Source organism: Adiantum capillus-veneris, chromosome 2 (genome assembly GCF_014529385.1).
Source record: "Adiantum capillus-veneris isolate H3 chromosome 2, ASM1452938v2, whole genome shotgun sequence".
NCBI lineage: Eukaryota > Viridiplantae > Streptophyta > Polypodiopsida > Polypodiales > Pteridaceae > Adiantum > Adiantum capillus-veneris.
The window spans coordinates 38,881,426-38,953,514 of NC_140932.1; positions in this window are offsets into that span (position 1 = coordinate 38,881,426).

Sequence of the window (72,089 nt, forward strand, 5' to 3'; positions counted from 1 at the left end):
TATCATCATCAAACATATGCAAAATCCAACACAAAATCAATCAAGACCTAAGAGAAAATCAGTTAAAATTATTATTATGCTGGTATGAAGATATCCCTAACCTCAACATACGTTACCCAATAACCTTGCCAACACTGTGTAATACCAACTCAGATAGAGCTGTCAGTTTGATTGTTTCATTGTTTGTCACTTGTGTGTGTGTGAGTGTGCGTGTGTAAAAGACTTCAAATAGATGAAAGAGAATCATGCTCATAAGATTCAATCATTAGAAGGAGACCTCATGACAGGTCTCATCCCTATTCAAGCTACTATCACATTTGTTAGCATTATATGTTTTTTATGCAAGTTTTTGACAAGATTACCTCTAACAAAAGCATCTCTAACAAATTACATTTTATAACTTAGAGTATGCAATCAGTAGCCGACTTGATATGAGTGATGATATTCCACATTGTGTGTGTGCAATTCACAATTCCAAAAAAAATCACCAGCATTTTGTTTATTTTGGAATCATGTTTTCAAAAATTTCATTCACTTCTATCTCTTATGAGACCCTCACAGGAGGTTGAATGTACAAAATATTGGAATGATGAAAAGTATTTAAGTACTAAATTATTCTTCTATATTATCATTGTGTTGTACTTGAAAAACACCTTAATTATCTAGCAAAACTAAAACTGGCTAGATTCCAAGTAGCTGCACGGGCACCTACCTATGGATAATCTTAAATTAAGAGGTGTTTGATAGAATTCACAAATTGGTTTGATCACTTACCCAAGTAAAAGATTACTACTGCCATTCTAAGTAGATGCAAAGCACCTACCTGGTGAGTCTTTGACTATACGTGTGAGAAAGGTGTGCATATCCTCCTTCCTTGTGTTGGATTGCCAAGCTTTGTATGATCCAGCCTCTTGCTAGCATGTTGGAACCATGCCAATCCAGTTGTATTTGCATTTCGCAAGCGGCAGCTATGAGTACAATAGTAATGTTGATGCTGTAAGCACTCATCGCCAGGGTGTGCCTTAAGAGGAAACACAAACGTAACAATTGACTGCATAACATGACATATGGCTATTCTAATAGATGGATAGATCAAGCAACATTATATCAATCATACCTCTATGTACATGGACTTGAGATCCTCTCTTTCTCTATTCCATTGCAAGTTTGTGTGTGTGTGTGTGTGTGTTTGTGTGTGTGTGTGTGTGTGTGTGTGTGTGTGTGTGTTTGTGTGTGTGTTGAGTAACATCCCATGAGGATGTGATGATGGGATAATCAAGGATTACCTGGTGGCTACGCAGACAATGACCACAAAGGGGTGTACCGGTAGAGATGGAGAGAGAAATGAAGGATGGGAAAGCACAACACTTCACGTAAGTGAATCCCCAAGACAAGCCAGCCAAGAGACAATCTGAAGGGTTTGATGAACAAGGAGGAACCCACAAGGGTGAGATCTTGTTTGGCGTAGCGACGAGGAGCAGGAAAAATGGCCGTGTGGTATTGGTATTCCGCAATTAGCGCAAACTGGAGCCAGATAAGGAAACAACAAGTTGGCTTAGAGGTGTTGCCGAGTGAGGAGGAGTGTCAAAGGGGAACATGTATAAAAGGGCGAGGCTGGCAGAGGAAAGGATGATCAGGAACATGCCTACACTCATAGAAGAGGAGACCATGCGGCCTACGAGGTGTATGAGCAAAAAAGACCATAAGGGAGCCATGACTCCATGATCAGACCATTAGTGGTTTGTAGCAAGTTGTTATATTGTATCAAAGCATGGGCCTACTCACGATGTTAACCTTTATGAATGTGATCCAAGATTAAAGATACCCACACTCCAAGTTAGGTAACGATACGGTGAGCTTATATATACCACCACCTATCACTCATATGTATATTCATGTGAGCCCGTAGAAAAAAGGTACACCAACATAGAGTGGGTAATGAGTGTACCTCATGATGTGCGAAATCGACCAAGATGAGAGATACCATGAGTGCAATTAGTAAACCTAGCAGACTGGGAATATATTACTTGTGTGAAGTATATGGGACTAGCGTATTCATTCCAAGATTATTTCCTAATCCATCGCAAAAAAGGTTGTCACCCTCTTATCATCCATAGGAAATTTAATGACCGTTCCATACAATGTGGGGATAGACAAGGTGGAATATCAAGTGAGTGTACATGAGGTACCCACTTTTGATAATTGCATTTTAGTGTGTGTGTGTGTGGCCCTCCCCCATCCCAGAGGAAAGATCCACTTGGTGGAGGATAGTCCACCAAGTGGAACTATCCCCCACCAATTGTAGTAAATACTTTAAAAAATCAACCATTTGTAATGTGTTAAAAAGGGTTTTGGTATGAGAATATCAAATTTTTGTACAATAAAGGGGTTCCTCCATGGAGGAGAGTATGGTACTATGAACACTACATACCCGGAATCTCACGTTTTTGGTCGGTGTGTCACCCCAAATTTGTGACATGTGTCATCATAGTGGTTATATAATATACTTCAATCCTGCAAGACAACGACCAATTGAAATTTCACTACTACTTGAAGGTGGACAATGGTTACAATATATGGATTATCTGTAAGCATGTAGGTGCTTGACCAATTTAGGAGCTAAAGAGCCCCAACCCATCCCTTTGGATTGGGTGGCTCAAGCTAGTATTGATGCAGCTTGTAGGTACTTCACCAATTTAGGAGCTAAAGAGCCCCAACCCATCCCTTTGGATTGGGTGAGTCAAGCTAGTATTAATGTAACTTGTAGGTACTTGACCAATTTAGGAGCTAAAGAGACCCAACCCATCCCTTTGGATTGGGTGGGTCAAGCTAGTATTAATGTAACTGATCTACTACCATTGTATGGTGCTATCCCGATCAAAGGCTAGCTAGGAAGAAGTGTGTGTGCTTGAAATGAAAAACCTAACAATATTTTGTTTATACAAAAAATTGGACCATACAATGTGTTGAATCGGAGACGAGACACGAGACGAGAGAGAAGAGAGACAAACAACACCACCATCTGCAAGCCCCAAAGTGTGTAGAATACTCACACAGATGATGTATATATAGAGGGATCCGAGTGTTATTTATAGAGCTTGTGCTATTATATATAAAGCTCAGCATATAAAGAGCTCAACACCCCCACTCAAATAAGGGTCCCTAACTGTGGATGAAAAACCCTTGGGGGATCAAGGGAAAAACCCACAGCTCTATATACACCCACCGTTATATTAAAAATATTATTGAATTTACAAAGAATGCTTATGAGGAGCTACATCAGTCCTATAAAGTAAAACAATGGCCTTAAAAGGCTCAAGAGAGAGATATCTTTGTGTAGATTGCCAACATCTGTTCACCAAAAATTTCTTCATAAACTTCTTAAGTATTCTGCCATAATCTCTTCACCAGAAAATATCTTAATAAACTTTAACTTTTGGTCATACCTGCAAATATAATAAAATCAAGAAATACAATCAAAAAAATCTTAGCAATGTCAATGAAATAATCAGAGTCAAAATGTCATAAGAGACGGTTTGCAATGTTGTCCTTTTGATAATATAAAATGAATAGTACATAAATACATGACACGAGATGATGTCCATATAATATTCAAAGAAAATGGCCATAATAATGATGACATGACGATCAGATAGCACATATGCATGTATAACAAAACAAGAATATATGTGCGCACATATGTATATATAAAGAGATGATCTCCATACAATATTCAAGGGAATGGCCATAACAGAAATGACATTCCAATTAGATACGGGATAATAAGACACGAGATGATGTCCATATGATATGATATTCAAGAAGATGGCCATAACAATGATGACATGATGATCAAATATAGCAGATATGTATATATAACAAAACAACAACGTATGTGTGTACATAAATACATGACACAAGATGATGTCCGAGATGATATTCAAGACAATGGCCATAACAATGATTTCATGACAATCAGATAGCACATATGTATGTATAACGAAATAAGAATGTATATGTGCATATAAATACATGACACAAGATGATGTCCGAGCACATATTCATAACAATGACCATAGTAATGACAGCATGATGATGACAATATCCGAGACGATATTCATAGCAATGGCCATAACAACGATGGCATGAGGATTGATAATATCTGCGACAATATTCATAACAATGGCCACAACAATGATGGCATGACGATGACGATGTTCGAGATGATACTCATAAGAATGGCCATAACAATGATGGCATGATGATTAGATAGCACAAATCAGATAGCACAAATGTATATGTGCACATAAATACATGACACAAGATGATGTCCAAGAAAATATTCATAACAATCACCATAGAAATGATGGCATGACGATGATGATGTCCGAGACGATTCTCATAACACTGGCCATAATGATGATGGCATGAAGATTGATAATGTCCGAAACACTATTAATAACAATGGCCGCAACAATAATGACATGACGATGACGATGTTTGAGATGATATTCATAACAATGGCCATAACAATGATGGCATGAGGATTGATAATGTCTGCGATGATATTCATAAAAATGGCCACAACAATGATGACATGACGATGAAGATGTCCAAGATGATGTTCAAGAAAATGGCCATAACAATGATGGCATGACGATCAGATAGCACATATGTATATATAGCAAAAAAAGAATGTATGTGTGCACATAAATACATGAAACGAGATGATGTCTGAGAAGATATTCATAACAATCACCATAGTAATGATGGCATGACAATGACGATGTACGAGACCATATTCATAGCAATGGCCATAACAATGATGGCATGACGTGACCATGTTCGAGATGATATTATTGATTATTTCCTTAGCAATAAGTTTTCAAGTGGCAAGATGACGCATTCCACTCTATGGGAATGATAATGAAGGCACAAAATCTAGTAAATTACTCCATCAAGAATTTTAGTAATAATTCATTGTAAATTATATGAATTTCTTTACGAGTGATAGAGCATCAAACTATCCAATATTGGTCATGTCACTACATGAGTATCATAAATTGAAGTTAAAATACTCAACACAATGTCTAGTAGACCATCATACCAAGCACTAATGCTCAAATCTTTGGAGCATCATAAATTGAAGTTAAAATATTCAACATATCGTCTAGAAAATCATCATATTAAGCACTAATATTAAAATCCATGGGCATACTATTCCATGGCATCAAAGTCAAATGGTATAAAATTAGTCTCTGTTGAATAAATTATGTGATTGAGTATGACACAAAGTCTAGTTAAAAACATAAGCCTCATGTACATCATAAGAGCCCTAAGAACATAACCAGGCCCAACAATTTTGTCCACGTGATTTTCAAGGACATGTTCAGTCAATTCTGATTCTACAATGTCAATCAAAGATATAATGAAAGAAACTCTATGATTTACAAATTCATAAAGTTAAGTTATAAACATAAGCCTCACATATGGCACAAGAGCCTTAAGAACGTAACCCCTACAATGTTCTATCTACATGATTTTGAAGGGCCTGTTCAATAAAATCTCATTCTATAATATCAATCAAAATACAATGAAAGAAACTCTATGATCTGCAAACTGAAACCAAGACCAACTTTTTCATGAATAAACCAAATATGACATTCCTCATCGCCATTGAAGTCAAAGCCATGGAAGCTAGTCGTTACTATCGTGAGATTAGAGGCCAGATTACTCAATAAACCATGGGCTGACATCACCTAAACAGACGCCGACATCGTGCAAACATGTTCTTTGACAATTCATACGAGACAATTTACACACAATATTACCACCATAGAGCATGCATCACATCACTCAAAGACCACGCTGGTCAATGTCCTAGATGCCTATGGGTCCCTAATCTTGTATTGATTCCAATTGTAGTTAACATCTTATTCCCCATCAAGACCTTAGACATAAACTATCTGCAATGATGTCTTCAGCCATCAAATCCAGGCTGCATTGGCCTCTTATAGCTAAGAACTAAAAATACGCCATTACCTGGACAATTTGCAATCTAATATGCAGACATATGTTGTTTCAACATTTATTCCTTGGCCGCATTCACTTTTAGTAAATATTTACTTAGGTTTTACATTCTTTGTACAATTTTGAAGACTTTATCATATATGTAAGACTGTGTGCAAACTGAGCCTGATAATCCTTTAACGCATGCAAAAAAAAAAAATGGCAGGCCGATAGCGATTGCCAAGGTTGATAATCTTTTAATGCAATTCTATTATTAATTTATCCTCATCAGCATGGGAGCATTGGGAGGAAGAGAGAGCACGCTTACGGGGTTAGCTTTGACGCTAGAGAATAGCCCTTGCCAGGCAGGGCTGTAGTGGCGAGATGGTTATAACACATGTTTGACACACAAGAGGTCTCCGGTTCATGCCCGAGCGAGGCCACCATAGATGCAACGGCAGAGCTGTAGGTGATCAGCATCGGGTTCTGCTTAAGCAAAATAGAAGGCAGGGCCCTCTGCTTCAGAAATCAATTCCTCTGCAGTGAGCTAGGCCTTGCAAATCTGCAGGGCGCTTCTAAGCTTCTCTAGCCCGTTAACTATGTGGGAACTATGGTGCTCCTCTTGACTGCTCTCACAGAATTAGTTCTTATACTTTTGGCTGCCATAGTTGGCATCGCTTTTACTTTGCGGTAATGGTATCTCATCCGTTTGATCCCCATCTCTCCTGCAAAGTCTGCAAATAATGGTATTGAGGACTCACAAGCACATTTTTTTAAAATATGTTTTTGATTGGGGCAAGGCACCATGTTTCTCCTAGGCGCTGCGTCTCCCTCCTTCACATGAAGCTGAAAGCTACACGATTGCGGCTACAGCAATATGGCACACTTGCTCGGCTCAGAATAATGCAGCTGACCATGTTCAAAATATTGACAAGCTCGGTGAGGCAGTCCTTTCATACGAAGGGGGATGCTTATGATTGAGAAAAGCTATATGTAGCTATACTACTGGGTAGAAAATCTTGCAGCTGGCTGAGAATAGCTGGTCGGTAGTCATGCACGCTCATTATTTATAGCACGATGTCTTCTTAAAATATCGAATTAGACATAGTTAAAAATAGATTGGGATTGGCGGTTGTCACCGTCGCGAGAAAGTACTGCTCTAATTGCTTCACAAAATAGAAGTCAGAACTACATTGCCATGCGGGGCCATCAACCCGCCATTGACTCTCTCTCTCTCTCTCTCTCTCTCTCTCTCTCTCTCTCTCTCTCTCTCTCTCTCTCTCTCTCTGTAGCCCGCTCTCACCCATGGGTATCTTATGCATTAGCGTTGGTAGTTGCCCCTGCTTAAGCTTTCGCAAATAAACACGGATTCGAACACAACAAAGTATTCTTTCAATACTCACAGTTAGGGTTGGGTTTAACTAATGCACTGCAAAGAACCTCGCACGCCTCCCCATCAAGCAGACTTAGAAGAGGATCAGAGGGTAAATAATTGATAACTACGTGTGGACTCTTTGATACGTAACAAAATCGATGTCAGTAAACTTAATTAGACTTGGAGACAATATGAAATTGTAAACTCAAAAGAACCAGAGACTTAGCTTCTTCTATCGATGCGTGCATACACTTCCGATCCTACTCTGATACCATGTTGAATCGGAGACGAGACACGAGACGAGAGAGAAGAGAGACAAACAACACCACCATCTGCAAGCCCCAAAGTGTGTAGAATACTCACACAGATGATGTATATATAGAGGGATCCGAGTGTTATTTATAGAGCTTGTGCTATTATATATAAAGCTCAGCATATAAAGAGCTCAACACAATGGAGTAGATCAGACTTTACATATGGATAAGGGTAATGATAAATGTACAAGGACATTGACAATATACCCAAAAGATACGCTACATGTATATAATATCCTGTCAATTGTTTATTTTAATAGTTTACATTAGATTAAACCTCTAGTGAATGAGAAATGTTTGATGTAGATATTCCTTTTGTTACCATATACATGTGGTAGTAATGTGTGTGAACACACTAGGACCGCCGGGGCATTTTTTCCCTCTTTAGGAGGTTTTTTCCCCCGTGCATTGTATATATGCCCATCACTCTAGGGCTATCTATCTTTCCATTGCACACTTACGTCCTCATTTTGAGGATGTAGGCGATGTTGAGGATGTTGCAGGTCTTGCTGTAAGGATTGCAGCTGTTAGAGTTGTTTTGCCTACGGTAGAACAAGCTTGTTGGGATGTTAAGGATGCGTAGGCTCATGCATTGATTGTCGCTATCGATACATGATGGAGCTTTGGGATGGGGGGTGTACCCTAGATGTTTATTGGTTCTTACGCTTGGTATTGTTGCTGTAACTTTGTATCAAGATAACTGACGCACTGGTAAAACCCTCCGTTTCCGTTGGCTTAGTGAATTTTCTAGCCGTTTTTTGCCCATTTACACGCAAATGTTTCATGCTCTTATAAATGATGGCGACCTTGGGGGAATGTGGACCAGCTGCATTCCATGTATGGACCTGGTTGATATTAGTTGATTGGTCGAGATAATGCAATACACTAGTTGCATTCACAGCTTTCCCTTGTTTTTTGGTTTAATAGTTGGACGGACTAGGATACCACAAAAGGTCTCTACCACTTGGCTTGCTATGAGATTGTAACTTATAGAATTAGGAAGGATTGGATTCCACTTTAACATAAACATTATCAGTTCTAAATATTTAAACAACAAACTTGAACTCGTTAATGATATTTAGGCTTCTTTACAAACTGAGCCTTTGTGATTTGGCAGATGAAAAACTCAAGAAACTTGTTTTTTTTGGGGAGCATACCACTTGGAGTAGAAGGGGTTATGACCCTCTAGATACCTGTAAAACACATCCAAGGCTAGCACATCTCTTGTCTTGTTTGGATGGATGCATGTAAGGACTCTATCTTATCTTGGAGGGTTTTTTCTTTGGGCTTAAAAGCAGCTATCCACACATGATTATGCATACAACTACTGCAAAGGAAGTACTTCTGATAACTGTATACTAGAATGATGCTTCATTCTTATAAGCATTGTAAAAGAATGATTCTAAGACTGAGTTGTTTTTGTACTTATCATTTCATTTTCTCTAGAGCCAACTGTCTTTTGAATGTAAAAGTTCAATTATGTGTTATTATTTATGTTAAAATACCTACACACACATTGTTCATGCACAAAATTATTACTCCTATTGCCTAATATGGATTGTTAAAAATAGGAGAATTTTCCTTCTAAGTTATAATCATAACCTCTCCTCACTAACAACCACTCAAAATTTTTCCTCCTATTGCCTTATGTTGTTAGGAGCATTGAGCCGGTGTGGGGTTAAAAGAAAAAAATGAGAACTCACATGCTTTTTCACACGTAAAACCACTTTTTTTTATCAAGTCTGGGAACAGTATCCTAGCCAAGGAAAATATTGTAAAGAGTTCAAAAGCAATTACTATCCTCCAAGCGTGTAGTTGTTTGTTTTTTCTAACCTCACTAGAGGTAATCCCTACTGAGATAACTACGATTCAGGCCTTTTAGTTGGTACCTACCATTCCTGAATGTGAAGGATACTTAAATTCAACAAAACCCTACTATGGAAATTTACTATGTCAATCTTCTTTTAGTGAAATTTTCATCGAGTACGTACTTTATCACCTTTGATTTTCATCCACTCATGTAAGGAATAGTGGATTATTAAAGTTCTTTTGCTTCCTATACTAATGGCATGACGTGTCTACTTCCTATTCTTGCTAAAGTTGCTTTTGCAAGATGGGGTAATTAAATTTGCGATGCTCTTGCATGCGCACATGCGCGCGTGCGCACACACCCACACACTTGATCACAACATGTGACCATGTTAGCTATTTCTAAGCTACACTTACAATTATACTCAACCTACTAGTATTGCTACTTGAACTATTTATGCAGCTAATGCTTCACCCAACTTAACACACACATACTCATACATTTCTAGCAATTGACTAAGGCTTTAATACTATTGCATCATGATTACGTCATATTATTAGTGGTTTACTTTGAGCATAAAGATGTCTTTCTTGATATTAAACCTTGTAATCACCTCAGAGGGTAATTCTGATTGGATCCTTGATATCAATTAATATTTACAATGGTATCTTGGTTAGCATGGTTTAGTGTGAACTAATTTTACGAGATAGGCTCAATGGGAAAAATCACTTAAGGATTTAACCCATAAAAGAAAATAAATGTAAGGTTTTCTTCCCTTAGGGCATCAAGTAATTTCACTCTCCAATATGGGGTTAATGCAATCTGTCACAACGGGTCTCTTCCCCTTTCACTCATGGTGCTTCACAATGAACACATCTCGTTTTGATAACCTAACTTGATGGTGGGTGGCTTGGCACAAAATTTGGGCCATCCATTCCTTGGTATGGTTCTAAGCAGTAAATCCTCCTACTCTCCTATAGAGAAGGTCCTATGCTAGGCAGTTGCGACACCTCCATAATTGATGACTTTTGGTGTTTCCTCTTCCACTATATGAGGTGAGGGATTTTACTCCTCCCTCACTTAGACTTGGTGTAGGGGAAGAATGAGTGAGAGAGGTCGGAAAGATGCTTGGCTCTACAATGGTCTACCTCCCCTGCTACATTAGGAAGAGAATGGGATATAGGAGGGCCTCTTTATTTGGTAGTTTAAGGGAGTCAAACCTCTAGTTAAGAAAGCAATAAGAAACAATTTTTGAACTCAAACAAAAAAAACCGCTAGTTTATTTGAATTCAAATATCCCCCCCAAAATGAAATATAAAAGCTAGCAGGCAAAACCATATCGTGTAACATATCTATGGAAGGAGCTTGACATTCAGATTACGGATCTAGAATCTTCGCTCAAATCGGAGATAGTATGTAGAAGTTATGGAAGGCCGAAAATCATAAAGTTGTTCCCTCCTTTTTTGAGGGAAAAAGTGCATCTTTTGACCACTCTTACACCTCTCTTACACACCCACCGCTCTTGCACACATGGCATGAACCTATTCGTCAAAATGCTAATCATCTCCATAATCTCATGGAAAATAAAGAGGCCCTTCTAGACCCCATCCTCTTCCGAATGCTTTGATAATTATTGGGATTGCTTCTGCTTCAAAGGTTTTTTCCATCGACTGTGTGTGCTGTGCATTCTACCACATTGGCATTTAACCTGATTGTTCTAACTGGTTCTTATTGATGTTAATTGCTGGTAAATTGAAATACTTGTTAAAGTTTGATGTTGCAAGGATAGTTAAAAAACTTAAAATCTTACATTCTTGCTCTTACTAAACTTTGAATTTGTTACATGCCTATAATGGGAAGACTTGGGCACAAAAAATGGCAAGAATGGTTGCTAATGCTGGTGTTTTGTCTAATAAAGCTGAAGTCTGAAGCTGAAGTCTGGCCCTGTATACATGCATGGACAATCTTAGATGAAAATATTACTGCTAAGAAAACACAAAGTAAAAGAAGCTTAAAGAAAATTTTTACAAGCTTACTATGCTTCAAGGGGAGGATATCTCTAGCATAGTAAATAGGTTAATGGGCATAATCATTCAAATCACTTACATTGAGTGCTAGATCCCATATGAAGATACAATAGCTAGGATTTTAAGTGCGCTACCCAAAAACTTTTAAAATATTTATTATTTTAGAGCAAAAGCATCCCACACATTCACTCCAACCAGTTGTAAGTGCACTTCATGGAAGCAAACAAAGAAGACTACATCAAATGGAGGAGCATATTTTTCATCATCATAGGTCAAACAATAAGAAGAAGTGTTAAAAGTGTGGCAAGATGGGACACTTTAGCAAGGAATGCTACAAGGACAAGTATTGTAGCGATTGCAGCATCGAAGGTCATCCACCATCAAAGTGTCATAGTAGCAACAAAAATAAGGATAAAGGTAGAGTCAACATTGGATAGGACAAGGACCAAAATGAATAAGAAGGAGAGAAGATATGTCTCCCGCCACCAGCAGTTGCTCCCAGTTTGATGAGAAGTATATTTTTTTGGCATCAAAAGTCATGGCAATGAGAAGCTACGGATCAATTTCTACAGGCGAGGAGAATCCGAACGAGTGGATGTTGGATTTGGAGCTATATATGCTATCACTACGTATGCCAAATGAGGATAGAAAAATGCATACATTTCCTTTGGTGATGCATGGAAAATCTAATGTATGGTACTGGGGCGGTCCAGGGCGGGCAACAAGAAGAGCAACCTCTAGACACCCTTCAAGGCTCCCGTGCTGCTCAATGGGGCTGGGGCACAACACAACACAAACCAAAACAACAAACCCACAGCCAAATCCCAACTACACAAGGGGCACCACCTAGTTTAAGAGCGAACTAGGACGCAAAAGAGGAGAACCGTTAGAGCAACCCACAAACAAGCAAGGAATTTACACTAACCCTAACACCAATGGAACACTCTCACACACTAATACACGAGAGAGAGAGAGAGAGAGAGAGAGAGAGAGAGAGAGAGAGAGAGAGAGAGAGAGAGAGAGAGAGAGGGAGAGAGATAGTGCTCAGGCTGCTTTGAAATGTATCGGCAATGATCAAGCAAACACAACTATATATTTAAGAAAGAGAGAGAAAGGGGGAGGGGGTGCTTGTTGCATTAATACCTTCTTACAAATCTGTCATGACAAATCAAAGTGAGATTAGTATTTGTTCAACATAGCTTGCGTAAATTTCACCACAACACATCACAAGAAAAGCCACCCCAATCACTGTCTTAAGGCCAGGGGAGTCCTCTCCACCCTGTCGCCCTCTTACATTATGTGGGATTTATGGCTAGATTGATGACAACACCAAAGACAAGCTATCAAGAACTTAACAAAAAACACCAAGACACTTACGCATCATTGTTGTCCATTACTTCACGTTGGAAGGGAGACAAAGTATCCAAGCTTAGTCCAAATCCACCCTCCTTGATTCAACGAATGTTGGGCTTACACTAGTAGGAGAAATGATAGATTTCCTACTCTCAATTGAATGATCACTCTCTCTCTTACAATGGCATAGAGTTCCCTTGCTAATCTCCTATTACAACACATGCACATGCATAAGACAATGAGCTTCCACTCAAGAGCTCCTTCTAGAGAGGTTGAGCTTGGCTTCTCAAGCTATAGCATAATGCTCTTGCTTATGGCTCTCCCTTTTTGTGCTAGCTACACCCTCCTTTTATAGCAATTTTGAAGGCTAGGGTTACTCCTCTAACCATGGTTGGGTTAGATTTTCAGCAATTTATCTAATTTCTTTTGCTTGGAATTATCAAGAAGTTGGTGGGGAAAGAGAGAGGAGAGAAATGGAGGTGATAGGACTTTTCATAGTGGGTTAGTGTTAGTAGAGTTAGTATTAATTTACAAATGGAATTGGATATTTACAATGGGAGTATCCATGTAGGATACAAATAAGGAAGAAAAACTCTTAAGAGGTAAGAAAAGGTGGATTTCTTACAAGGTTGATGCTCCAAGTGTCTTGAGTAGGGCCAATTTTGACGCTTGTTGACGGTCCACTAGCTTTGACGGTACATTTTTTCTCCACTCTTGACCTTCCTTGAGAGACAAGGTAATTGAACATGAGTAATCAACCACCATGATGCTGTATTTTAAGAGAAGAGACTGAATTTTGTGGTTTTTTTGATAGATATGGGTAATTTGGAGGAGGAAAAATGAGACTAGGTGGTCAATTTTGGAATGGAATTGTGTGTGGGAGGTATGAGTTCACCATGGTTTCTCTTATTCTTCAAGGTTGAGGAGAAGGTGAGTAGGGTGCAGAGAGGAGTGGTGAGAGAGGTGGGGATGATGAGTGGAGAAGTGTGTGTGAAAGAGGAAAATGATAAAGTGGAAGAGAGAGTGTGGCTGCATAGCATGGGAAAACTGGGGTCCACTAATAAAATCATAGCTCACAGCTCGTAGCTCAAAAAAATATGAAAAAATTTGAGGCAAAAGTTCAGCTCACGAGATACAACTTTTGTTTGTATCACCTTTTCAAATTCGGAGAGCAAGTGAACTTTAAAAATTCAGCAAAACCGACCGTTTGTTTCCACTGCACAAGGTCCTTGTGGGGTCCTTCTTTGGATGATTCTTTTGAATACCTCCAAGAGTGAGACCTCCATAGTGCATGTATGCATGACACCTACCCTTGACCTTATTTGGTAGGTCTATAATTGAAGATATTGTTGAGATCATGAGCTAAGTGAATAGTACAACTAAGAAAATCAAATATTGAGGGGTCTAAAAAATATGTACATGTCAAATATAAATAATATAAGTGTAAAAAAATATAAAGGGGTCAACAGAAATCTCTCTCATTATGAGGCTACCATAAAAAGATAAATATTTTTGGTGTTCTAATTTTTTAGAAAAAAAAACAAAATAGATGTAGGAAGGGAAAAATCACAATAGTGAAAAAATATACACATAAGTAAAACTAGTTTTTTTGGATTTTTGTTGGGTTGGAGTTACACCAAATATAAGAGAAGCTTACATGAAAATATTTCTATATGGAATAAAGAGTATGAAAAATGGTAAGAAAAAATTGTGGTAATGGTGAGGCAATGTACAGAGCATAAATAGCACACACCTAGGTAGAAATATTTAAATAAATACCAAAATAATTATGAAAAAATCTTTTATTTAGGCCCTATATACAAAGAAATATTTACATACGCATGGGCCATAATATACTTATATTTTTTTATTTTTTTTGGCTCAACTAGCCCAATGACTAGCTAATTGAGGGTTTTTAAAGAAGATATGGGAAAAGTCCCGTGACTCACGCACGCCTATGTACAGTGAACTGGTAGGGCTAGCCACAGTATTTGGCTGATTTTGGTAGGGTGAGGTAACTCACTGTGGCAATTACAAAGAGCCGAAAAAACGGCTATCATTAGCCCTCCCCCTGGATGATGGTATATTCATGTACCATCATAGAGCATCTTTTCCAAAGAGAGTGCTTCAGAGTCCTTGACGAGATTTTTATTGTTTGGCCCCTCAGAATTTTGGCTAGAGTTACACTCATGCTTCATGTAACAATACTTACATGAGACAGTGGCCTTTTGACAGATCTTTGGTTGATCCTTTGGTAGAAGGCGACTCAAATAGGGCTTCAAGCGATACCCGTTTACTTTCCTGGAGTGCTCTTTACCATTCAAGTCCATAAGCTGATAGTAACTTGAATTGAAAGCCTTCTTGACTATGTATGGCCCTTGCCATCTTGTTTCAAACTTGGCATCAAAACGATTGTCAAGTCGATTGTCATACCTTAGCACAAGCTCTCCTTCCTTGATGGCTTTGTCCTTCAGTTTCTTGTCGAGCTTCTCCTTTGTCTGTGTGGCTTTCCTCTTATAGCACTCGTATGCTGCTTCTCTTTTCCACTCCATGCTTCTTGATCATCTTGTGCTGATTTGCCATGAAGTCGCATTGTTGGAATGTTTAGCTCAATTGGCTGTAAAGCCTCTTGACCATAGACCAAGTGAAATGGTGTGAACTCCGTGGCTTCCCTATATGTGGTTCGATACGCCCACAAGGCACATCCAAGAAGTCATCCCACAACTTTGTCTTGTTTTTCACCATCTTTCTAATGATGCCTGCAATGACACCATTAGCGTTTTCTACCAAACCATTTGATTGGGGATAGTAGGGTGTACTGTGACGATGTAGAATGTGAAGTTCTTCACAGACTTCTGTGAGCAATCCCTTTCTAAACCCTGGACCATTATCAGAAACAATCTCCAAAGGTGTGCCAAATCTACAACAAATGTGAGTGTAGACGAATTTGCTCACTGTCTTCTCATTTACCTTTGCCACACTTTGTGCTTCCACCCACCTAGTCATATAGTCTACAGCCACTAGAATGTAGAGTTTACCATTTTTTGTCCTAGGCAGAGGACCCATAGCATCAATGCCCCACTTTTCAAACGGTCCATTTGCAAGCACGATTTGCCTTGGACCATAAACCAATCTTCTATTCCCATTTACCTGACAATTGTGACAACTTTTACACCAATGTTGGACATCCACATGCAGACTTGGCCAAACATACCCCGCAAGCAAAATCTTCTTCACAGTTGATTCTTGGGCAAAATGACCACCACATGCCTCTTCATGCAAACCTTTTAGAATGGCTGGAATTTCCTCGATAGTTGGTACTCTTCTGCACACTTGATCCTTCCCTCTTTGATAGAGGGAGCCTTCAAGGAAGAGATATAAACTTGCCTTCTTCATGAGTCTCCTCTTCTGAGCCTTCGTGAAGTCTTGTGGAAACTCACCCTCCAAAATGTAGCCAATAATGGGAGCCAATGACTCCAATCCCTAGTATCTCGGTTGCTTGACAGCTGCTGCCACCATGATGACCTGCACTTCTCTCTCAACACATGTAACTGCTTGTTGTGCAAGTAAATCGGCATCTTCATTTTGTTTCCTTGGAATATGATATAGTTTCACTTCTTCAAACTGATTAAACATCCTACGAATGGCATGAACTTTTGTCCTTAAGCTTTCATTCTTGCATGTCCAAATGCCTAAAATCTGTTTAACAATGAGAAGTGCATCTCCCTTTACCATGAGACGTTTTATCCCTTGGCCAATGCAAATCTTCAAACCATGAAGTAGTGTGTTGTATTCTGCTTCATTGTTGCTAGTTGAACCTGGTAGATTGACCTTCTCTTTCATGACCACCTCTCCACTTGGGTTGAGCAACACTAGCCCTCCCCCTGCTTTCCCTGTGGCTCGTCGAAAAGCTCCATCAAAGAACAAGGTAAAAGCATTGGGAATACTTTTTGGTGGTGGCAATGGTAGGGTCTTTACTTGAGGCACCGTAATTTCCTTCTCATGTACCCTATAAGTGAGAATCCCTGCCAATTGTGCACGCACATTATCTTCTACCTTGAAAGAGTATTGGAACTCTTGCAACTCCATAATCCACTTTGAGATCCTAGTACTAAGATTCATTTGAGATGACACCCAAGGGAACAAATTTTCTGCAGTGAGAATTACAAAAGGTTTTGGTAGCAGGTAGGATCTAAACTTTCTCACCGCAAACATGAGAGAAAGCATCATGAGTTCTGCTTCTGTGTAGTCTTTCTCCAAAGCATTCATGACCCTACTAGCAAAGTAGATGGGTCGCATCCTTGTACTGTGGGGATCTTGTTGTAGCAACACAGCACCAATTGTTTCCCTTCCAACACTAGAGCTAACAAAGAATGTGTACTCCTAACAAGGAGGCATGAGTGTTGGTAGCTCTGACAAAATGACTTTAATGTTACAAAAATACTCTTCAAGCTCATCAGACCATGCAAATTCTACTTGTTGTGTCAACTTTTGCAAAGGATGAAGCAACTCCGAAGCTAAGTGAATAAAGCGTGACATATACTTCACTTTTTGAATGAATGATATGACCTCTTTGAGATTCTTGGGTGAGGGGAGCTCAATAAGAGCCTTTGCCTTTGAAGGATCCACCTCAATGCCTTTATAGGAAACCTTGTGACCAAGCAAGATCACTTCATCCTCAGCTATGTGACACTTGTCGGGGTTGAGTTGACCTCCCATGTCATAGAGCTTCTTTAAACCTTCTTCTACCCTTTGTAGATGCAATGATTTTGAGCTATAAATGCAAAAATCATCAATAAAAACCCTAATGGACTTTCCAAAGAATGCTTGAAACACCATGTTCATGAAGCGTTGGAAAGTTGCAGGAGCATTTTTCAGGCCAAATGGCACGACTCTAAAAGCATAACAACCCCAAGGAGTGATAAAGGTTGTTTTCAATTGATCCTCCAATGCGATACCTATTTGAAAGTAACCCGAGTAGCCATCACACACAGTGTACTTCTCATGACCAGCTACTTCATTTAGTATCTCATCCTGAAATGGGAGGGGAAAGTGATCTCTTTTTGTTGCCTCATTAAGTGGACGATAATCCACACACACCCTTCACTTGCCGTTTTTCTTAGGAGTGACAAGAACGGGAGAGACCCACTCTGAATTCTCCACTGGATAAATGAAACCTGCTGCTAGGAGCTTTCTTACCTCCTTGAGTAGAGCCTGCTCCTTAATGACTCCTAGCCTTCGTAGCTTTTGAGCCTTTGGTGTGGCCTCTTGCTTCAACTCAATCTTGTGTTGAACAACATCTACTCCACGCACATCGGTGTAGTCTTTAGCAAAAAGCTTCGAAAATTTCCTTAGCACACATTTGAACTCCTCTCTTTCATCCTTTGTAAGTGTCGTAGATAACATACCTTCTAACATTCCTTCATCTTCCACCTTTTGGTTCTCTTGGGAACCTACCTCTTCCAAACCTCGAGAAGAGGTCTCCTGGTTGTTTGGCTTAAACCTTACCCCCATGACTTCAATGGAGGACTCCTCTTCAGTAATGCTGCCGCTACTTTCTTCTTCTGAAGTGTTTTCAGTCCAATCTTCTTCCATCTCACTTCGAGATGATTCTTCATGGAGCTCCTCTTGGCGTTGCTCCTTCATGTCAAAGACAACCTTCTTGTGATTGTCATTCCTGCAAATTAGCTTTCCACTCTCCCAATCCTGCAAAGCTCGCATTTTCATTAGCCATGGTCTTCCTAGGATAAATGGGTAACCATTTCCCTTGGTAGACATGACATAGAAATCCACTGCCTTCTTAATGCCAAAGGCCTCCACAAAAACATTTTTACAAATGCCTACACACCTAGCCTTTCTATTGTTTGCCATCTTGACTTTGAGTTCAGGTGTCTCATGGATGTGCATGCCTAGTCTTTGCATGAGCCCTTCTGTCATGATGCAAATTTGTGCACCCCCATCCACTGGACCTTTCCTAACCAATCTTCCTTTTATGTAACAATCTAGCATAGGTGTAATGTCCTCATTCATTTCAGCTTGTGCAATTTTTACAACAGGCACACTCTCTTTTACCTTTCTCCTAGTGCTAATTGCCCTTGTTAAATCCCTCCTAACTTGTGGACATAATGCAAGAAATTGAGGCCATGAGATATCAGGACCCTTACCTCTCATGTCTTCCAACAAGTTGTACGGAGCCGTACCATGTCCAAGAGGGAAGTCTTGGAGATTGATACGACGTCGAGTCCTCTTAGCTTCCTTGGTCTCCTTTGCCTTCTTGCCTTGTCCATGGTCACTCTGTGATGGGACACCCTCTTTCTCTTTACCTTTTCCTCGGCCACGCTTAATGCCATTTGCTTCCATGTCAACCTCATTTGAGTTTGTCACCTCTACCACATGCACATTTGGATCTGGCAAAGGTGGAACTCCTTCTACCCCTTGTGGAGGTGGTCTTGGTCCATTTGGCCTTTGTAGAAGCCTTGGTTGTTGACCAGTTCCTTCACCTGCATTCATCACTGGGTAATTCAAGTTAGGTCTCCCTGGCTCCCCACGGGGCCAAGGACAATTATACATCCCATGTCCAGACTCTCCGCAATTCCAAAATTGCAAGACTCTCCTAGATCGTGGATCTCGCTCTTCAGACTTCTTTGCTTGTCCCTTTGGACCTACAACTTGTGCAAGGTGAATTGACAGGCTGCTTAAAGATTTGTTTAACTTCTCAATTACTTCCGCCGTTACCTCAGGAAGCTCCCTCGATGTTGATGCTTGTGACTTACCTTTGGGTCTAAGACCTTCTATTGGAACCTCTCCCCTTAAGCACTTGAGTTTCCTATATTTCTCAGCAGCCCTAGTTTCAGCTGCATCAAAGGTAGCAGGTGCACCCGCCTCAACTTTTACCTTAAGGTCAGGAAAGAGTCCGGCTATGAACCTCTCCTTCTTTAGAAATTCTGCACCATCACCAGGGTTAGCAACATTTCGTATCCATAGAGCCCAAAGACGTAGGAACTCTTGCTTGTACAAGTAGTAGTCATCTAAGTCTTGTTGCTTATGAGAAACAATGTCTTGCCATAATTTCTGAATGTTTTGGGGATCAAAGAAGTATCTCTTAAAACGATTCAAAACTTCTGTGTAATTCCCCTTAACTTCCTCAGGCAAAGAGTCAAACCAAGTGCTAGCATCTTTCCTAAGGACCACCTCAAACATTTCTACACGTTCTTGATCGGTTACTATCCTCTTCATACGGCAAGACATCTTGAAATTTGCTAAAAATAATTCTGCATCCTCTCCAGGCTCTCCAAAGAAAAGAGGATATCCAGACATTTGGCGTTGGCTCTCCATTATTATGAAAGATTACAACACGAGTTACGATAAGGGATACAATAGAGATTTAGAACCACTCGCCTGCAAATGAAGAAGTAAGAAAATACCACTCTAGGTTTTCTTCTTCAGCTATCCAAGCTTCAATAAGGTCTCGATTTGTTTGATCAAAACAAAAAGGTAGACTATTGATGAGCTCTAAGAAGGGTTGAAATTCTTCAAAGCTAAGGCGATACACAGAAATCTCTAGAACTTCATTTTTTGGATCCAAAAGAGCAACCACGTCCCAAGTGATAAATTGCACTTGCTCTACAATTCCCAACGCACAAGCGGTTTGTATAAAAACTAGATCCTCATGCTCGTCGAAGGCCGTGAGAAAGTAGCAATTGACTAGGAGCTCCTTTCCTTCGAGTTCCACACAGTCGGAGTGAGGCAACCTTCTCACAATTTCATAAAGAACATCCTCATCAAGTCCAATCAAGTTTGCAAGATTTAAAAACTCCACTTGTGCTACAAAATTCCTGGACAAAAGCTCCTTAGGATTATGGTTAAATCATTCAAAAGCATAAAGAGATTTACAATGTCTCTATGGACAAAGTGTCATAGAAGGTAGAGAAGGATGAGAATTTATACAAATTTGTAATCTTCTCTATGCTCTCTTTATTAAGACAAGCTCTGAATAGCTCCCTATCTCCTTTGTTGAAAGTGAAAGGAAGACTATTAATAAGACGCAAATGAGGGAAAAATTCACCAAATGTGAGTCTATGAAGCATGAACTCTGGCCGCAAGTTTCTTGAAGAGTCTTCCTCAATGGTGAAATGCACTCGCCAAACGCCAAATTTCACTCTATTTACCAATCTTAGGGCACACACTAGTTGGATGAATGCGCGGTCTTCCTTAGTGCCCAACAACAAGAGGAAAATGGAATCCACGCGTAGGACCTTCCGTCTTAACTTCACCACCCTCTTGTTATGAGGGAGACGCCTTACTACTTGCTCCTGCAACTCAATTGGTAATAGAGCTAGATCTCTAAAGATTGGACTTTCACTGCACACACATTCCCAGTTAGAACAAATGATTGTTTTTTTGTTTCTTGTAACAACTTGGACAAAGAAAAAACAAACATACACACTATTTTGCCGGGCTGCACTTCATTTTAAAATAAAATGAACACATGTACATCAAAAGAAGTGTGGTAGTTGATGAGAGGTAGAATGACAGGGTTTGGTGATGCAAGAATTTCTCCTGCTCTTTGGGCACCAAACATGAACACCATTCGTTGTTGAAAATGGATCTTTCTACTAATTGCAATGTTTATTCTAATGTGTGGAGTGAAATGGAAGGGGAAAACCTCTATTCCTGGGCCATTATCCATGGTCTATGCATGACCTAATGCTTAAAACAAAACAAAAATATAGACGTCCAAACTAAGGTCGTACCTAATGAGAGGCAAAATAAAAGGATTTACTGAAGCGTTTATCTCGGCCAACCTAAGAGGACCTAAAATTCTACGAATGACACGTTGAAATTGCAACTTAGTACTAACAATTATGTGTACCTTTTGCCTTGCAATGGGAATGAAGGGATCATACAAATTTTCGTGATTCATGCAAACTACTTGACTATGGTAAAAGTTGATTCTACACAAAAATACACAAGCCGTTTCCTCAGTGGGGGCACCAATTTGGGGCGGTCCGGGGCGGGCAACAAGAAGAGCAACCTCTAGAAACCCTTCAAGGCTCCCGTGCTGCTCAATGGGGCTGGGGCACAACACAACACAAACCAAAACAACAAACCCACAGCCAAATCCCAACTACACAAGGGGCACCACCTAGTTTAAGAGCGAACTAGGACGCAAAAGAGGAGAATCGTTAGAGCAACCCACAAACAAGCAAGGAATTTACACTAACCCTAACACCAATGGAACACTCTCACACACTAATACACGAGAGAGAGAGAGAGAGAGAGAGAGAGAGAGAGAGAGAGAGAGAGAGAGAGAGGAGAGAGATAGTGCTCGGGCTGCTTTGAAACGTATCGGCAATGATCAAGCAAACACAACTATATATTTAAGAAAGAGAGAGAAAGGGGGAGGGGGTGCTTGTTGCATTAATACCTTCTTACAAATCTGTCATGACAAATCAAAGTGAGATTAGTATTTGTTCAACATAGCTTACGTAAATTTCACCACAACACATCACAAGAAAAGCCACCCCAATCACTGTCTTAAGGCCACGGGAGTCCTCTCTACCCTGTCGCCCTCTTACAGTATGTGGGATTTATGGCTAGATTGATGACAACACCAGAGACAAGCTATCAAGAACTTAACAAAAAACACCAAGACACTTACGCATCATTGTTGTCCATTACTTCACTCTTGGAAGGGAGACAAAGTATCCAAGCTTAGTCCAAATCCACCCTCCTTGATTCAACGAATGTTGGGCTTACACTAGTAGGAGAAATGATAGATTTCCTACTCTCAATTGAATGATCACTCTCTCTCTTACAATGGCATAGAGTTCCCTTGCTAATGCCCTATTACAACACATGCACATGCATAAGACAATGAGCTTCCACTAAAGAGCTCCTTCTAGAGAGGTTGAGCTTGGCTTCTCAAGCTATAGCATAGTGCTCTTGCTTATGGCTCTCCCTTTTTGTGCTAGCTACACCCTCCTTTTATAGCAATTTTGAAGGCTAGGGTTACTCCTCTAACCATGGTTGGGTTAGATTTTCAGCAATTTATCTAATTTCTTTTGCTTGGAATTATCAAGAAGTTGGTGGGGAAAGAGAGAGGAGAGAAATGGAGGTGATAGGACTTTTCATAGTGGGTTAGTGTTAGTAGAGTTAGTATTAATTTACAAATGGAATTGGATATTTACAATGGGAGTATCCATGTAGGATACAAATAAGGAAGAAAAACTCTTAAGAGGTAAGAAAAGGTGGATTTCTTACAAGGTTGATGCTCCAAGTGTTTTGAGTAGGGCCAATTTTGACGCTTGTTGACGGTCCACTAGCTTTGACGGTACATTTTTTCTCCACTCTTGACCTTCCTTGAGAGACAAGGTAATTGAAGCTGAGTAATCAACCACCATGATGCTGTCTTTTAAGAGAAGAGGCTGAATTTTGTGGTTTTTTTGATAGATATGGGTAATTTGGAGGAGGAAAAATGAGACTAGGTGGTCAATTTTGGAATGGAATTGTGTGTGGGAGGTATGCGTTCACCATGGTTCCTCTTATTCTTCAAGGTTGAGGAGAAGGTGAGTAGGGTGCAGAGAGGAGTGGTGAGAGAGGTGGGGATGATGAGTGGAGAAGTGTGTGTGAAAGAGGAAAATGATAAAGTGGAAGAGAGAGTGTGGCTACATAGCATGGGAAAACTGGGGTCCACTAATAAAATCATAGCTCACAGCTCGTAGCTCAAAAAAATATGAAAAAATTTGAAGAAAAAGTTCAGCCCACGAGCTACAACTTTTGTTTGTATCACCTTTTCAAATTTAGAGAGCAAGTGAACTTTAAAAATTCAGCAAAACCGACCGTTTTTTTCCACTGCACAAGGTCCTTGTGGGGTCCTTCTTTGGATGATTCTTTTGAATACCTCCAAGAGTGAGCCCTCCATAGTGCATGTATGCATGACACCTACCCTTGACCTTATTTGGTAGGTCTATAATTGAAGATATTGTTGAGATCATGATATAAGTGAATAGTACAACTAAGAAAATCAAATATTGAGGGGTCTAAAAAATATGTACATGTCAAATATAAATAATATAAGTGTAAAAAAATATAAAGGGGTCAAAAGAAATCTCTCTCATTATGAGGCTACCATAAAAAGATAAATATTTTTGGTGTTCTAATTTTTTAGAAAAAAAAACAAAATAGATGTAGGAAGGGAAAAATCACAATAGTGAAAAAATATACACATAAATAAAACTAATTTTTTTGGATTTTTGTTGGGGTGGAGTTACACCAAATATAAGAGAAGCTTACATGAAAATATTTCTATATGGAATAAAGAGTATGAAAAATGGTAAGAAAAAATTGTGGTAATGGTGAGGCAATGTACAGAGCATAAATAGCACACACCTAGGTAGAAATATTTAAATAAATACCAAAATAATTATGAAAAAATCTTTTATTTAGGCCCTATATACAAAGAAATATTTACATACGCATGGGCCATAATATACTTATATTTTTTTATTTTTTTTGGCTCAACTAGCCCAATGACTAGCTAATTGAGGGTTTTTTAAGAAGATATGGGAAAAGTCCCGTGACTCACGCACGCCTATGTACAGTGAACTGGTAGGGCTAGCCACAGTATTTGGGTGATTTTGGTAGGGTGAGGTAACTCACTGTGGCAATTACAAAGAGCCGAAAAAACGGCTATCAGTACAAAGCTTTGGAAGGTGAGCAAGGGCATGCATGGTTGGCTCTACGGAGGAGGTTTCTACATGATTTTTGATAGGAGGCATCCCCACTAGAGATGGATGTGAAGCTAAAGGGGCTCAAAGAAGATCTAAGTAAAGAGTTCAATTTGTTTTTGGATCATTTTGAAGCATGTTGGGCATAATTAGAGGTAGCCATGCAGTTGGCTAATGGAAACTATTTCAAGCTGGATAAAGTCATGACGTGTTTGCATCCAAAAGTGAGAGAAAAAGTCAACCTTGAGAGCCCAAAAAATTACAACAGTGCTATGGCTATTGCAAGGTCAAAGAGCAGGAAGAAGAAGATTGAGCAAGGTGTGTTGAGCTATGAGACGATGGATCCTCCCCAACCACAGAGTTCAAAGGAGGCTGTTCATGAGAAGAACCATGGAAATCAAGGTGTAGCCGTTGTGATACATAATTGGGTGCAAATAGTCCAAGATCTATCTAAGCAGTGTAGGAGTTGGGACCAGGGATTTCATTGACGTAATCACGATCATGTGATTACGTTAATAACTATTTACACAAGCAAATCACGTGACCACGTTAATTATTGACGTGACTTTGATTATGACCTGCAAAAACCCATAGAGTCGGTTAGCCCTCCGGGCTTTTTATTTTTCCCTGGGGGTTTCGCCGGTCTTTTTCCTTTTTCCAACGGATTGCTGGGTAAACTCAATTACCAGGCGCGCCCACCGGGAAAAAAAAAAGCCCAGCAGGATTAATTATATATAGTAAACAGTGTGCTAACCGCGGTCTTTAGCTAGGAAAATCCTTGGGTGGTGTATCCGAGTGCCGGGTATAGTCATCTCCTTGTGAACTGACCTAAGGTTACAGAGTCACAGGCCCTTTTTTTGGGCCGGACGTGATTTTTAATCGGCAACCACTTCTAAAATTTTTTAATTCCTTTATTAACATAAAGGTACGAAACCAAAACAATTGAAAACTTAGAGAGTCATGCTCATTGCGACAAAGCCATTGGTCCAAATGAGGGCTGTAATTGGTTTTAGAAGATGAGCATATGTAAATGACAAGTCGATAGTCAAGGGTCGGATGTCCTGTACTAGTGTACTGGGCATATAAAGATTCTTGAAGTCTTGCATTTTTCACCATCATAGATTTGAGTTGATATACATTGTCACTCCACAATATAAGAGCTATAATCCTTAATTGGGTGAAAATAACTTTTATATATTGAATTGGTTGCATGGGGGGGCTACAATCCTTCATTGGGTACAAGTACTCCTCAATTGTGTGATTATATTGCAGATTTATCTGCATTAATTCATGCATTGGTTTGTACAGAGAGTGCATTATGTATTATGATAGATTATTAGTGCATGAAATGACCAGTCATATATTTTATTGCTTTTCTTTGTTTTTTGCAACAACTGACATCGTTCAGTGTAGAAACTGATTATTCTTTGTAGCATTTGAAATTAGATATGTCTTATTGTTTGCAAATCAAAGTGAAAATAATCATTATAATAATAATTGCATTGAGAAATTCATAGCATTGTTGTAGTTATTATGTCGTGCATAGACTGTATTGCAATGTGTATGTTTGCTCACAACATAGGTGATCGATATGTGGATTGACTAGCATGCATTAAAAATCTCATATTGTGAATCATGGTTACTTTCATATTGAATGTTTTTCTAATATATATTGAAAATAAGAAAAATGTTTTAAAAATTGGACATCTGGTTCTTTTGTCTTCAGTTCTAATTTAAAAGCAATGGAGCAAAATGTGGGCACAAGTGGTACAAAGAAGCTGAAGAATAAAAAATCTTATGCCAAAGAGTGGGATTATGCTCACAACATGTACAACCGATATATGGAGTGGCAATGTAAATTTTGTCTCACAACAAAATCAGGCGGTTCACCACGTAATAGGGACCATTTTCTGGGTAGCATTAAAAAAAGTTGTAAGAAATGTGAAGATCCTCAGGCACCTGCAGTTGCAAAGCGTTTGAGAGAAGAGCTCTCCAAAAAGGGTGGCAAGAGATAACATATATATAGCTCTATGGCTACAAGTCAAGATTTCTTAGAGCCAAATATTAACTCTGAAGATCCTGTAGTAATGCCAACTAACCTTGGAGAACAACCTGTACAGGGGGAGAAAATTTCAAGCAGCGTTCCTTTTAAGCATCACAATGAAGGTCGACTTGGTCAAATGCGTCAAAATCATTACATCAAAGCTTTTGAGGACAGTCTCTAGAAGAAGCACAAACTGCACTCGCCAAAGCAATAGTCTTTACTAGAAGTGCTTTGGTCATGGTAGACAACAATCATTGGGAGGTTGTTTGGCCCATGATTTTCATCTCCTTGTTATCACACGATACAAAATGTTTTCTTGGACAAATGTTACATCATTGAAGTCAAAGAGCGTGTTGGCAAAATAATACTTGGGAATATTTCGCTTTCAAGATGCACGATTGTGAGTGATTGCTGGTCAAATGTTCAAAGAAGACCACTAATCAATGAGCTAGTTTGTCCAAGGGGAGAAACATTTATAAAGGCGATTGATAGTTTTGGTGCAATTAAAAGTGGCAAATACATTTTTGAGGTCTTGATTAATGTAATTAAAGAAATTGGTTATGAACATGTCGTTCAAGTAGTCACGGACAACGCAAAGAATTGTAAAAACGCTAGTAAATTAATAAAGAAGTGCTTTCCACACATTTTTACCAATGGTTGTAATACGCACAACTTAAACTTGGTGCTCAAGGATTGGTACACTAGCGAAGAAACCACATGGTTTGCCAGAATAATTGACACATCACGTCAGGTTGTGAAAATTTATCTTAAAACAACAAAGAGTGCGCGATTTGTATTGAATGTGCATGTCAATGATATTGAAACTTCCTGCTGAAACTCGGTTCTACACGCACTTTTCCACATTGGAATCACTTCTCTGCAATAAATGCGCTATGATTGACACATTCAATTGCACGACCTTTGATGCATGGTAGCTTGAGGAGAAAGAAAAAGTGAAAGATAAAATTACATGTTTACGTGGCGACGTAAACAAGGCTGGTTGGTGGAGGAGTGTAATGGATGCATACCATGTAATGATGCCCGTTATGTTTGCGATTTGCAACCTTGATCAAAGGGCGCCAAACTTGGGCAAAGTGTGGATGACATGGTGGTCAATCCAACAGAGTCTTAAAAATCCCGAAGAGCTGAAAGAGTCTGTAGTAGAGAAGGAGCGGAGACTACTATTCTCTGGCAAACAACAAAGAATTTTGGCCAAATATTTTTACGCAAGGTCAAAGAGCTCTCATAGCCCCCTTCATAGTGTTTTTACATGCTCGATCCGAAGTATTGGAATTTAGATCTGATGTCCAATACAGAGGTGGTAAGCAATTTCTATCACGTGGTCAAAACGTTCTACTCCAATGTTCAGGACCGAATTGATTGCATCAAAGAAATGAGTGCATTTAGATTAAAAGAGGTCCTTTTGCGAATGATTTTGTACATGTAATGGCAAAAGAGCAACCTGCATGGAAGTGGTGGATGATGAATGGTGGAGAGTATTACTCTACCTTACATCCCCTTGCAATGAAAGTACTAGCACAATGTGCAACAAACTCAAGTTCAGAGAGAAATTGGAGTATGTACAAGTATGTTCACAACACTATTCGCAATAGACTATTAGTAGACAGAGCAAAAAAATTAGTGTATATGTTTTGCAACAAAAAGATATTGAATCACATCGAAAGTGCTGTCTACGAGGAGAAAATGCCAACCTGTTTGTATGATTGTCAAAATGAAGACGAAGAAGAGTTCAATGTTGGTGTATCTCAATGCACTATAGACAAAAAAGAAGAGAATTTGATAATATATGTGGAGGTTGAATTACAAGGAGAACCACAACACTCATACTTAGAACCAGATAACAACTTTAAAAATTCAATATAGCTTGAGAGTAGAGGAAAGATCGTGTCAAAAACCATTGTAAAAGACATTGTATTCAATGTGTTTTGATCATATACAATGTTTTATATTCACGATTATACATAGTTTGTCGATCTCAATTGTGTTGCTCTAAAGCAGCATCTTGTTCACCAAACAAATTTCTAAGTGTGCTAGGGGTATCTTGGCGCGCTTGCTTAAAGTTATACTCATTTGCCATGCCAAACATAATATATATTCCTTGTGGAATATATTGTGAACAAATTTCACATCGGCTACTATTTTGCATTAAATGAATAAGACAGACGAAGTGATAATAATGACCACATGTCAATGTATAATATCCACTCCATCCATCCAAAATTCTTGTAGCAAACTAGACATTGGAAAGATGAGGATGCATCTAAAGTAGACAAGGGGACCAAATCTGGATGTAGGACAAGGTGGCTGATGTGCGTCCCTTGTACAGGTGAAGGATTCACTTGCCATGTCAGATTTTGAACATCCTGGCTTAAGCAGTAAATGCTTGTCTCCATCCAAACCTGTGGGGGTTAGGGTGTCTGGGTGGATATAGATAGCCGTGTTATTTTTGCATATTTATCTACCAGCTGTGTCGTATAAATATCCTTCTCTCTCTCTTTAATTGTAGGTCAGTGCCTTCCACTATCAATGCCAGCTCATCTTGGGTGAAACTGACACAACTCTCCCTCATATCATGAGTGGCAACAGTTGTGTCCTTTGACAAAAAGTCTATTGATCGCTGTTGCACAAAATGAACATATAACATTTTTGCAAAATATAATGCACAATCTGATTGTGCATGGGATGGTCATAAAATTCCAAGTAGATCCTCTCAATGTTTTCTTTGATTGCATCATGGTTGCACTTCAAAACCTTTCACCTTCCTTTCTTGATCTCTACGTCCTCACATGTCCATATTGTTTTGATCATGTCCTTTGCCACTTCTTTATTGATCTCTTTCCATTGCATGTGGTTTGGATTTGCCTATTTTGAGAGTCATCAAGTAGTGAGCGTCGCATGCTGTGCCGACATACCGTGTGCTAGAGACTTCATGCATTGAAATGCATTAAAAGAGCCGCTTGTTGTTGATTATCATGCACTGATTGGGTGCCAATATCTTGTTCTTCATCGGCCATTTTCTCTTGGAGATGCAATCGATAGATAGACAAATAATCAATATCATTGGCAAATGTATAATCTCACGATTCAACAGTCTCACAGATGCACAAAGTAGCAACTTCTCGTCCACTACATAAGACGTCATAGCCAACTAAATCACAATTGCCGGAGGTAATTGAACCATAAGAAAAATTTAAAATACTGACACTCAACACAAAAAATTTGAAATGACTAAAGATAATTGACTCAAGGAGGTGAACCACTTCAAACCAGATAATACACTTCAATAAAAAATAGAATACCTTGGACAAAACAAATGTATATCACAAAAATGTTTAGATTGGATAAAAAGATGGTGCAAGTTCAACAAGGGGGTGTTGGACAGGGTTAGGGTCTGTCTTTAAATGTTCTTTGAAAAATATCAAAACGTCAGATACATTTCTTCTTTGTTTCCGCTCTTTTAACTTCATCCAATAATCTACTTTAATCTGAATAGCCCTCATAATATCTTGGTCCCGGGTGGTAAAAAACTTCTTATGGAGAATAAACTTTTTTGGCTGCACTCCAGAAATTTGTCAGCATGTCGAATGGATAGCCCAATGCATAAATGTCGCTCGCTTTTGTGTATGCATCAGTGCACTGTGGATTGTATAGTTCTAGAGCAATCATGCATATATTTAATTGTTGCACGCTTAGCTGGTGTTCTGAGCATCATCCCCCAATCAATGATGCCAACACGGGGTTTATTTGCGCGAGTAAAGTTATGCGTTATGTTGAACGGGTGTAGGTCACTGTGCACTGAGAGAGAGAGAGAGAGAGAGAGAGAGAGAGAGAGAGAGAGAGAGAGAGAGAGAGAGAGAGAGAGAGAGAGAGAGAGAGAGAGAGAGAGAGAGAGAGAGAGAGAGAGAGAGAATAACTTCAAAATCACTTCATATTGCTAATAGTGTCAAGGTTTTATGGAGACAACCCGCAATCGTGTTTACATTTGTTACGCAAGTGCTTTCATATCGTGCATAGTGCTGGGCAGAGAAGAGAGAGGAGGGCGAGGGTGGCATTCTTTTGCATTTCAAAAATTATTGCGGATATATCTGCACTTATTACAGTGATAGCCGACTTTCGGAAATCAAAGAAAAAAAAAAGAAAAAAAACTCATTTCATCCCCCCCCCCTCTCTGTACCCCCCACCATAGCTTATTTCCCCCCCCCCCCCCCCCCCCCCCCCCCCACCCTACGGGCATTGGATGAAAACTCCCTCTCTCTCTCTCTCATTTTCCCTACATACTCCTTCCCTAATATCTCTCTCTCCCAATTTACCCTCCCCAACTAGGTGGAAGCTTGGAAGAAAACTCCCGACCCCTCTCTCGTGCTCCCTTTGTGTGAGCCGCATGGGAAACCCCCCCCTTCCGCTCTCCGTATTCTTACACTCACCCTTACATTCCCCCTCACATTGGACCCCCCCCCCCTTCCGCTCTCCGTATTCTTACACTCACCCTTACATTCCCCCTCACATTGGACCCCCCCCCCCCCCCCCCCCCCCCCCACTCTTCCCCACCCCCCTTGGCCTGCTAATATTCCCTCCCCGACCCCTCCTCCCTCTTCCCCACCCGCTCGCCTCACCGTCCATCGGCCTCATCCCGCCCCCCTCTTGGCCCGCAGATATATTCCTTCACTCCACCCATTCACTTATCCCCCCCCCTCGTCCTCAAGCTCCCATGCAAGACAATGAACACCCCCCCTCTCCCTCTCACCCACACATCTCCCATACCCCACTCCACACCTCACCCTTCCCTCTCCCTCACACACACACACTCTCTCTCTCTCTCTCTCTCTCTCTCTCTCATCCCAAATCCTCACCCCTCCCTCTCCCTCACACACTCTCTCTCAAGCTCAGTGCGGATACTCTCTCTCTCTCTCTCTCTCTCACCTGGGCGCTCAGGCCACACAAGCAAGGAAATCCTCTCTCTCTCTCTCTCTCTCTCTCTCTCTCTCTCTCTCTCTCTCTCTCTCTCTCTCTCTCTCTCTCTCTCTCTCTCTCTCTCTCTCTCTCTCTCTCTCCCTCTCTCTCTCTCTCTCTCTCTCTCTCTCTCTCCCTCCCTCCCTCTCACGGGTAGCGTCGCATAGGTCCACCTGCTCGCCTCACACACCATACATACACACACACACAATCACCCCCCCCTCTCCCCCCATCGGCGGTATGCACAGTAGTCCGCCTATCACACACACCCACCCATCCGGGCGCCACGCGCAGGCAGCAGGCCAATACATACACATACACACAATACACACACACACCCTACCTACATGCACACACACACACACACACACACACACACACACACACACACACACACACACACACATACACACACACACACACACACGGAACACACACTCTCTACCCCTATTCCCCCCCTATCTACCTTGCGCAGAAACAGGCCGCCGGCCATCCACCACAAGAAGGGAAAAAAAAAACACAAAAACTATATATATATTATATATATAAAGCACCCCTTCCCACGCACGTTTTTTGCACACACATACCTATACAAAACACACACCCGCCCTCATACACGAATACATACACACACACACACACATATACGCACCGCAACACAGATACAACAAAGAAAAATGACTACGACATCAACAAACAAAAGAAGAAGGATCCAAAGCACGCGCCTCCAAGAACAAAAAGAGAAAATGTACCGAAGGCATGCCCCAGCCGACTCCGAAAAGAAGAACGCTCGACACCGACGCACCAGCAGCACGCCATTCGTCGGCAACACGCAACCACGATGCCATCGCAGTAATTTATAGGTTATTTTCATCATTATCTTCAGTTTTCACCCGAGCCATTGTAAATTTCCATTTTTTGTAAATATCCTCTCTCTAGGTGATGGTCACAAAGGCCCACCTAGAGATTCCCATCTTTAAATAACCTCCCAAAACAAAGCAAGGGTCAACCACACCGGATCCACCACTTGCTTTGTCTCCCCGTTTAAGCTTACCCTAACCACACTGGGATTACCATAATCCAAGCAACCAACACCTATAAATTGGCACTGAGAGGTCACTATCGGTGGGGGGGGGGGGGCAATTCATGAGGAACCAAGCATTTGGTAGAGTGTAGTGGGAAGGATTGACACTATCACCATCACGGGGAGGGGGCTTGTGTGTTGGGTTTGCCTTGGGGAATTGCACCATGCGAAGGGAACCACATCCATCTCTCGACTCCAATGGTCGATGCACACACGTATGCACGCTCTTGGTGGTAAGTATTCACAATCATTGAGCCGTCCTAGAGAACGCACCAAGTAGGTTGCACCACCTCCTCCCCCTACCCCTCTACCACCACGGCATGCCACCTTGTAAATATTGCGGAAATAATTCACCCTCACACCCCCGAGGGTTTTCATCACTTGCAAATGTTCTCTCTCTCTCTCTCTCTCTCTCTCTCTCTCTCTCTCTCTCTCTCTCTCGGTGTGTAGGCTTGCGGTGTTCATATCATCATGGTTTTGCGTCCTAGCCGCTCAAAGCTAGGTGGTTCCCCCTGTTCACTTTATCGTGGCAGGCTCGATGCACGCCATTCGGCCCCCGGCGTTTTAGAGGCCGTCGGGGTTCGGGGTCTGCTTTGCGTCCGTCATTTGTTTCCCCCATTGAGGAGGGCTTTTCTAAGACCTTCAGTTTACAATGCTCAAAGTGACGCCCACTATCAATCATGGACGAGTGGCTGAAGGAGTTTTCTAACTGGAGGACGGAAGAAGAAGAGACGAAGTAGAAACTAGCCGCGTTCATTGAGGTGCTAATGCCAGGCTTCAGTGTCATCAGCATTCACGAGGTAAATTCTCCATCTCGTGTCGCTCGTTCTAACTATAAATCGAAAGCATCAGGTGGAAGATTGGTGAAGTGCCATCACTGTTGTCAACCAAGGCACACGGTTGATGAGTGCCAACAACGAAGGCAGTGAAAGGGCTGAATTCATCTACATCGACATTCATCACAAAGAAATCATTCACGTCCAGGAAGGGAAGCAACGGTGATATCTCTTTTCCCTAAAGAAACTGCAGTCAAACATATAACTCCAAAGTGGCCTAACGGGGCTGCTCGAGCCAAAGGCAAGGAGAAGATAGGCTAGCCTGGAAACACATGACCCCAAAGGGCGAGGCATCTGGCCAAGCAAGTGCTTCAAGCTTAGAGAGCCGGGTTGTACCCACTTTGTCAAAGAAGAAGTCATCCGAAGCTAAGCAGCGGAAGGTCGCCTACCGATTTGCACGACGCATGCTACCAAATCTAGAGGAAGAAGTGGTAAGAAGATTCCCATGTCCTAGAGAAGAGTGGTTCGGCTACTGCTCTTGCTGTTTTGGGAAGCGAGTGGAGGACCTTCCTCCTCTCCTTGTACAACTTATCCTGAAGAAGCTCTCTACCATGGGAGAAACCCAGTGGGCTGGAGACGAGCTGCAGCTGAATGGAGTAGAATTCATGCAACACGCCGATTACGAAAAATACCTACAATTTCTGTTAGCCAAGAGGCTGGGAGTGGTTAGACGCGTCGCCATCACCCCGTACGTGCTGAGCAACGAAGGAAAGGTAGAGCCCATGAAAGGCGACGACCTCTTGTGGATGTGCCGACTCATCAACAATGGCACGATAAGAGTATAAGTAAGTATTCCACCCTCTGTGCATGATGAAAAACGGGCCGAAGACATTCCCGTTCAGATTCCTACAGCATATGCATGCGAATATCTATGTAGATAGGAAAGTCTTCTACCAAGAGAAGATCGTTTACCTATTCGGTGTGGTGGTACTAGGAGAAATCCTCAATTCCCCAAACCCTATCATTCTCCCCATACTAGATTACCATCATTCCTTTAATGTATCTATTTTTATCCTGTTTTAACCTATCCATCCACCCCTGTAAAAAGCCGCTATGAGCTGCTGCTGTTGATATAAAAAAAAAGAGAAAAAAAGAAAAAAAAGATTTGTAATTTCCTGAGTCACCACCATGGCAAGTGTTTCTTTCCCCAAGTTCAGTGGAAAGAAGGGTGAGAATCTCACCACCGACTTTTTGGATGATTTTGACATTGCTTGTGTCGTCTCCAACAAAGATGACGACGTTTCACGACTTAGAATTTTTCCTCTACTGATGAAAGTAGAGGCCAAGTCCTTGTATAATGCATTGCCCCAGGCTACCAAGAATGCATGGGATGTGTTAAGGGATGCTTTTGTAAAGAGGTTTGGTGGAGGCACAACCTCGGAGAAGCTATGGCAGCTACTGATAGAATTAAAGCAGGGAGGCCTGCCACCTACGAGTCAAAGTTTGTGGACTTATGGGAGAGATGGGTTGCCACACTGAAGGAAGGCGAAGGAGCGCTTAATTTCCTAAAGAAGGACCATTTCATTGCTGGTCTATGGTCGTCGCTTAGAGAGAAGGTGAAGGGAAGGTTTCCTGCAACATATGAGTTGGCAGTCGAAGTAGCCCGCCTTAAAGACAAGAAGCTGCGCATGCAAGCAAGAGTAAACGAGTCAGAGGAAACAAGCTCAGCCCAACCAACCCTAGTGGCTAAACAACCAATCATAGAGTCCAACCATAGGAGGCATCAGAAGAACAACAAGACCTGCTGAGTCGCATCACCACCCAACTAGAGAGTTTATATGTACATCTGGTGTAGCAAGGGCATGCATCTGGCAGAAACCCAGAACAAGGAAGGGGACAACGAAGGTAGAACCCAGAGTACCACTGTTACAACTGCGGGGAAGATGTCCATGGAATGTACTACTGCCCACACCCGAGGAGGCAGAATTTCAATAGAGGGGGGAGACAGAATCATATCTCTCCGCCAAGAGCAAGACCACCACCACCTAAGCAGCCAGGACCAATCCCACCGGTCCAAATCCTGCGACCACCTGTACAACAGCAACCACCACCCCAACCTCTCATTCCGCCACTATCCCCACCAATTGCTGTGAACTAAGCGGTGAGAACTAAGCGGTGAGTGTTATTAGCTTAGAGGCTAAAGGGAAGGCGAAGGTAGAAGAGTCAGCTCGAGAGAAGCACAAAGGAAAAGCGAAGGTAGAAGAAGTGGATGCTATGAGAGTGAAGCGTGCGAGGTCAAAAAGAAGAGAAGATGAAAGGGAAGACCGAGTCTAGCAAGCAAGCATCTAAACCGGGGCGGAAGATAGACATCGTGGACTTCTCACTAGGTGAGTATGCACAGCCCTATGACTTAGTTCAGGATGTGTTAATGCAGGTCCGGAAGATAACTTGGCTCCAATTACTCCACCTTGCACCCAGAATGAGGAGGCAATGGATGAAAATGGTGAGTACCTGGAAATGAAGACCACGGATAGCTGGGGCTATCTCTGGGAGGGATCTCAACGACATCCTACCAACCATGGACGCTCACATCAAAGGGCAGTGGATTTCAAACGTCTACATAGATGGTGGCGTGCAAATGTGCGTCACGAGTGAAAAGATGATGCACCATCTAGGTCTAGAGGAAAGTAGGCCGGCACCCTGCTGAGCCAAGATGGCAAACAATGTAAGAGTAAAATGCGTAGGCATTGTAAATGCGGTCAAAGTAAAAGCATTCAATACAGATGTGGAGGTAGACATCTTCGTCATGCCACACAAAGGAGAGGGCTACCCCATCATTCTTGGAAGGCCTTGGCTTACGGCTATGGAAGCTAAACAAGACTGGAGCACCGGGATGATCTTGATGAAGGATGCTAAAGGGAAGTTCACATTCTACGACATGAGGACTGGAAAGCAGCGCAACATGATCTTGGAGGCTTCAGAAGATGAGTCCACCAGCAACTACTCGTCTACCTTCGGAGAAGACAGAACCACCACCGACGGGAGTGACAGTAGCATCGAAGTAATGGGAGTCATTCTTAAAAACCCAGACAAATTAACACAATCTGAAGCAACCTCGGCAAACCAAGAGGGATCATCAAGTATGCAGTCATTCGAGGATGCAGGTAAGCTACAAAAAATGCTCTCAAATGAGTTAAACAATGAAGAAAGGAAGGAGTACGTCTGCATGTTAGGTAACTTCACTACTTTGCTCATTGATAGCTACGATAAGATCACATGAATTACAGTAGTGCAACACCACATAAAGCTCAAGGAAGGCAGTAAACCCGTAGTACAAAAGCTTAGAAGACTTGGAGTAATCCAACAAGAGGCATTGCTTAAAGAAGTGAGAAGTTTGCCACAAGCAGGTTTCATCTACCCTGTCGAAGACTCAGAATGGGTCTCCCCAGTAGTAGTCACACCAAAAAAAAATGGTAAGTGGAGAGTCTGTGTGGATTATAAACCCCTCAATTCAGCCACGAAGAGAGACCAATTTCCCCTCCCATTCCAGGATGAAATACTCAATGAAGTGGTAGGTCACGAACGCTACACAGTATGCGATGGCTACTCAGGATACTTCCAGATTAGCATTGCGGAGGAGGATTAGAAGAAGACAACCTTCATCACACCTTGGTGATGTTTTGCCTATAGAGTGATGCCGTTTGGCCTCAATAACACCCTGACCACATTTCAGCGCTATGTGACTTTTGTTTTCCAACCCTACTTTGGAACATCAATTTGAGTTTTCATTGATGATTTTTGCATCTATAGCTCACGAGCCCTTCATTTAAGCAGAGTCTATGATGGCTTAACTAGGCTGCAAACCTTGGGTGGCCAACTCAACGTGGACAAGTGTCACACTGGTGAGAGCAAAGTCATTCTCCTTGGTCATGTAATTTCAGCAAAAGGAATTGAGGATGACCCTAGCAATATTCAGGCTCTGGTATCTTTATCATCACCCACCACTGCCAAGCAGCTGGTTTCTTTCCTTCAGAAGGTAAGATACTTAAGCAGGTTCATTCACCTACTATCTCAAGTGGTCCTTCCCCTACAACAACTCACCGAGAGGGATGTTTTCTCATGGAGTGAAGAGAATGAGCAGCAGTTTACTAAGGTGAAGCAAATCCTAGCTAAGCTTCCCACTATTTCACCTCCTAAGTGGGACGAGCCATTTTATGTGAACCCTAGTGTGGGAAATGATACACTAGGAGCAGTGCTAATGCAAAAGGATCCCAAAACTTTTGTCATGCGTCCTATTTACTTCTCTAGTCGAGTCATGACCCCATCAGAAAAAGGATTCACCAAAGTAGAACACATGTTTCTGGCACTAATGTTTACTACCACAAAATTACGCTCCTATCTCCTACCTAGACCATTTGTAATCTTGACAATGGAAGAGGTTTTCCCATATGTAATGCGACACATGGATGTCTCATCTAGGATCTCAAGGTGGTTAATTAGACTACAAGATTTTGACTACACCATGCAAGTAGAAAACTCCACCAGGGCTAGTTTAGCAGGGATTCTCACTCATCGCCATTATGAGAAGAAGCTGAAGGTCAACACGGAAGCAAAGGAAGGAACACCAGCAAAAGAAAGTCCTAAGCTAGAGAGAGCTCACTCTCTTTTCTTTGACGGAGCATACAAGAGAACAATGGATCAGTCTGCAGGAGGCATGGTCATTTTCAATGAGCAACAAGAAAGAGTATTCTCCATGGGGCAGTTATTATACTCCCACTCCAACAATGAAGCAGAATATACAGCCCTAATCCTTGGGTTGGAACAATGTATTTTACAAAGAATTCAGAACCTGAATGTGTTCGGCGACGCTTTGCTATTGATAAGGCAGATAAATGGCACCTGGGAGTGAAAAAATCAGGTTTTACTTGGTCAACTTCGCCAAGTTAAGGACCTTCTGAAGAAGTTTTAAGCAGTGAAGCTCTTCCATGTCCCCAGAGCAGAAAATCAAGAGGCAGATGCACTAGCTAAAGAAAGAATACAAGACGTTCCCATAGGAGCAATCAAATTAAAACTACCCCTCTTGCAAGGTAGTGATGTTATGCCTGATATCATCAGCTTTCTAGATACAGGAGAATGTCCAACAGGACACACCAAAGACCAAAAACAATGGTTGGTAAGGAAGGCTACTAGGTACCGCCTTATAGACGACCACTTGTATTGTAAGGGCAAAGATCAAATTCTCAGGCGGGTGCCAACCTCCAGTGAAATCACAAAGGTGATTTCAATTTGCCATGATGGCATCTGCGGCGGTCATTTTGCTCTAGATATCACTAGTAGGAAGATTCTACAGGCAGGATACTTTTGGCCTAGTTTGAACAGAGATGTACACCATTGGTGTAAAACATGTAAGGCTTGTCAAGTGGCCAGTGATCGCACGTTAACCTACGAGCCACAAACCCCTATCATTTCATATGGTCCTTTTGAGAAATGGGGAATAGATGCAATCGGTCCGTTACCAAGGGCCCAATCAGGTAAACTGTACATCATAGTGGGTGTAGATTACATGACACGATGGGCAGAAGCAACGGCCACCACCCACATGACAGCCCAAGAGGTGGCAAAGTTCATTTTTGAGCATATCGTTTGCCGTTTTGGCACTCCTCTTGAAATAATATCAGATAGAGGACCAGGATTCAGAGGTGATTTAGTGAGAGAACTGATGACGAAGTTAGGCATCACACGTCGGTATTCCACACCATAATACCCACAATGCAATGGTCTGGTAGAGAAGGTGAATGGAATGATTTGAAAAATCATCACAAAATAGGTGAACAACCACACAGGAGACTTGGATAAATATCTCACGGCAGCTCTTTGGGCCTACAGAACAACGTTTCGAACATCGCTAGATTTCACTCCTTTCCATCTAATTTATGGAAACGAGGAAATTCTACCCATTGAGGTACAAATAGCCAGCTTACAAGTCTTGGCTAGCCAGACACATTGTCCAATTGTAAACCTCCAAAACCGCATCTTGGATCTAGAGAGACTCCAACTGGATAGGGAAGAAGCAATCAATCACTATGCAGCACAGGTAGAACGACGCCGACTCACTTTCAATCAAGGGCTTAAAGAGAAAGGAATGGAAAAAGGCATGCTAGTACTGCGATACGACAACAGATTTGATACAGAGGCGGTCCGAGGTGGGCAACAAGAAGAGCAACCTCTAGACACCCTTCAAGGCTCCCGTGCTGCTCAATGGGGCTGGGACACAACACAACACAAACCAAAACAACAAACCCACAGCCAAATCCCAACCTCACAAGGGGCACCACCTAGTTTAAGAGCGAACTAGGACGCAAAAGAGGAGAATCGTTAAAGCAACCCACAAACAAGCAAGGAATTTACACTAACCCTACACCAATGGAACACTCTCACACACTAAAACATGAGAGAGAGAGAGAGAGAGAGAGAGAGAGAGAGAGAGAGAGAGAGAGAGAGAGAGAGAGAGCGAGATGGTGTACAACTTAGCTTCAACTTTATATTTTGCACAGAAAGGAACTTAGAGCTTGCGGAATCAAGTGACAAGATTTGGTTATAGCATCACTAGCACATTGTCTTAGGGTTATGGGAGCCCTCTCACCATCCACCCTCTTACAATGGTAGCCAAACAATAGCCAATGAATCACAAGCAACAAAACAACAACCTTCAATGAAACAAGTCACCTTATGAAGCTGAATGAGTTTGCCCAGCCAAATTGGAGGAGAAGCGTGAGCCTTTGGACATGAATTGCACCCAAAACTACCAATTCATTGATGTTGGGGTAGATACAACAATGGTAGGAAGAATATCTTCTACTCGCACTCACTCAAACTAGCTCAAGCTTTTCTATGCACCAAGGTGATGGTGTATAGAAAGCTTACTCTCTCTTTACAACCAAGATAGAGCTGGCGTGTGGTACGCTCAATCTAGTGTGCAATGGTATAGTGATGTTTTTTACAAGGAGGAATGGGTTCTATTTATAGGTTTTAGAAGCCTTGATTAGGATTAAGCCTAATCAATTTTATTAGGAAAGATCAAGGATTATGAATTTCAAATGAGAATGGGGTCTCTCTTTTCTCTTGAGTCACATGGATGTGGGCTCAAGTAAGAGAATTATTGATGTGGTGAAAGGAGAGAAACTTCCATGGGAGTGAGTGAATTTGTTTTACTTGTGCGGTTGCCTACTCCATATGTTGATAGTGTGGGTGCATTTTTCCAAGAGAAGTTAGTTGTTAGTGATAATAATCACTAGAATTGTTGGTGATACATTTACAATGGGTAGGATGAGTTGATTTGATGAAAGAAGAGGGGTGAATTAAAAGAGAATCATTGAGATGGTGAAGCTTTGAAGAAGCTTGAACTCACCCTTGTGTAGATTGTGGAAAAAATGACCGCTTGTCCTCTTCTTCTTCTTCGCTTCTTTACGCCACCGCCACGGTTGACCACCACGATGAAAAGAGGATTTGTTGATGAAAAATCCTCAATTGGTAGAAGTTATCATGGTTAAGATGCTGAATTTTAGATATTTTTAGGAGAGGTAAATGAAATTGTAACATAGAAGCAATAGAGAGAGACATGGAGAGGGTGTATGTATGTAGAGGTTCATAAAAGAACTATAGGGATGAGAGAGAAGGGTAATGGTGAAGAGGGTGGGAGAAGCCATGGAAATTGCAGGTTTGAGTGAGGCAGGGATGTGTAAGAGTGAGTAGGTGTGTGGAAGGGTGAGAGAAGAATAAGGGCTACTTGTGAGAAAAGTGGGCAGCAGACTGGGGTCCACTCAAAAAATCATAGCTTACCGTTGGTAGCTCCAAAAATCATGAAACAATTTGAGGTGATTATTCAGAGTGTGGGCTACATTATCTCTTTTGACCACCACTCCAAATTCGGAGAGGAGATAGGTGCCAAAATTCTCACCAAAGAGCTTGTTTTTATGCCTGCAAAAGTCTTTTAGTGGCCCCCTCCTTTGTTGAATTTGTACAATGCATCCAAGAGTGAGCCCCTCCTTTGTCATATTATAATACAAAGCATCCAAGTTGCCCTTGACCCATGCATGGAGGAGGATTATTGGTGAATAAAGAAATATATACATGGTGGGACTAGTGTATGGACTATTCATGGACTTTAGCTCAATGAGCACATGGTGTTAGAATAATGAGTAAAAATAATAATAAAAATATGGAGGAGTTATGGATATGGAAAGATATTGGAATCATATGATATGGTCCCTCTTTGAATTATTTTGGGTGAAAGAGGAAAATGTATGCAAGTAAATAATATAATGAAAGTAACCAATGAGTAGAAATCAATTTTTTGTTTTCACGAGGGTGAGGGTGAAAATGTGGGAGTGATTTGTATAAAGGAAAAATATGAGGTTAGAGTATGTAAATATTGGCAAAAAATATAATTATGGTGTAAGAGGATGAAAGAAGGTGTACATAGGTTTAATAAAACACACACCTAAGTAGAAATATTTAAATAAAATACCAAAATAATTATAAAAGATCTTTATATTTAGGCCATATATACAATGAAATATTTACACACAAAGAGGCCATAATATACTTTTATTTTTTTATTTTTTTTATTTTTTTGGCTCAACTAGCCCAGTGACTAGCTAGCTGAGGGTTTTTAAGAAGATATGGGAAAAGCCCCCTAACTCACACACGCCTATGTACAGTGAAATGATAGGGATAGCCATAGCGTTTGGGTGAATTTGGTAGGGTGGAGTAACTTACTATGGCAATTATGGAGAGCCGAAAAACGACTATCATTAGCCCTCCCCCAGGATGATGGTATATTCATGTACCATCATAGAGCATCTTTTCGAAAGAGAGTGCTTCAGAGTCCTTGACGAGATCTTCATTGTTTTGGCCCTCAGAATTTTGGCTGGAGTTACACTCATGCTTCATGTAACAATACTTACATGAGACAGCAGCCTTTGGACAGATCTTTGGTAGATCCTTTGGTAGAAGGCGACTCAAATAGGGCTTCAAGCGATACCCGTTTACCTTCCTGGAGTGCTCTTTACCATTCAAGTCCATAAGCTGATAGTAACTAGAATTGAAAGCCTTCTTGACTATGTATGGCCCTTGCCATCTAGTTTCAAACTTGGCATCAAAACGATTGTCAAGTCGATTGTCATACCTTAGCACAAGCTCTCCTTCCTTGATGCCTTTGTCCTTCAGTTTCTTGTCGTGCGTTTCTTTCGCCTGTGTGGCTTTCCTCTTGTAGCACTTATATGCTGCTTCTCTTTTCCACTCAAGCTCCACTAACGTAAGAAGTTGATCCATCCATACCTCTTGATCATCTTGTGCTCCTTTGCCATGAAGTCGCATTGTTGGAATGTTGAGTTCGATGGGCTGCAAAGCCTCTTGACCATAGACCAAGTGAAATGGTGTGAACTCCATGGATTCCCTATATGTGGTTCGATATGCCCACAAGGCACCATCCAAGAAGTCATCCCATAATTTTGTCTGGTTTTGCACCATCTTTCTAATGATTCCTGCAATGGCACCATTAGCCTTCTCCACCAAACCATTTGATTGTGGGTCGTATGGTGTGCTATGACGATGTAGAATGTGAAGCTTTTCACAAACTTCTGTGAGCAAGCCCTTCCTAAACCCTGGACCATTATCAGAAACAATCTCCAAAGGTGTGCCAAATCTGCAACAAATGTGATTGTACAAAAACTTGCTAACTGTCCTCTCATTCACTCTTGCCACACTTTGAGCTTCCACCCACCTAGTCATATAGTCTACAGCCACTAGAATGTAGAGTTTACCATTTTTTGTCCTAGGTAGAGGACCCATAGCATCAATGCCCCACTTTTCAAAGGGTCCATTTGCAAGCACTATTTGCCTTAGGCCATGCACCAACCTTCTATTTCCATTTATCTGACAATTGTGACAGCTTTTACACCAATGTTGAATTTCCACATGCAAGTTTGGCCAAACATACCCCGCAAGCAAAATCTTCTTCACAGTTGATTCTTGGGCAAAATGACCACCACATGCCTCTTCATGCAAACCTTTTAGAATGGCTGGAATTTCCTCGATAGTTGGTACTCTTCTGCACACTTGATCCTTCCCTGTTTGATAGAGGGAGCCTTCAAGGAAGAGATATAAACTTGCCTTCTTCATGAGTCTCCTCTTCTGAGCCTTCGTGAAGTCTTGTGGAAACTCACCCTCCAAAATGTAGCCAATAATGGGAGCCAATAACTCCAATCCCTGGTATCTCGGTTGCTTGACAGCTGCTGCCACCATGATGACCTGTACTTCTCTCTCAACACATGTAACTGCTTGTTGTACAAGTAAATCGGCATCTTCATTTTGTTTCCTCGGAATATGATATAGTTGCACTTCTTCAAACTGATTAAACATCCTACGAATGGCATGAACTTTTGTCATTAAGCTTTCATGAATCAAGTGACAAGATTTGGTTATAGCATCACTAGCACATTGTCTTAGGGTTATGGGAGCCCTCTCACCATCCACCCTCTTACAATGGTAGCCAAACAATAGCCAATGAATAACAAGCAACAAAACAACAACCTTCAATGAAACAAGTCACCTTATGAAGCTGAATGAGTTTGCCAAGCCAAATTGGAGGAGAAGCGTGAGCCTTTGGACATGAATTGCACCCAAAACTACCAATTCATTGATGTTGGGGTAGATACAACAATGGTAGGAAGAATATCTTCTACTCGCACTCACTCAAACTAGCTCAAGCTTTTCTATGCACCAAGGTGATGGTGTATAGAAAGCTTACTCTCTCTTTACAACCAAGATAGAGCTGGCGTGTGGTACGCTCAATCTAGTGTGCAATGGTATAGTGATGTCTTTTACAAGGAGGAATGGGTTCTATTTATAGGTTTTAGAAGCCTTGATTAGGATTAAGCCTAATCAATTTTATTAGGAAAGATCAAGGATTATGAATTTCAAATGAGAATGGGGTCTCTCTTTTCTCTTGAGTCACATGGATGTGGGCTCAAGTAAGAGAATTATTGATGTGGTGAAAGGAGAGAAACTTCCATGGGAGTGAGTGAATTTGTTTTACTTGTGCGGTTGCCTACTCCATATGTTGATAGTGTGGGTGCATTTTTACAAGAGAAGTTAGTTGTTAGTGATAATAATCACTAGAATTGTTAGTGATACATTTACAATGGGTAGGATGAGTTGATTTGATGAAGGAAGAAGGGTGAATTAAAAGAGAATCATTGAGATGGTGAAGCTTTGAAGAAGCTTGAACTCACCCTTGTGTAGATTGTGGAAAAAATGACCGCTTGTCCTCTTCTTCTTCTTCGCTTCTTTACGCCGCCGCCACGGTTGACCACCACAATGAAAAGAGGATTTGTTGATGAAAAATACTCAATTTGCAGAAGTTATCATGGTTAAGATGCTGAATTTTAGATATTTTTAGGAGAGGTAAATGAATTGTAACATAGAAGCAATAGAGAGAGACATGGAGGGGGTGTATGTATGTAGAGGTTCATAAAAGAACTATAGGGATGAGAGAGAAGGGTAATGGTGAAGAGGGTGGGAGAAGCCATGGAAATTGCAGGTTTGAGTGAGGGAGGGATGTGTAAGAGTGAGTAGGTGTGTGGAAGGGTGAGAGAAGACTAAGGGCTACTTGTGAGAAAAGTGGGCAGACTGGGGTCCACTCAAAAAATCATAGCTTACCGTTGGTAGCTCCAAAAATCATTAAAAATTTAAGGTGATTATTCAGAGCGTAGGCTACATTTTCTCTTTTGACCACCGCTCCAAATTCGGAGTGGAGATAGGTGCCAAAATTCTCACCAAAAAGCTTCTTTTTATGCCTGCAAAAGTCTTTTAGTGGCCCCCTCCTTTGTTGAATTTGTACAATGCATCCAAGAGTGAGCCTCTCCTTTGTCAAATTATAATACAAAGCATCCAAGTTGCCCTTGACCCATGCATGGAGGAGGATTATTGGTGAATAAAGAAATATATACATGGTGGGACTAGTGTATGGACTATTCATGGACTTTAGCTCAATGAGCACATGGTGTTAGAATAATGAGTAAAAATAATAATAAAAATATGGAGGAGTTATGGATATGGAAAGATATTGGAATCATATGATATGGTCCCTCTTTGAATTATTTTGGGTGAAAAAGGAAAAGGTATGCAAGTAAATAATATAATGAACGTAACCAATGAGTAGAAATCAATTTTTTGTTTTCACGAGGGTGGGGGTGAAAATGTGGGAGTGATTTTTATAAAGGAAAAATATGAGGTTAGAGTATGTAAATATTGGCAAAAAATATAATTATGGTGTAAGAGGATGAAAGAAGGTGTACATAGGTTTAATAAAACACACACCTAAGTAGAAATATTTAAATAAAATACCAAAATAATTATAAAAAATCCTTATATTTAGGCCATATATACAATGAAATATTTACACACAAAGAGGTCATAATATACTTTTATTTTTTTATTTTTTTTATTTTTTTGGCTCAACTAGCCCAGTGACTAGCTAGCTGAGGGTTTTTAAGAAGATATGGGAAAAGCCCCCTAACTCACACACGCCTATGTACAGTGAAATGGTAGGGATAGCCATAGCGTTTGGGTGAATTTGGTAGGGTGGAGTAACTTACTATGGCAATTATGGAGAGCCGAAAAACGGCTATCAATACTAGGAAGGATAAGAAATGTCATTTCTTATCAATACTAGGAAGGCCCCAGATGGGAAGGGCCATTCATCATCAAAAAGCTCTATGACAACGACAACTATAAGCTGATGGAACCAGATGGGAGAATTCACAAGACTAGGGTCAATGGATGGAGACTGAAAAGGTATTTTCTTAGGTTTGACCCAGAATTCGTGCTAGACATTCCAGAAGAGGGAGAACCCTCTAACTCTGCAACTGAAGAAGCAGAAGAAATGCTAGAAGCATGAATGCCTCTAGCCAAAGGGAGAGGGCTAATGATAGCCGAATTTCAGAAATCAAAGAAAAAAAAAAAAAAAACTCATTTCACCCCCCCCCCCCCCCTCTCAGTACCCCCCCACCGTAGCTTATTTCCCCCCCCCCCCCCCCCCCCCCCCTACGGGCATTGGATAAAAACTCCCTCTCTCTCTCTCTCTCTCTCTCTCTCTCTCTCTCTCTCTCTCTCTCTCATTTTCCCTACATACTCCTTCCCTAATATCTCTCTCTCTCTCTCTCTCTCTCTCTCTCTCTCTCTCTCTCTCTCTCTCTCTCTCTCTCTCTCTCTCTCTCTCTCTCTCTCTCTCCCAATTTACCCTCCGCGACTAGGCGGGCATCCCCCCCCCCCCCCCCCCCCCCCCCTCTTGGCCTGCGGATATATTCCTTCACTCCACCCATTGACTTATCCCCCCCCTCATCCTCAAGCTCCCATGCAAGAAAATGAACCCCCCCCTCTCCCTCTGACCCACACATCTCCCATACCCCACTCCACATCTCACCCTTCCCTCTCCCTCACACACACTCTCTCTCTCTTATCCCAAATCCTCACCCCTCCCTCTCCCTCACACACTCTCTCAAGCTCAGCGCCGATACTCTCTCTCTCTCACCCAGGCGCTCAGGCCACTCAAGCAAGAAAATCCTCTCTCTCTCTCTCTCCCTCTCACAGGTAGCGTCCCATAGGACCACCCGCTCGCCTCACACACCACACACACACACACACACACACACACACACACACACACACACACACACACACACACACACACACACACACACACACACACACACACACACACACAATCACCCCCCCCTCTCCCCTCTCTCCCATCGCCGCTGTGCGCAGCAGTCCGCATATCACACACCCACCCACCCGGGTGCCTCGCGCAGGCAGCAGGCCAATATATACACATACACACAATACGCACACACACCCTACCTACATGCACACACACACACACCGCACACACACTCTCTACCCCTATTCCCCCCCCCCCATCTACCTTGCGCAGAAACAGGCCGCCGGCCATCCGCCACAAGAAGAAAAAAAAAAACAAAAACACTACATATATATTATATATATAAAGCATCCCTTCCCACGCACGTTTTTCGCACACACATACCTATACAAAACACACACACCCGCCCTCATACACGAATACATACACACATACACACACACACACACGCATATACACATCGCAGCACAGATACAACGAAGAAAAATAACTATGACATCAACAAACAAAAGAAGAAGGATCCAAAGCACGTGCCCCCAACAACAAAAATAAAAAATGCGTTGAAGGCATGCCGTGGAGGACTCCCAAAAGAAGAACGCTCGACACGGACACACCAGCAGCATGCCATTCGTCAACAACACGCAACCACAATGCCATCCCAATAATTTATAGGTTATTTTCATCATTATCTTCAGTTTTCACCCGAGCCATTATAAATTTCCATTTTTGTAAATATCCTCTCTCTAGGTGATGGTCACAAAGGCCCACCTAGAGATTCCCATCTTTAAATAACCTCCCAAAACAAAGCAAGGGTCAACCACACTGGACCCACCACTTGCTTTGTCTCCCCATTTAAGCTTACCCTAACCACACTGGGATTATCATAATCCAAGCAGCCAACACCTATAAATTGGCACTGAGAGGTCACTATCGGTGGGGGGGGGGAAATTCATGAGGAACCAAGCATTTGGTAGAGTGTAGTGGGAAGGATTTACACTATCATCATCACGGGGAGCGGGCTTGTGTGTTGGGTTTGCCTTGGGGAATTGCACCATGCGAAGGGAACCACATCCATCTCTCGACTCCAATGGTCGATGCACACACGTATGCACGCTCTTGGTGGTAAGTATTCACAATCATTGAGCCATCCTAGAGAACGCACCAAGTAGGTTGCACCACCTCCTCCCCCTACCCCTCTACCACCACGGCATGCCACCTTGTAAATATTGCAGAAATAATTCACCCTCACACCACCGAGGGTTTTCATCACTTGCAAATGTTCTCTCTCTCTCTCTCTCTCTCTCTCTCTCTCTCTCTCTCTCTCTCTCTCTCTCTTCTGTCTCTCTCTCTTTCTGTCTCTCGGTGTGTAGGCTTGCGTTGTTCATATCATCGTGGTTTTGCGTCCTAGCCGCTCAAAGCTAGGTGGTTCCCCATGTTCACTTTATCGTGGCAGGCTCGAGGCGCACCATTCGGCCCCCGGCGTTTTAGAGGCCGTCGGGGTTTGGGGTCCGCTGGGGATTCGTCAACAGCTATAATTGTGTTAAAATTTTGCCATGATTCCATAATCTTGAGTAAAACGCTTTTTGTCGATCCATTCCACCCTAAAATGTTGACCTTTACACCATGCTACTGTGTATGATTTATACTACAACCAACAAAGCTTATGAGTGGCCGTTCAAACATCTAGAAAGTCACTAGTCGTACATTGCAAACTTACCTTGGTTGCGCAACCTCGAGAGTACTCCCAATCCTCCTCAGTCAATTATTCACCGCACTGTTGTGCGCTTTTCAATTGGTTGTCCAACCATCTTAAGCTCATGAATGTTGGTAGGCTCTCCAGACCCGTTGGATAGTGCATCGGTGGTCGTCTTCCATATCTCCACTCGATTCGTGCCCTTTGTCACTCTTGCTTTGCATCCTTATATTGTGAAATCCACTTTTGCATCACTGGATTGTGAAGCATGCAAAAGCGATTGATTTGAGCCTCTAGATATTTCATCATCTTCTTCTCAACACCGAGATTGGACATGATAGTCGTAGATATGTGCTCATCATCTATGGTTTGCCATAGCGTGTCCCGGGCTTTATCAAATCCATTTAGCCACTCTCCAATGTACACTAGGCACTCTAATACCATCCAACCTTTTGCCATGTTGCCCTGTGGACGTGCCTTCTGACGCACATATCCCTTGAGCGTTTTCATGAAACGTTCTAAAAAGAACATCTATCTGGAATGTATTGTGCCAGCTATTTCCACCTCATCAACTATGTGAACAAGAAGATGCACCTGAATGGTTAGCATGGTAGTAGGAAAGTGTTTCTTAAACATGCACACAACCTCTACAGCGTTTGGTTTGGTGAATGGTATGGAGTCTACGTTGATCTCCTTCTGTGAGATCCATTGCACCAACTTCGTAAGTTTGTAGATTGTGTTACAGACGTGAAGAGATAAACATCCGTCAATGGCCAATGGTAAAATAAACTGCAAAACACATTTCAGACACTTCTCCATGTCTATGTATTCCCCTCTGAAAAGAATGCAGTCGTTAGGACAAACGTGGATCGAATTGTAATTCATTCCCAAGTTTTGCAAGATCTTTCTTGCTTCCTCTCTGGAATCTGGCATCACATTATGAGCTAGCAGTATGTGCTCATTGAGCAATCTACAAAGAAAAAAAATTGCGATACAATGGTGTAAAAATTTATCAGATCATTATACATCTAGAGTTTTTTATTAAAGTAAACACATCGTAATAGATCATGTGAAAAGCGCTATGACGCTAGTGTCACTCCATCCAAACTTTTTCTGCATGTTGAGAAGAACTAGGAGCACCTTCAATCTAGAGACACGTGCTCCATCATACAATGGCGCATATCGGCTTCACTTTTCATATAATCATAGATAAGCCTTTCTGAATCCATGATCGTCTCGATCATTTTATCGATCTCGGGCTCAAACATTGCCTCCTTGGGAATGTGGTCTGTATGATCATCCCCCAATACGTCAGAGGCTACATCTTATGGCCTCACATATGCTGCTTGACCAAAGTGCCTGCGAACACGTCTATTGGGTTGCAAGATTGCTGCCTGTTGGCCAACATCAGAGTACGACGAGTTATAATTGGCAACAACTCAATCTATAATAGATGGATCAAACTCGCCAAACTCGCAAACGTGCTGTAAAGAAACGGGTCTTGTCCATCGCACAACATGCTTGCATTGATTACAAGGACATAAGATCCTTGTTGAGAGATAGATGTTTCGGTTGGACGGCCCCACATCCTCGTCACTACTCATAATGAGGGTGAAAACCTTAATCAACGATGGTCACCTTTTCCCAATTGTTTCAAATGTACAACTATAAAAAACATGTTACAAAAAGAATCAAGAGACTCAAAAACATTGATAGGTGGTTTCCTTCGGGCACTTCGAGTAGCCGAGTCAAAAAACCATGCTTGATGTGCTAAAAAACACATTCGGCATACAATTCTTGATGACATTTTTTGTTCTTTTCATCTAGCACCTGCTCAAGCATTTCCCCATCAGGCTAATGATTTCCACACCGCTGCTACTGGCACTTCCATGGGTCGACACAGTTTGGGTGCACCATCATTGCCCCTCCCCCCTCGTTGAGTATTCAAGCTCAACCATAGCATTATTTAGGTAAACTAGGACTGCATAGAGAGAATGATATAACATAGATATATGGACTGCATAAGAAAAATGATATAATGGCTATATAGGTAGGATAGAAATAGAGAGAAAATTGTCAGCTAACGCATCACCTTCCAGGGACAAATGGAAAGCTCTAAGCTTCCCCAAGCATGGTGTATAGCCCACCTAGATCAAAAGTAAAGCATGTATTTCCAAGCCTTCCTTCCACCGTTCCAGCTCTTCATAGCATGGAGCTTTGTCACCCTGCATCCATAAGTTTTCGTGTCCGCTATAAGCGTACTTGCCATCACTTGAGAAACCTGAATCGTAAGTAGCTATCCTGCCATTTGCTACAGAACCCTCCATAGTATAGTCCACTTCAAAAGAGACTTGCAACTGATACAACGATACTTGTAAAGAAACCTGGAACAACATAGCTATCATTAGCATAGCATGAAGCAGCAATACCCTGCCATTTGCCTCCACCTGCTGCATAGCCAATGCTGTATGTGCTCCTTGCAAACTTGGCTCTAAGGCCAACTTTTCATACCAAAGAGTATGACTTGCTAGAGCTTCAACCTGTTCTTGGAACAACTCATTACCTACAAGGTTGGTGGCACCTTCCTCTTTGCATGGAGCCTCACTCTCATAGGCTGCACCTGTATTGGTTTCCATAGAGTCATCTGCCGGAGCTATCTCTCCAAGGGTACACACAAACTCCGAAACTTCATAGTACACCTCTATATGCCCATCATGGCAAGGCTGCCCCACCATCTGCATAGATAAATTAATTTGACATATCTCTGCTTCTTTTTCTAGCTCCTGCAAGTCATCCTCAAAAACCCGCTCTTCAATTAAGTCGTATGCACAATCAAACCATACCTCTTCCTCCAATAGGGACTCACCAACACGAGACACAAGAGAAGGCCGATCTACTGGCACACAAAGCATCTCCGCCCTTGCACTATGCTTCTCTTTGACCTTCAGCAGACTGGCAAACAACTCATATACATTTGTATCCTTTTCATCTACATGAAAAACATCATAAGTTTCATACCTAGAAGACATGGACTCTGTCTCCCAAATGCTTTGATCAAATTCATATCAAGAAAAGGAGCTTTTACCTCTTGATGTTCACCCATCTGTTTGGGCGTAGGCCCATTGGCTGCCGCGAGTATAGACTGCAGCAATCCTGCCTCCATCTTCTTCTTCATCTTTTGACTCTTTGCTCTAGCAACTCTGACAGCTTCATCAAAGGTCCTTGAATCTTCATAATCCACTCTTTCATGAACATAGGGATTCAAGCAAGATAGAAACCTTTCCAGCTTAAAGTATCCCACATGGGTTGCTTGGGTAGCAACCACAAAATCCCCCCAATAAGCTTCAAATTTATCAAAAAAAGCATTGAAATTTGCACTTACGTCCTGTTGCAAGCCTTTGATCTTTGCATTTGTTTCTGAAGCCGACATCACCTTTTGATACCTTTGTAGAAATTGCTCGCGAAATCCGATCCAGTTTTGCTTGTGCACATCTTCTAAGCCATTGAACCAAACTTTTGCTTTGCCTCGCAGCACCAAAGGTAGAGTTTGGAGCTTTGCTTCATCACTTGGCATCCGCAGTACTGTCATCATAAATAGCTCAAAATAGGCAATCCAATCGTCTGCATCTTCATCTCCTTTCAACATTGGAACAAACTCCTGCTTCATCTTGAATCATGAACACTTTGTTAGGAAGAAATCAGTGGGTCCTTAGTGGGGGTACCACAAGATGGAAAGGGGGAAATGTGATAACAACCAGCACACAATCTGAATGCCTCTCTATAGCCCAATGATTCCACAACACCCCTATCCCCTATTGAACACACACATAGAGACCCAATATGCCAACAATTGTTGTGCAAACCCATTCCCAACCAACCATAACTGCATACAATCAAATCACAAAGCACCTCACCCTCACCTAGATTCACGCTATTCAATATTGACTCACACACCATCACTTCCAACATCTTTGGAAGACACCAATATTTCCTTGAACTTTCAAAGTCTACAACATACACTAGCTTTACAACCAATTCCAATCTCTTTTGCATACACCACCCGCCCTTGCACACATATACTTGGGTAAACAGTTAATCATGAGAGTGAGGGAGGAGATTGACACAATTTGGAGAGACATATTGGCAAATATCACTAGAATAACTTCCAAATGGGGGTGTATATTATAATGATGGGTTTCAAGAAAAAATTGTCCTCGGCCTTTGCTTTACAATCACCATAGCCTTTGGGTCGACCTGCCATTTATTCCATGCAGGTTGCAACTACCCTGTATTCCCTTGCTTGAACACCCAAACATTACCTAACGTACAACACCTTTCCTTTCTCTTGATCCTGATCTGGGCCTCTACAACACGTTCCTTCCTTTCATACTCCGAGCTCCTCTTACTGCATCCGCAAGGGCCACAAAAACTGTGGTGTTGACTCCCAGTATGCAAGCCTGCTTACGAGCTTTCAACTATAGCTCTACCAAGGTAGGCCCACTCTCCTGCACTATGGCTGTATGGAAACTAGTAACTGTTGTTTTGGATACTGATGGCGGCTCTGCATTCCAACCTTCAACCCCCTTCAATGCTCAACTTTCAACCCTGAAGCATCAAATGCTCACTGCACTATTGAATGAAGAAACCTCTTGCTGGCCCTCTTGGCCCTACACACAACCAACGGACTTCAGCCTTCATGCAACCCATGGCCTCTCCTATAATCTGTAGCTATCGACCTTTCTCGACTTCAGGCAGTCCTCAACCAGCTTGCCCTAATGATTTTACACTTTCTCACCTCAGGGTGGCCCTCCTGCAACGCTCTTGATGGCCCTACAATACCGCCTTCCTCTCTCTCTTTCGGCACTAGCGATATCTCTGGTGGTCCCATCTCCTGCAAACTGGCCAGGCCCTCATGCAATTGCAGTGCTGGCCTCTTTTCTCCGGCCGTATGGCGCCCTTTCCTCATGCAACTGACGGTTTTTTTACTCGCCCATGAAGGTAACCCCTGGAGCCGACTTGCAATAGCGCCGCCATCTCCTTACAATAGCGTTTTTTTTCTTTTGCATTCCTCAGCTTGGCATTGTTTCCCACTCCACTGACTGTCAACTTTCATTTGCCTTAAAAAAACTCCTTCGTCCCGAGTCACACCTTGACATGACAATCATAGCTTCCTCTAAAAGTACCATCGATTCCAGAAGACAAAAGCTATGTCCTATCCTCGAGAAAGCACAAATTGGCTACAGAATCCTTGTGACCTTCAAACATGTCCACCAACATACTTGTAATCTCGTCATCTTACACATGACAGGTCTTTGTACTTATCTCGATTGATAATTGGTAGTCAAATTCAATCTGATGGTCACCTTTTCCCAATCGTTTCAAAGTAGAGCTATAAAAAACATGCTACAAAAAGCATCAAGAGCCACAAAAACATTGATAGGCGGTGTCCTTTGGGCACTTCGAGTAGCTGAGTCAAAAAACCATGCTTGATCTGCTAAAAAACACATTTGGCATACAATTCTTGATGACATCTTTTGTTCTTTGCATCTAGCACCTGCTCAAGCATTTCCCCATCACGCTACTGATTTCCACACCACTGCTACAGGCACTTCCATGGGTCGACACAGTTTGGGTGCACCAATGTCTGATTGTAAGATAGTCATACAAGTGGTGAATATGATTGTGAAACGGCATATGAGGGTTGATAACATGATTGTAGCCGATGTTACGCATGTTGTTGAAGAGGATGCTGGGAAGAAATCATCCTCACCAATACCAAAAGTGGAGGAGCCAATTCTTGAAAATTTGATAAAAGGTATTCAAGAGCTAAATTTGAATTTAAAAGTTGTGAAACTTGAAGGATTAGCTGCAAAATGACCTACCTCTGAGCCTAAGCAAGAACCTCCATGCAAAAATTGGGATCAATGCATGTGGTGTAGTAGTGAAGATCATAGATATGTTAAGGAGTGTGATGAATTTGATGAAGCTTATAAAGGAAATATTGTTTTTGGGAAAGACAAGAAGATTCACCTCAACGCAACACGTGAGATGCTCCGCTTGAACTTTGGGAGGGGCCGAATGAAAAAACTAGTAGAAGAAATGCACCATAATGTTGCTCTTGTAGAGGCAACTACACATGGGCTGCAGGTCTCCGGAATGGGAGATGATGAAGGTGTAGGTGCAAAGGGCCAGCTATGGCCCCATGCTTTGAAGACAAAAGAAGCAAGTCAGTTGACTTATGGGAAATTTTGTCAGGTGGGGAACTGCATTTGATGTGATTTTAGGAATCTTCAAAGAGGTTTCTTATGTTGACACTATGTCAGAGCTTGAGGAGATTAGATAATACAGATTACAAAGTGGAATTGAAGTTGTTAAAGTGCACTCAATAGACATGTATGAAGAGCTTGACATATATGAGGCACTTATGCATATTGAGGAGAATCTGGGTAAAGCAATTGAAGCACAGGTAGAGACAAAGTACAAGACTGTTGCAAATAAAGTGAGACCAATGGCTACACCTCTACCAAAAGGAAGTGATGGGGTGATCAAAGAAACTTATCGATAGCCTATTCTTAGAGATCCAAAGAACATTGGCATAAGTTCACTAAGGAGACACTAGAGTAGATGAAGATTGGAGAGGATGGTTTCCTCAACAAATAAGAGGTCAAATTCTTTCAGGGTATGCTCAAAAACCATGACAAAGATTTTTCTTTTGAGCCATGTGAGATTGGGTGTGTGGATCCAAGTGTTGTTTCACCTATGGTTATTTTTACTATTCCTCACATGCCATGGAGCTTATGTCTCATTCCAATCTCAAAAGCTCACTTGCCAAAGATTATCAATTTGATTAATGAGACGATACAAATGGGCATTTTTGAGCCATCATGCGTGCCATACTCCAATTGATGGTTCACTGTTTTGAAGAAAAATAGTACTTAAAGGTTCATTCCGTACATGCAGCCGGTTAACAAGGTAACAATCCACAATGTGGGTACTAGCCCAATTGTGGATGAATTTGTTGAGGCCTTTGCAGGTAGATCTATCTACTCCATGGGTGATCTTTACTCTGGATACAATCATTTCAATTAGCTTTGGAGATCAGGGATCTTACTACAATGTGCACTCTTCTTGATTTGGGTGCTACTAATTCTGTAGCTCATATGATTAATGACATGAATAAGGTATTAAGGGACTTTATCCCTCATGGTACTATGTATTTCTTTGATGATTTACCAATTAGAGTATGTGAAGAATGGTCCAAAGATGAGGGGGTGTCAGCAATTTGTAGCTCAACATATTGATGTCTGTGATGCTATTTTATCCAGTCTTGAAGAAGTTAACTTAACACTATGAAGGCAAAAATCAACTTTTGGTGCTAAAGAGGTTTTATTTGTGGGGCATATGTGTAGTCCAGAGGGTAGAAGGCCAAGTCGAGCTAAAGCTAAAGCTATCCAAAAGATGAAAGAAGCATGCTCTTCAGTTACTGACGTTCGTCAATTTCTGGGTGCCACATTTTTTGCATGTTCTAGAGGTGTTTTATCAATTGCTAAGAAAAGGCAAAAGGTTTGTTTGGAAAGAAGTTCACACGTAGGCCATTAGGAAACTAAAGAAGATGCTTGTCGAGGCTCTGACCTTGAGAAAGGTCTACTACAAATGCGGAAGTCCAGTTATTTTAGTAATTGACACGAGCCTGACATGTATTGGGTGGGCTATATGTCAAGATGATGCAGAATGACATAGGTGTGTGCAGTTCAATTTGGGGAAAATGTGCTGAATGCTTGTCAGCAAGGTTACCCACAAGTTAAGATAGAGCTTTGGGAAGTTGCTAGTCTTGGGGGGTGCACTATGTAATCATGTTAATGTATAACGTGAGTTTGAAAAGAGAGGTTTTAAAATAATTTTTTTTTAGTCATTTCATAGAGATACTTTAAAATAAGGGGGTTTTATATCCAATTTTGGAAAAAAATCCTAAAATAAGGGGTCATTTTATTCATTCAAACATGTTAAAAGAGGGGTTTTCTTAATACCCCGCAAACGGACGTTATATAGGGGGTACTGAGTGGTGAAACCCACAAGTTGCTAGTGCTCTAAGGTCTAATAAAGAATATTTTATTGGGGCTTCAGTCATGGTAGAGACAGATTGCTTGCTTGGGGGGTTCACCATTCAACATCCCCCTATATAACGTGCGTTTGCAGGGTATTAAGAAAAACTCCTCTTTTAACATGTATGAATGAATAAAATGACCCCTTATTTTATGATTTTTTCTAAAATTGAATACAAAAACCCCTTATTTTAATGTATCTATGCTAATTGCCTAAATTTTTTGCATCTTAAAATCCCTCTTTATGAACTCAAGTTAGTGAGCGGGATGGAAACACACAGAACGCCTCTATAACAACCCGACACACACTCTTGGGAAGATACACACACACACACACTATGGGGCACCACTCGGCTTACACAATCCCCCTGGCCGAGACAGGGAATACACCAATGGAGTGAGAGGAGAGAGACTTCCCGCTTGCCCACTCAACACAGAGACACACACACACGCACACACCCAAAAAAATAAGCTCAAAAGAGGAGAATTTATGATGTTTAGATAAAAATGAGCTTGGGCCAACACCAATGGGGCAAATAGTTTACACAGTATTGAAGAAATACACCAGATACAACCACAAAGTTAAGTAGAGGCTTCACTCACCGGAGAGGATTACACAGCAAAAAAAGCAGAAAAAGAGTGAGGAATTTGGAAAAATGGACAGCGCCATCGCGTTCGTAACGTCCCAAAACCCCAGTCTACAATGTCAAAGTGCTCAAATCCGACCTCGGATGAGTAGTTTACGGCCAAAACAGGCTCCAAAAACCCCAAAAACACAGTTGCGGCTGTTCCTCCTCTCTTCTCCACGTTTTTTCTGGTCTTATCTCCTTTTGTTCAGTTCCCACACTTAGCTTTATTACTTGGGCACCCTTGGCCTTTTAGATGACCTCAAACGGACCCCGAACAGGCCAAAAATTGACCTCGCAGTACATAGTTGTCACCTTTTTGCATCATCCGCACACCTGGCACTCAGCTTTTTCCAATAATGCATCCTGCCACCACGTGAAGTAGCCCCAAAAAGTGTTCCTCATGATGACCTTTTTGCATAAGTATCACAAGAAAACACCCACGTCATGTCCGTACTTCTCCGTGTGCAAGTACTGACCCCATTCGACGTCCTAACGCCACTAGATGCCATTTGACGCACCTGCTTACCTCATGTCGTCGGCCCGCAGAATGATTCCTTGAGAAGTTTTACGCGCTACCAACTCGTCATTATTGTAGAAAAAACACACTGGTACTGATAATAGTGAAAATCGATGCACTATGTACATGCTGTCCTACCTGTACACATGTGGGCCCCACATAACCACCTGACTATGGAAAATGGGAAATTTTTTATTTGATGCACCATGCATGTGTATGTACATATGCGCAATCCCTTGATCCAAAAAACTCCTGACATAATTTGCCCATCCTCTTGCCTGCTAGATCATTCATGATCAGCAGCAAAAAGCGATATGAGACTCGCAGCGTCACAAGTCTCCTCATCCTTCACCAACACTCCTTGATCCACAGACAGCTCATCTTGCTCGACCATCATCAACCTGGCATGATACAATTTAAGACGCAATCCATTTACCCTTGAATTATGTAGAAACCCATCCAGGTTAGCCCACTGATATGTAGCATTCGGGAAACACTCCACTACCTTGAAAGGGCCTTCCCACTTAATTTGAAACTTATTTTGGAAGGTGTTGTCTAGCTTACTATTGTAGCGCAAAACCAAGTCATGCTTCTTGATATACTTACTTTTGACCTTTTCATTTATCTTTGCCAAAGCCCTATCTTGCATCTGCCCATAATGTTCCAATGCACTCATCCTATCCAGCTGAACCTCTTGTAGCTGTAAGAGCCTCTCTTCAAATGCATCACTAGGCGGCCCAATCAACTTCTCTAACATATTGACTGCAGGCAGCTCTACTTCCACAGGCAATAGTGCTTCCTTTCTGAAGGAGTACGAGCGGAAGTGCGACGCGAGAGAGAGTGCGAGAAGAAGAGCACGACGATATGGTGAACTCGCTCTACTCTAATGTGTAGAGCATAGTGAGTTCTTATTAGGTTTTTACAAAAGAATATGTGTACATACCTGGCGGCCCGCCCACTTACCTGGGCGACCACATTGGGCTTTATACCCCAACAACCTCCCACTTAAAGTCCAATGTGGTACTTTAAGTGTGAGAGAAGCTACTATACAAGCTAATATACAAGAGATGTAGAGAAGTGATGTACTACCCTACACCTATCTGCTTGCGAAAATGCACAAAGCTCTCTGAGGGAAGTCCTTTTGTAAGTAGATCAGCAGGTTTTTCTGTGGTGTGAACTTTGACAAGCTGGAGTTGCTTATCCTCGAGCATTTCCCTGATGAAATGATACTTCACATCCACATGCTTTGTCTTTGAGTGATAAACTGGATTGCGAGCCAATTGTATAGCACTTTGACTATCACAATATAACACATGCATCTCTTCTTTGATTCCCAAATCTGTTACTAGTCGATTAAGCCAAATTGATTCCTTGCATGCCTCTGATGCTGCAACATATTTAGCCTCTGTAGTAGACTGAGTAACACAATCTTGTAATCTAGAACGCCATGATACTGCTCCACCAGCCAATGTAAAGACATACCCTGACGTAGACCTTCGGTTGTCTAAGTCACCTGCATAATCTGAGTCTGTAAAACCCTTTACACTTAGCTCCTGACTCCCATAGCATATACGCATACTCTTTGTAGCTTTCAGGTATCTCAATATTCCTTTCACTGCCTCCCAATGTTTCTTGCCTGGGTTTGACATGTATCGACTTACTACTCCCACTGCAAATGCAATGTCTGGGCGAGTAGCAATCATTGCATACATCAAACTACCCACTGCAGACGCATATGGAATCTTATCCATTTAAGCCTGTTCTTCCTCCGACACAGGACAATCTTGTTTGCTAAGTTTCACATATGGTGGCAATGGAACACTCAATGCCTTTCCCTTCTCCATATTGAAACGTTGCAAAACCTTGTCAATATACTCTGTTTGAGATAACCAAATCAAATTCCTTGATCTGTCTCTCCCAATGTGCATACCAAGTATATGACTTGCCTCACCCATGTCTTTCATGTCAAACGATTTTTCCATCTTTGACTTCAAAGCTGAAATTTCTTCCAAGTGCTTGCCAGCAATCAACATGTCATCCACATACAAAATAAGGATCAGCCAATTGCCATCCTTAGCCTTCTTTGTATATAGACAGTGATCGAACTCAGTACGTTTGTAGCCTTCAGAAAGCATAAACTTGTGGAATTTATGGTACCATGCCCTCGGTGATTGTTTTAAGCCATAAAGACTCTTTAACAACTGGCATACCCAATCTTCGTTGCCTTTCTCAACAAACCCTTCTGGCTGCTGCATGTAAATTTCCACATCTAAATCACCATGCAAGAACGCTGTCTTGACATCCATTTGGTGCAACACCAAATCTAATATGGCAACCAATGCAAGAAAGCATCTCAATGTAGTCATCTTGACCACCGGAGAGAAGACTTCATCAAAGTCAATGCCTTGTTCTTGCTTAAAGCCCTTGGCAACAAGCCTTGCTCTGTACTTTGGCTAACTATCATGAGGGGTGATCTTATACCTGTAAACCCATTTACAAGGTAGAGCCTTTTTGCCCCGTGGTAATTTAACTAGCTTCCATGTCCGGTTTTTATGCAGAGCTGTCATCTCTGACTGCATGGCCAATTGCCAATTCCCGGAGTCCTTCATTTGCACTGCTTCCTTGTAACATGAAGGCTCATTGCAATCAGTCAACATGACATAGTTCATAGATGGAACAAACCTATCAGGAGGTCGCGTGACACATCCAAATCTACGCACAATAGGTGGCTCATGCTCAGCCACAACCTGTGGTTCCACTCTATCCTGTCCTTGCTCCTCTTGAGCCCTGCCATTTTGTCGTGCACGTGCAGGTCCATCTTCTTGGAAGACAACTCTTCTAATCTCCTCAACCCTCTCTGGTTTAGAATGATACTTGGATTCATTAAAGTGAACATCATTGCTGCGGACAAGCTTTCTGGATTCGGGATCCCAAAGTCTGTACCCCATCTCACCAGAATTACCATAGCCTAGAAAGATGCACTTTCTACTCTTTGGCTCAAGTTTGTTCCTAAATTCCTTTGGAACGTGAATATATGCCTCACAACCAAAGACTCTGAGATGCTTGTACGAGGGCATTTTGCCTGACCATACCATCTTTGGCACTGAATCCTTCTGCAAAACCTTGCTAGGAGATCTATTTACAAGATGAACAGCTGTTGATACAGCTTCAGCCCAAAACCCATTTGGCAGTTGTGCATTAGACAACATACTTCTGACCTTCTCTTGTATGGTCCTATTCATCCTCTCAGCAACACCATTTTGAGGAGGATTGTAAGGAGCAGTAAGTTCACGTTTTATACCTTTTGACTCACAAAAGTCCTGAAAGGCCTTTGAAACATACTCTCCACCATTGTCAGTGCGTAAGCATTTAAGCTTCTTGCCACTCTGATTCTCCACAAGTGTCACAAACGTTTTGAAAACACTAAACGCTTCATCCTTGTGCTTGAGAAAGTAAACCCATACTTTCCTCGAGTAACTCATCTATAAATGTCATAAAGTAAGAAGCTCCCCCTAGAGATAGGTTAGGCATAGGTCCACACAAATCACTATGAACAAGTGCCGACTGTGTATCTCTTCTACTGCTTCTATGCTTATGTGGCTGTTGTGTTTGCTTACCATACAGACAATGTTCACAGAATTCAAAATCATTAAATGAAAAGCCAGGCAAATAACCAGAACGAGACAAGATTTCCATTCCCTTCTTGGACATATGTCCTAACCGGCTATGCCACAAAGAAACGTTCGGCTGCTCGGTTACATTGATTACATTTTTAGAGACATTTGATACATAAATCATGTAAAGTCCTCCAGACTTTACTCAATGTGCTACTGTCATAGAACCCTTGGATATCTTCCACATGTTCTGTCCAAAAGAGGTGACGTAGCCAGCATCATCAAGTAAACCTGTGCTGATCAAGCTCTTTGTAATTGTGGGAACATGTCTCACATTCTTCAGCGTGAAAGAAGAGCCATTCTAAAACTTCAATTGAACATCTCCAACACCTAAGATCTCACATGTCTGCCCATTGCCTAGCCGAACATGATCTTTAGTGGTCACATAAGAGGTAAACTACTCCTTGTTTGGAGACACATGAAGTGATGCCCCTGAGTCTATAATCCAGTCACTCAGTGCATTTCCATCAGATGCTGTAAGAAGAGCTGAGTCCATTGTATTCTTCAAGAAGTAGATGTCTCCTGACACTAGACTGTCATCCTCTGCAATAGTGTTTGTCACATTTATTTCTTGAATCTTCACTGAGGACTTGTTCTTCTCACCATGGTCTTTGGCTTTCTCTTTGCCTTTTTCTACTTTCCATTCTCTGTAGTCTCTTTTCATGTGACCCTTCTTGCCACAATGGTAGCATTCTATGTCACTCTTGCCTTTAGCACTGCGGGACTTGCTACGAGACTGATTCCTCTTTCCACCTTTGTACTTTTCTTTGGTCCTTCCCCTGACAACTAAGGCTGTTCCTTTGCCTTTTTCCATTGTCTTTCTATTGGTTTCTTCAGTAAGCAGACTTCCTTCTACACCTGCTATGTTCAAACCATCTGGAGGTGCAGAATTACTCAAAGCTGTGCGAAAAGTATCCCAACTTTCGGGCAATGTGATCAACAGGAACATAGCTCTAACAGGTTCATCAAACTTGACACCTTGAGCTGACTACTGACTATAGATTGTGTTGAATTCATTCAGATGATTGGACATAGGTGTCCCTTCTTTCATCTTCAAGTCAACAAGCTTTTTAAGCCAGTATACCTGTGAAGCTGCACTCTGCTTCTCATAAAGATTACTCAGGTTTAACCATGCTTGATAAGCCGACATCTCGTCTGCTACATTGAAGTAAACGCTTTCTTCCAAAGTCAGCATAATGGTAGAAAGTGCCAATTTAACCATTTCGCTCCATTCATCTTCGTCCATATCTTCTGGTTTTATCCCTTTGAGCTTTATAGGTTTTATCTGCTTCTTTTGTACCAACACGTGCCAAATCTGCTTCTTCCACAATGGGAAATTGGTTCCATCCAGCTTCTTGATATTGTAAAGAGCAGTTCCCTGTGATCCAGCCATATCTACGCTTCACAGTGGTTTACTTTCCTGGGAAAAATTCGGCAGAGTTTCCCCTGTAAACTGACCTCTGAACCAATATCAACCTGTCAAATGAACCAAAAAAGCTTCAGATTCTGCATAAATTTTGGCATAGTCTCCTTTGTAAAATGGCTCTGGTGTACTCAAAAACAGACCAAAAAACAGCTCAAAAACACTGTCTCTCTGACACTGTAAGCTGCGGGTAAACCTGTCCTGCACCTATACTGTCTCTGACTGTCCTGTCACTGTCCTGTAAGCATAGACTGCGACAACGCCTCAACGGCAGTAAAGCAAAGCTGCAATCCCAACTGTCTAACTCACAGTCAATACATCCTAGCTGCCTATCTAAGGGTGCTCGAGGGATCGCTCCAAGACCTGTATCACCGAAAGGATCTCAACATTCGAGAATCCCCCAGCTCAATAAAACCTCACTCGACCCTCAACAAAGGCTGCAGTAAATCTGACAGTACATAGACTTTCCACAAAGTCATACATCCACAAATTTCCCACTGTATGCTGTAACCGCTGCGGCGGTTGTTTGCTGCGTGACTCACAGCCAGCAAACCCTCAACAGACATACATCATCTCTGACAATACATCCCATGTGGAAGTACCTGCAATGTCAGGATGAAATCTGGAATATCAAGCAGCAAACACAAGCTACCTGATGAACTAGTGGATGTCGCCTACAGACTGTGTGTAGATGCGCCCGTGTCGTATGTGACACGCCTCCAAGAACTGTGAGCCGTCCTTCGATGTGTAGACAACCACAAATCAACACTCTGGGAGTGTCGATATCCTCAGCACCTGCAGTCGTAGGCCGAAAACCCCAAATTTGCAGAGTCGGATCTGCACCCGCTGAGACCACGTAGTCGAAAATGGCTCGCGCAAACCTTTGTCGAAGCCGAACGGTGGCCGAGATGACCTCAGAATGAAATTCTGAGCACACCAAGTCCTTCGTGCCTTCCCACGAGATTTGGGGCCGTGTCTTCGCCTGTCGAATTTCACTCCAATCTGAGCTGGTGACTCTAGCCTCCTGCAGTGCTGCCCCGAGCCTCGATCTGAGCTCTGATACCAGTTGAAGGAGTAGGAGCGGAAGTGCGACGCGAGAGAGAGTACGAGAAGAAGAGCACGACGATATGGTGAACTCGCTCTACTGTAATGTGTAGAGCATAGTGAGTTCTTATTAGGTTTTTACAAAAGAATATGTGTACATACCTGGCGGCCCGCCCACTTACCTGGGCGACCACATTGGGCTTTATACCCCAACACTTTCCATACACCAAATGAAATGGAGTAAACCTTGTACCTGTCTTTACCGAAGTACGGTAAGCCCATAATGCACTAGGCAATTCCAAATCCCAATTCTTTCCTTGGTGCTCTGTCACTTTCGAAAGAATCTGTACCAACTCACCATTGAATCTTTCATTTAAGCCATTACACTGTGGGTAATAAGGAGTGGTATGCTGGTGCCTAATCTTCATCTTTGAGCATAAGAAGTCTAGTAGTTTAGCTCTAAATCCTGGCCCCTTATATGAAAGTAGCTCTAATGGCACCCCAAACTTGCAACATATTTCATCGTACACAAATTTTTCCACATCATTTGCAGTGATCTGTTTTACTGCTATAGCCTCTGCCCATCTAGAGAGATAGTCCACTGCCGTCAAAATATAGCTTTTGCCCCTGCTTGTGATAGGTAACGGGCCTATTGCATCAATCCCCCACTTTTCGAGCACATCAAATGCCATAATGGTTTTTCGTAGCTCTGGCTTCGACACTCTTTTCCCAAATGCTTGACACCTATTGCAAGACCTACACCAATGGTGAACATCCTTGTGCAAACTAGGCCAGACATACGCCTCTTGCAAGATCTTATGCAAAGTGATCTTTAGAGCAAAATGGCCGCCACATGCGCCTTCATGATTCTCTTCCAACACTCTGTAAAGCTCCTCCCTCCAAGGTACACGTCTCAACACGAGATCAGCCCCTTTCATGTATACCAATCAATTTGTACTATATGCTCTATGCACAAAACCATACTTCTTAGACTTTTGAATCTCCGTTGGAATGATTCCTGTTAGCAAAAACTCCTCTTCTTGAGCCAAACTTTCCCGGCCATGATAAAGAGGTAAAGTGGTCCTCAACACAAATAGCTCCCCAATCATGCTTTGAGCTGCTTCATGTGCCTCTCAATTTAGAGCACGTTCAATGTGTCTAATGCTCCATGTTTCAAACTTTTTTAACAGGCCTTTAATTCTGAAGCACATTTCCTTCAATGAGGTGTTCTTGCTCTTCCACACACCCTGCACTTGATTCACCACTAACAAGGCATCACCTTTTATGCTCAACCTTCTAACCCCATGCTTCAAACAAATGTGTAATCCGGCTTCCAGAGTAGCATATTCAGCCTCATTGTTACTATGAGCATCCAATTTGAACCCTCTCTTGCATACTAGCTTCCCATCTGGATCATAAAGTGCTATACCCCCTGAAGTTGCATCATGGCTCTTTCTGTATGAACCATCAAAGAACAACACATGTGCATTGATGATCTGTGGCACTTCTTCAGCTACCTTTCTCACCACCTCTTCCTTAACAATAAGGGGATTCTCCTTGTAGGTCAACAAATCATCTAGGGTAGCCCTTGTACTATCTTCCACTAGAAAAGAGAACTCAAACTCTTGCAGCTCAATTACCCATTTCTTCACCACATTTGACATGTTAGTGCCATTAATTAAATATGGCAAAAAGGCATAACTCGTCAAGAAAACAAAAGGTCATGGTAGCAAGTAATGACGAAATCGTCGACAAGCAAATATTACACTGGCCATCACTAGCTCTACTTCTGAGAACTTTCTCTCCGCTACCAACTTCACTCGGCTTGCACAATACACTGGCCTCATATAATGGCTGCCCTTCCCCTTTTGCAATAGCATGGCTCCAATGGCATCATCCCCTACTGATGGATTTACATAAAACACTTTCTCCCAATCAGGAGCCTGCATGAGTGACAACCCCCCTAACACCTCTTTCACCTCTTGAAACACTTCTTCACACTTGTCATCCCATTGCAATGGATCATGCTTTGCCACTTGCTGTAATGGATAAAGAAGCTGCAAAGGCAATGGAATAAACTGTGCCATGTACTTCACTTTGTGTATAAAGGTTGCCAATTGCTTTGTATGCGTAGGTGATGGAAGAAGAATAATAGACTTGACCTTATCAGGATCAGACTCAATGCCATTTTTTGACACCATATGGCCCAATAGTTTCACCCTTGGCTGTGCTAGATGACATTTCTTTGGATTAAGTTGTCCTCCACATTCATCATATCGAGCCAATACCATCTGCAACTTCTCATGGTGTTCAACCCTACTGCTGTAGACATAGAAGTCATCCATGAAAGCTTTAACACAACTACCAATGAATGGTTCCAATACCCAATTTTCTCTCTCTTGATAGAAAGATGGTCCATTTGACAACCCAAACGGCAATACTGTGTAGCAATAGCAGCCCCATGGCGTAATAAAAGTTGTCTTTGTGCGGTCTTTGAGAGCAATCTTCAATTGAAAATAGCCTGAAAAACCATCACACACACTGTAGCTCTCATAACCTTCCACTGAATCCAAGATCTGATCAATGAATGGAAGAGGATATGGGTTCTTCTTAGTGGCTACATTTAAGGTTTTAAAATCTACACAAATCCTCCACTTTCCATCCTTCTTTGGACTGACCACTACTGGACTCACCCATTCTGTGGTCTCCACTGGAACTATAAACCTTCCTTCAATAACTTGTCCACCTCTTCTCGCAAGGATTCCATTTGCTCTTGAACCATCCTTCTTAGCCTTTGCCGCACTGGCTTAGCACCTTCTTTCAGCTCTATATGCATATCTTCACCCTTGAACCCTCTGATCTCTTCATATGAAGTAATGAACAAATCAGGAAAACTAGCCATCATGTGCAAATATATCTCCTTCTCCATAGCTGAGAGGTCTCCACTGATCATTTATGTCATCAATTCCTCCTTCTTTGACAATTCAATCTTCGTTTGCATCATCCCATCAATCACTTCATAAGGTCCTTCACTCTCATCTTCAACTTCATTCGCAAATGCAACTAAACCAGACTCCTGGATTCCTTTGTCCATCAAAAGAAATGCAACATCAACATCCTCATCACTGCTGGTAGTGCTATCACTGTCCTCATCTGTCACCGTGGAATAGTCTTCATCACTAGACTCATCCTCATCTTCATAAATCTCCTCTAATCATTTCCTTGTGTCCATATTATAAATATTCTTGGTACTTGTCTTTACATAGAGGCTAATCGTACCATGTCGAAAATCTTGAACAGCTCTCACTGCACGTAACCATGGTCTGCCCAGTATAATAGGATATGCTCCCAACTCTGTTGGCATCACATGAAAATCAACCAGTGCCTTTGCATCATATGCTTCCACTTCTAAGCTCTTTACAACACCCAAACATTTCACTTTCTGATGGTTTGCCAATCTGATCCGGAAACCTGACACCCTAGCCACTGTGAGACCCATCTTCTCAACGCATGAGCGTGTTATGACGCATATTTGGGCTCTGCCATCCACATAACCTTGTCCCAAATTTTTCCTTTTATGCAACACATCTACTATTGGACAAATGTCTGGTAGCTCATCCATTGCCAACACCTTTACTGAACCTCTCTCTGGCTCTTTGTCCATTGGGTTAACCATCCTCTTCCACTTTCGCTTTAGCTTAGGCACCATCTCTATAAGCTCCCCAAAAGTAACATCTGCCTTCCTGCTCCTCAGATCCTCCTTCAAGTAATAGCTTAATTGCCCATCCCCTAGTGGAAAATCTGAAACATGAAACTTGCGACTAGCCCTCCTTTTTCTCTTGGCCTTGACATCCTCGCCTTCATGACTCTTTCCCTTCTTCTTACTAGGACCTGGGGCACTTCTTCCTTCCTTTTCCTCTGTGTTCCTCTTCCCAATAGGCATCACTAATGTATCCTCTAGCTTTGATGCCTTCTCCAAGGTGACTACACTTAGCACTTTTGTCTTTCCCTTTTCCTCCTGGGTTAATCCACTGGTTCCTTCATCTCCCTTAATTTCGATGCCATAGTCGTTCGACCTAGTTAGCACCTATTTTGGCAATGGATACATGTCTCCACCCATCCTTGGTGGCTTATCACATTGCTTGCTGATGTGGCCCAACTCTCCACAATTATAACATGTGGGCGTCTGCTTCCGATACCTACCATTGCTTTGTCCAACACCATTCCTAGGCCTTTCTTCACCTCTTGGCTGATTTTCAAACCTCCCTCGACCTCGATTATTTCCCACTTGACCAAGCATGTTTAGTCTGAGATTCTTCATTAAATTGACCACTTTCCTCATGTCTTGCCTTAGCCCATCATCTTGCACTACTGTAGTGACCACTGCTGGCATAACGTGAGGAGTAATAGAAACCACTGGTTCATGATGAACCCCTGGCATACGACCTTGTGAAGAATCCATAGGCTGAAATTCAGACCTCATGGGCAAAGACTCTACCCCTAACTGGCTCATTTTTCTTAACTTCCACTCTTTGTTCCTTGCTACCTCTAGTGCATCTTCATATGTCCTAGGCTTCTTTAGCTCCACTCTCCAACATATATTCTCCCAAAGACCAGCCAAGAACCTGTCCTTCTTCATCATGTCAGGTGGGGGTACTTGTGGTGCTAAGGCCTTGCACATCCGCTCCCATGCCAATGAAAACTCACGTATGTACGCATCTACTGGCTCACCTTGCTTTTGCACTAAAGCCTGTACTTCTTGCCACACTTTGTCAGGATCTTCTATCTTCACAAACTCCACTTCCAATCCATTCCTTAGACTGTCCCAACTCAATCTTACAGGTGGATCAACCACACGCAACTCCTCTTCAAATGCTTTGGACCAAACTCGTGCATCACTTTTTAAACAAATTTGGAGAAGACGTAACATTTGTGCAGGGTCATGAATCTGGTTGCTAATGCAGGCAACCTCCATCTTTTCCAAAAAGTCTTCCACATCTTCATCACTTCTTCCATGAAACTCCGGATAAGAGAAAGCCATGGCTACCCAAGCTACGATGATTTGACAACCCCCTCGAACACACGTGTAAGAACCCAAAACTTTTTACTGACCCAATCCCCAAAAACTTCAATGGAGCTCTACTTTAGATAAGGACAAACACATGCACATCAAATGAGTTTTCATAGTTGATCATCGGAATTACAACAGGCAAAGGACATTCCAGGATCTCTCTTAATCTTCTTGGCCCGAACATAAAGACTATGCGCTGCTGGAAAAAAATCTTCCTAGACACATGAATATTTATCTGGATTCTCTGATTTGAATGAAAGGAGTGAATTGAGGGCCATTTTGATCATCCATGAAAGTCAACCATGCAGCTCCCAAGAAAGCACACCTGTCTTATCCTCTGGTTTTGCCAAAATTTCAGCAGCATAACCGCATAAATGGCTCAAAAGACCAAAAAAACAGCCATCATATCTTGGAAACATTTTGACAGAGTTTCCCCAGAAGTAGAGCAGTAGGAACCCAAAATATAGACTGTATATGTATGCATAAACTGTCAACAATAGAACCCGAGCATCAAATAGGACTCACTAGTACATAACCTATGGCGAGGTCACGAAAAGGGTGCTCTAGCTACCTATATCACTGAAAGGATCTCCACATTTGAGAATCCCCCAGCTCAATAAAACCTCACGCTGTCGACCCTCACACGAAGGCTAATGCAAATCGCGTATAGTCAAGTCTCATAAATGACTATCTTCGAGACCAAGTCTCAGAAATGGCAGGGACTGCCAAATAAAACCAAATATGGCTCCACAAATGCGTACAATGGCAGTTTCCACAAGTAACGTACAATACCAACAAACAATGCGCTCAAACAGGCGCCAAGTGATGCATACCCACAACAACTGCAAGTGACACCACTGCTAGTATATCACTGTACTCCAGCCACCTGTACCTGTACCTGTCCCTGTAACCTGTAACCTGTAATCTGCAACCTGCAACCTGTAATCTCCAATCTCCAATCTCGAAGCTCGAAGCTCGAAGCAGAAGGTACTCGAAGAAGATCCTTCGTGGGGGCACCAAAAGAATGGTGAGCGGGATGGAAACATACAGAACACCTCTATAACAACCTGACACACACTCTTGGGAAGATACACACATGTACACACTATGGGGCACCACTCGGCTTACACAATCCCCCTGGCCGAGACAGGAAATACACCAATGGAGTGAGAGGAGAGAGACTTTCCACTTGCCCACTCAACACAGAGACACGCACACACGCACACACCCAAAAAACTCAGCTCAAAAGAGGATAATTTCTGATGTTTAGATACAAATGAGCTTGGGCCAACACCAATGGGGCAAATAGTTTACACAGTATTGAAAAAATACACCAGATACAACCACAAAGTTTAGTAGAGGCTTCACTCACCGGAGAAGATTACACAGCAAAAATAGCAAAAAAAGAGTGAAGAATTTGGCAAAATGGACAGCCCATCGCGTCCGGAACGGCCCAAAACCCCAGTCTACAATGTCAAAGTGCTCAAATCTGACATCAGATGAGCAGTTTACGGCCAAAACAGGCTCCAAAAACCCCAAAAACACAGTTGCGGCTGTTCCTCCTCTCTTCTCCACGTTTTTTCTGGTCTTCTCTCCTTTATTTCAGTTCCCACACTTAGCTTTATTACTTGGGCACCCTTGGCCTTTTAGATGACCTCAAACAGACCCCGAATAGGCCAAAAACCGACCTCCCAGTGCATAGTTGTCACCTCTTTGGATCATCCGCAGACCTGGCACTCAGCTTTTTCCAATAATGCATCCCACCACCACGTTAAGTAGCCCAAAAAATTGTTCCTCATGATGACCTTTTTGCATAAGTATCACAAGAAAACACCCACGTCGTGTCCGTACTTCTCCGCGTGCAAGTACTGACCCCATTCGACGTCCTGACGCCACTAGATGCCATCTGACGCACCTGCTTACCTCATGTTGTCGGCCCGCGGATAGCTTCCTCAAGAAGTTTTACGCGCTACCAACTCCTCATTATTGTAGAAAAAACACACTGGTACTGGTAATAGTGAAAATCGATGCACTATGTACATGCTGTCCTACCTGTACACATGTGGGCCCCACGTAACCACCTGGCTATGGAAAATGGGAAATTCTTTATTTGATGCACCATGCATGTGTATGTACATATGTGCAATCCCTTTCTCCAAAAAACTCATGACAACGTTATACATTAATATGATTACATAGTGCATCCCTTGAGATTGCTTATCATTGATAAGGATGATTCCAAACTGCTCTACTCCAAACATTTTCATGCTACGGTGAATAGCCTATAGTAAGTCTCTTAACCGTGAATTATTTCATATTATAGGTAGAGATAATCCTGTTGCAGATATTGAGGCGGTTTGGGGCGGGCAACAAGAAGAGCAACCTCTAGACACCCTTCAAGGCTCCCGTGCTGCTCAATGGGGCTGGGGCACAACACAACACAAACAAAAACAACAAATCCCCAACCAAATCCCAACTACACAAGGGGCACCACCTTGTTTAAGAGCGAACTAGGACGCAAAAGAGGAGAATCTTTAGAGCAACCCACAAACAAGCAAGGAATTTACACTAACCCTAACACCAATGGAATACTCTCACACACTAAAACACGAGAGAGAGAGAGAGAGAGAGAGAGAGAGAGAGAGAGAGAGAGAGAGAGAGAAAGAGAGATAGAGAGAGAGAGATGGTGCTCGGGCTACTTTGAAGTGTATCGTTAATGAT